Source organism: Ochotona curzoniae, unplaced genomic scaffold, assembly GCF_017591425.1.
Source record: "Ochotona curzoniae isolate NIBS_2020 unplaced genomic scaffold, NIBS_Ocur_1.0 scaffold_3835, whole genome shotgun sequence".
Lineage (NCBI taxonomy): Eukaryota > Metazoa > Chordata > Mammalia > Lagomorpha > Ochotonidae > Ochotona > Ochotona curzoniae.
In genome coordinates this window covers 23,950,687-24,021,566 of record NW_024467114.1, presented here as the reverse complement: position 1 = coordinate 24,021,566, position 70,880 = coordinate 23,950,687, and the positions used below count along the sequence as shown (strand labels likewise).

The 70,880-nt window shown below is 44.8% G+C and overlaps 2 protein-coding genes across 4 annotated transcripts; one reads left to right on the top strand and one right to left on the bottom strand.

Annotated features, from left to right (window-relative positions):
* Positions 1–10,796: 10,796 nt before the first annotated feature.
* FKBP14 (FKBP prolyl isomerase 14) lies at positions 10,797–23,598 on the bottom strand. The gene is made up of 4 exons (XM_040964787.1): positions 23,231–23,598; positions 20,260–20,411; positions 16,495–16,622; positions 10,797–11,261 (listed from the first exon to the last, which is right to left on the bottom strand). The coding sequence occupies exons 1-4, from the start codon at positions 23,425–23,427 to the stop codon at positions 11,103–11,105; spliced, it is 636 nt and encodes a 211-aa protein (XP_040820721.1). The 5' UTR covers positions 23,428–23,598; the 3' UTR covers positions 10,797–11,102.
* A 3,268-nt stretch (positions 23,599–26,866) lies between these two features.
* PLEKHA8 (pleckstrin homology domain containing A8) lies at positions 26,867–65,039 on the top strand. Of its 3 annotated transcripts, none has more exons than XM_040964687.1 (14): positions 26,867–27,042; positions 39,264–39,380; positions 40,768–40,923; positions 42,668–42,792; positions 45,290–45,448; positions 46,346–46,386; positions 48,116–48,270; positions 49,948–50,104; positions 50,498–50,583; positions 52,524–52,582; positions 53,815–53,945; positions 54,900–54,970; positions 59,794–59,855; positions 61,811–65,039. In XM_040964687.1, the coding sequence occupies exons 1-14, from the start codon at positions 27,003–27,005 to the stop codon at positions 62,006–62,008; spliced, it is 1,557 nt and encodes a 518-aa protein (XP_040820621.1). In that variant the 5' UTR covers positions 26,867–27,002; the 3' UTR covers positions 62,009–65,039. The 3 variants fall into 3 exon arrangements, with proteins under 3 accessions (XP_040820621.1, XP_040820622.1, XP_040820620.1); XM_040964686.1 differs by having other exon boundaries at positions 26,872–27,042; positions 49,954–50,104; XM_040964688.1 differs by lacking the exons at positions 49,948–50,104; positions 50,498–50,583 and having other exon boundaries at positions 26,869–27,042.
* Positions 65,040–70,880: the final 5,841 nt, after the last annotated feature.

Here is a 70,880-nt window from a genome sequence, read left to right as displayed (position 1 = left end):
GGTGTTGAAGTAATGAGTGTAGGGGGCCCTGCATCGCTGCTGTGTTTGTGTCAGTGCATATGGGAAGCCAGCGTCCATCCGCAGAGGCCTGCTTAAATGAATTTCAGCACAGCGCTATCACGGGATGCTCTTCCACTTTCTGAAAAATACGGGACACGGGTAGGAAAAGAGGTATACTAAGTGAGAAAAAAAACATACAAAAGAAGGCATGTGTTACCATGATGGAAAGGAAGAACTGTATGCACCTCTGCTCCTATTTGGACAGGTGTAGAGCATCTTTGAAAGAACATAAGCCGTAACAGTAGAAACCACCAGGGAAATGGGCTGGGTGGCAGGATGCTGGACATTTTCCTGTCACTGTTGCACTTTGCACTTGAGAAATAGGGGAGGGAATTGGCTCTGTAGAATAGAGCAATTGTTCACAGCCTCTGGACACGCAAACAGTAAATTATTCATGTACTCCAACAAAGGAATCCATACCCCAGCGAGTTTAAATAATCAATTCGGCAACCCCCTAAAGGACTTGTTGCTGGGTGCTGGGCCGGCGCTGCTCAGCTCAGTCTCTGGGGTTGCAGTCAGGCGACCTGTGTCTTGTCAAGCTCTCTTCTCTTGCACAGGCAAGTCTGAGAGCCACTGCTTCAAATGTCAGGCTTATGTGTCCACTAATGGAAAAGCCGAGGCCATTCTGTGACTTCCTGGAGTCAGTGTGAGTCGCTTCTCATGGAAACGATAGCAAGGACACACCATGCTGCTCCCTGGATTTATCTGACCTGCCGGCTACCAGGTGCCGCAAGGCAATGAACTCAGGTACACACGGAGACAGCTACCTGCTTTCCCCAGGGCTTGCCCAGGGAAGCCTGTCAACATGGGATGACTAGCTTTCCTAAGCAGCAATGCGTCGTGTCTCCGCTTTGTGCAGGAGAGACAGACCCTGCTGCTATTCAACCTACATCAATGGAGAGGAAGGAACAGAACATTCCTGCCAATATGGAGAACACCAAGGAGTATCATGGGTCCCTGTCAATCATGTGAGGTTTCACTGCAGATAAATCATGTGACCTGAGCAGGCTTGCAAGGAAGAGAAATCGTCTTAAATAACCCATCATGTTCCCCTACTCATTTACATTCCATCCAGTCACACTTGGAGAAGTAAGTGAAGGTTTCTCTTTTCCCAGGCTAAGAGAAGGGGGAGTTAAGCAGTGGGTGGGTGGTGATTGCCATGTGGACAGACTCACAATGTGTCCCCCTGGGGACACAGCCCCGTGGACACATGTCTGGCTTGATTTACAAAGCAGTAATAGGAAACATGGACACAGTTTTACTGAGATCATAAAGTGGTCCAACTTGACGGGTCTGAAATGTACCAGAATCGCATTTCTCTATGTGCCACCTCTCCTCTCCCATTTGGACCACTGCTGAGTGCTTTTCTGGATGTTCCATTTACTCTGAGCACGAGTTGACCCGGACTAGAAGAGCATCCAACTCCAGTGGGAAGCCAAGGGAGGACCAGTTTGGGTTAGGTCTGCATCATTAGCTGGGTCTCCTATTTTTTTTTCTAGAGTATTCTTGTGTATGCTTTTAAATTTTCAAAATGTATTTGGAAGGCAGAGAGACAGGGAAAGACAGAGATCTTGTGTCTCCTGGCTCACTCCCCATATGCCTGCAACATCAGGACCCCAGAGCTCATTCAGGGTCTCCCACATGGGTGGCAAGGACCCAAGTGCCTGAGCTATATTACCTGCTGACTCCCAGGCTGTGGATTTGCAGGAAGTGAAGAGTGAAAAGCAGAACCAGGATTCAAACCCAGGCTTTCTGATATGGGAGTGGGTATCCCCAATGGCATATTAACTGCTGTGCCAAGTGTCAGCCCCAGCTGGGTGTGTCAGAGGCAGTGAGGTGACGTTTTAAGCAAGCATCAGCTATCAGAATGCCCTACAGAGATCCTCCCATCTTGCTTGGTCAGTGGAAGCAGGCTGCCCTGGTAAGACCATGGCTTCCACATACCTGATTCTCTGTAGGTGAAGCACAAGCAGCTGGAAGCCAGAGGCCAGCTGCATACACATCTGGAAGGTACACTCAATCACTACCTACTAAGCCAGAGCAGTGTTTCAGCTGGGGACAGTTATGGATAAAATTGCTACCAATACCCACCTATGAGATTCTGCATGAATGTAGGTTTGTTTTTTCTTGGGTAAATACCAAAGAGTAATGTTGGTTAGTCCAATGGCAAGTGTATATTTAAATTTAAAAGAAGTTAGATTTTGGGGCCGGCACTATAACCTAGTGACTAAATCCTTGCCTTGCATCTGCAAAGATCCCATATGGGTGTTAGTTCGTGTCCTGGCTGTTCCACTTCCTTTCCAGTTCCCTGCTTGTACACCAAAAAAAAAAAAAAAAAAAAAAAAAAAAAAAAAAAAAAGCAGTCAAGAATGGCCCAAAACCTTGTAACCCTGCAACCCTGTGGGAGACCTGAAAGAAGCTCCTGGCTTCAGATCGGTTCAGTTCCAGCCATCACAGCTACTTGGGGAATGAGCCAGTAGATGGAAGATCTTTCTGTCTGTATCTCCTTCTGTCTGTATATCTGCTTTTTCAATAGAAATACATTTTTAGAAAGTTAGATTTCAAGTGATCTCCACCATTTTACATTCTAGCAGCATAATGGCCTCAGTGCAGTCTTGAAGGAACCAGAGAAAGAATCTAATGGCAAAGCCCTCCTGTGCGTTAGTCATCTCCCCGCCTCCGCTGGATGACAACCATGTTTAAGAGGTTACTCGTCTGAATTCAGTTACCATAGTAACAGACCTTACGCATGCCCTTAAATCAATTTACAGAGTTTCTGCCCATACTGAGTGGAGACAACACAGAAAGGTTTTAAGTTGTAAGAACGTCATTTCAAATTATTTTTAGCATTTCAATGATCCATCAAGTTTTTTTTTTTTTTTTTGGATATATGATTTAGACAATCATCAATTGTAGCTGAGCAAAAGAAAGCTGTAACATCCTTTTCATTATTCTCGGATGATAAGCTTATAAGTTTCAATTATTCAAATATGCCATTTCATTGTGTGGCTCTGAATTGATTTAAAATAAGATAATGTTCATGAATGTTCTGGACCTAGATTTAAAAAACACCAGTATGCATGCTTGATGGCTACACCTCTGAGTCATGTGTGGGTTTAGCTAATTGGACAGAAAATGCAAAGTGGAGATTGGCAGAGACTTGTGAGCTTCCAAGAGCCAACTGGAGGATTCTGTGGTCAGACTTGAGAGCTCCAGCCCACGCCTTCCTTTGCCGGGACTTCTTCCATCTTACAAGTGTGGACAAGAGCCACCTCATGCTGTGCACTGTCTTCAAACAGGGTTTGTTGTTCATACTCAAGTGCTATGAGAAGCCACTTTCTCTATTTATTTGAAATGCATGGTGCTGGACAAAGGGAGAGACAGGATTGGAAGAAAGGGGGCAGGAGAAGGAGAGAGTGAGAGTTCTTTCATCTGATGGTTTCTTTCCCCAGACAGCCCCAACACCCAGGGCTAGGCCAGTCTAAAGCCAGGAGCCCAGAAATCCATCCTTGTCTCCCAGGGGGGTGAGAGGGACCCAAGTCCTAGGACCATCTTCTGCTCCCCCCCCCCCGCCAATTGCATTAGGAGAAAGTTACATCAAAAGTGGAGTAGCCAGGACTCTAAATGAACACTAAGAAATGGGATTGCATCCACTCTCCTGCTAGGAGTGCTGGGTCACGATTCCATCGTGGAGAGCAGGGAGGCGTTCACACCCCAGAGAAGCAGCTTTCTTTTGGCCATTCTTGTTTTCAGGAACCAGTAAGAAAAAAAAAAAAAAGAAATCCTGATAATATTCATTTCATATTGAATGAACTAACTAAATTGGATTATATTTGGGATCTATGTAAGCATGTTAATTTTTTTTTAAGATTTATTTTTCTTGCGAAGTCAGATATACAGAGAAGAGGAAAGACAGAGAGGGAGACCTTCTGTCTGATGCAATGGCTGGAACTGAACCAATCCGAAGCCAAGAGCCTCTTCCAGGTCTCCCACGTGGGTGCAGCAGGGTCCCAAATCTTTGGGCCACAAGCAGGGAGCTGGATGGGAAGCGGGGCTGCCAGGACATGATTCATTACCCATATGGGATCCCAGCATGTTCAAGGCAAGGACTTAGCTGCTAGGCTACTGTGCTGGGTCCAACATTTTAATTTTTAAATTTCTATTTTGCCTGTACTTTCCCTTTTATTGATTTGCCACCCTTGATGGCAAAATTGGCCCTGGGATTTTGTTTGTTTCAGATTTATTTTTATTTGAAAGTCAAGTCAGGTATAAGCCCTGGGTTTTTAAAACCACCATATCCATGATACCATTGGCTTCTGCTATTATCTCACATAGCAGTGAACTGCGCATATGAGGTGGCTTTCCCCCTGTGGTTGGAATCACCTCTGGCTCACCACTTAATTTCTAAAGCAGCTATCATATTAAAATAAAATAAAATAAATTTAAAGATTTATTTATTTTTATTGGAAAGGCAGATATACAGAGAGGAGGAGAGGGAGGAAGATCTCCTGTCCAATGATTTACTCCCCAAGTGAGCGCAACAGCTGGAACTGAGCCAATCAGAAGCCAGGAGCCTGGAGCTTCCTCTGGGTCTCCCAAGGCTTTGGACCATCCTCGACTACTTTCCCAGGCCACAAGCAGGGAGCTGGATGGGAAGCAGGACTGCTGGGATTAGAACCGGCGCCCATATGAGATCTCATATGGACCTTAACCACTACAAGGTTAAGGCGAGGACCTTAACCACTACACTATCGTGCTGGGCCTTACAATAAAAAATTCAAAGTGCGAACGCTATCGCCATCAAGTGAATTTATCAGATGATCTTTTTTTATGCTTACCCTGAATGTGAAGAAAGGATTGAGCTTCAAAATTTGTAGAGCGGCAGGCATTCTGCCCAGAGCTTTGGACTCCACCTGGGATGCCTGCATTTCAAGTCAGGACATGGGTTCAACTCCCAGCCATATGCTGACTTCCTACTCATGTGCACCCAAGGGGCAGTAGATGAGAACTCAGGTACTTGATTCCTTATCCCCTGCATGAGAGATCTGGGTGGAGGTCCCATTTCCAGGAGAGGTTCCTGTGGGCTTATGGGCAGTGAACCAGTGGGTAGGAGAGATTTGTCTATCTTTGAAATAAATAAGTAACTTTTAAAAATTATCCCACAATGCCAAGAATAGGCAGAAACTGTGAAGAAAACAGATTGGGGATTTTTGGGGACAAGAGGAGTGGGGGAAAGCGGGTAGTCACTGCTAATGGGGACAAAAGGTACTTTGTGAGATGACAGGAAATGTTCCTAAACCAATTGTGTTGATGGTTGCACAGCTCTGCACTAAATGTACTGAACTATAAAAAAAAGTCAGTGTCCTGCAAAGCTATAAAAAATAAATTATTCTTTCCTCTGTCCTCCCAAAATATTTAAAAACACTGCACATCATTCAGCTCAAAGGAAACAGGTGGGCAGCAAAGAGTTAATGGTTTGGAGGCCGTAATGGCTGTGGTAACAAAGTGCTTGGAAAAAAAAAATCCTAGGAACAGACTTGATTTACTGTTCAGTCTTAATGTAAGAATCAATTAACTTGAGTTGGCTGCTTAATTTGCGTAAAAGATTATGATACAACACAAAAAGCCTTGTCTACCGTCTGGGGCAAGGAAAAAGAGCATGCATGGAATTCTGTTAAGAGTATAGACCTCATGAAATTTAGCCACAGAACTTAAATGACTATCCCCAGGGAGCTGTAGCTCTTCGGCGCTTCCCTGGTTTTGCTGCCTCTTATTTAAGGGCAAAACACCTCGGATTGGCGCTCCCACGCCTTGGTTACGCTCTACAAGCTTAACTCTTCATTTAATTCGATTTAGCTGCTAAACAAGCCATTTTAAAAACCTGGAAGGTCTTCAACAGAATTCCCTCCGCACAGAAGAGCTATCCCATTCCAAGAGATACGGTCATCATGGGAAAGCAGCACCAACATGTGGCAAATGCTGCAATGTCCCAAGCAGAGGTAAAAATCAGACGAGCTGTATTAGCATAAAAGACTGAGAAAAACCAAGTGCCAAAGGGCCTCCCTGCCCTCTGTATAACAACGAGAACTGCCCCTCAATCGGTGTTGCCTGTGAAATTTTTCTGCGTAACTGTTGACTCAAGAGGAACCTCTCCATCCTACAATATGGAACTTCAGTTAATGCAATGACTTGTGAGTCCCCAAGAAAGCCCCAGTGGAAGTGAATTCAGCTGCGACTGCAGCCCAAGAGGACACGACTCCCTTGACTGTGGATCTTCAGACTCAAACTTGAGGCAACTATCTCATGCCATTTGTTTTAAATCACCATAGAACGAAATTCATGTTGGTGTGGCTTACTAGCTGACTCAGTGGCTGAAGCCATCCATTTTAAACCAGGACCCTTCTTAGTCACAAAGAACTAGTAAACAAAAGACTGCCAGGCAGTGTTCTTGCCCCTTTCCTGAACAATACTCAGCAGAAGAAATGACCATTGTGGCTTTATGCGGAACTGCCTGTACGGTCAGGGTAGGGACGACAGCCTGCAGGTGGACAAGCAGCATTTTCATAGCAAGGCAAAGGCGTATGCTCGGAACAAGGCATTTCCGTCACTGCCTCCCACAAAACTACACGCATGTGTGTGTGGTGTCTATTAAATAGGTTTTATATATGTAGCTTATATTACATGCGTAGATAGCACACACATTATAAGCATATTTAAATATGTTTTAGGAGACTATATGTAATACACACATAGAAAATTGTATTTTCTCCTAAAATTGTACACTCTTCTGAAGGGGTGGGTTGTAAATAATTCTGAAAAACAAAACACAGAAGAGGAATTTTGTGGAAAATTGAGCACTTTTTTTCTCTCTCCTGATTGAAAAGATTTTCAGAAAGACAATTACTGGCATTCTAACCTTTTGCAATTCAAATCCAGTCATACGTCTAGCCCTGGAGGAAATGGTATGTATTTCCACACAACTTAATCTCCGGCTATAAATATTCATGTTCAGGTACAATTAATTATCCCAATGTACCAGACCCTGAATGAAAGCAAGACAAGCAATAGTGACATCTAAAGCATTACATATGTAAGCAATACCCTGTGTTATAAGAAGGAAAAGACAAATTCATTTCCATATGAATCTGAAATCACTGCTTCTTGTCGTTTTTATGGAAATTCAGCATTTCCTTTAATCACACGGGCATTCTTGAGCACCAGTTTACTCAGTGGGAATAATCACCATTATGTCCACCTGTTTCACACAACATACTCCCAAACCGCATCAAGGATGCTAATAGCTACCACCTTCTTCCCACACAAACAAAAAATACTCTCTCCAGTATTAAACATTCACGATGAAACTGCTGCCCTTAGTACTCATGGTTTGATGCCCATTTCAAAACACTTTAAGCCACATCACAGCTTTTCTTACAAGTATATTGAACATGAATGGGCATTTAGAGCAGCTTTAGAACAGGGGGTGCCTGAGGTGCAGCTTGGCACATAGCACCTATGAGTGCCAGGGTTGAGTCTCACCTCTGCTGCACGTGCACCCTGGAAGGCAGCAGGAGATGGCCCCCGTACCTGGGGTCCCTGCCACCCGTAGGGGAGACTAGGACCGAATTCTGGGTGTCTGGCTTCAGTCTGGCTCTGATTGTTGGAATTAGTTGGGGAGTCAGCCGGCAGAATATTCTTTCTGCCTTTCAAATAAATTTTTAAAAAAATTTAAAAGAAATTTTTCATAAAAACAGCTATTTCCCAAATTAATTTTTGAGAGGATCATAACATACTCATATCAGTTTATCACACATCAGGAAGTATTGAATCAAGTTATATACATGTGAATTCACAGCTCATGTCTGATGATTCTCAGTGAAGGAAGGCTGCAAAGGTATGGCTGAACCAAAAAAGGGCAGAAGATGTAGAGAAGCAACTAATAAACTTTGTAGTGTTTTGTTTTGTTTTTTACATCCATGTGCCTAAATACTTTGGAGAGAACACAAATTCACACAAGAGGAAGCGGCATGCTTCCTGGATAATCAGAGTTCTTTAAACTTTTCTTGCTGTAGCTGAGCATCAGGGCTGTGAAGCATACTGGCACTTTAGGACAAGCGACACACTGCGCTGTCACAGCGAGAAGGGCCCTCTCGATCACGCTTCTAACCCTCCCACGCTCAGCAGAGGGCAAGGGCAGACACTTTCTTTACTGACACTTAGATCTCCTTACCGCGAACGTGACATTTTGGTGACGGATGTTTCCACAGGTCACGGGTGACAGCAGCCTGTGTGGACAGCCAACTCTCTCTCAGGATCCAGAAAAAGCAGCCTGCAGGCCCGGTGCAGTAGTCTAGCAGCTAAAGTCCTCGCCTTGAACACGCTGGGATCCCATATGGGTGCTGAATCATGTTCCGGCAGCCCTGCTTCCCATCCAGCTCCCTGCTTGTGGCCTGGGAAAGCAGTCAAGGATGGCCCAAGGCCTTGGGACCCTGTACCCACATGTGAGACCCAGAGGCAGCTCCTAGCTCCTGACTTCAGATTGACTTAGCTCTGGCTGTTGCAGCCAACTGGAGAGTGAATCAGCAGATGCAAGATCTTTCTTTGTTTCTCCTTCTCTCTGTAAATCTGAATTTCCAATAAAAATAAATAAATCTTTACCAAAAAAGAAGACAAACACGAATGAAAGGACCATGCCACATACCTGCAATCTCCTCATTTGGTGTTTCTGGGACAGGTGAGAGCTAACCTCGAGATTGTTCTGTGAAAACAGAGTCATTCCTGGGTCACAAGAGGTCCAGCCTGCCAGAGAGAACCACTGAAGCAGGAGACCCAAAAGAAGCTCCTGGCCCCGGATCGGCTCAGGTCTGGCTGTTACAGCCAATCGGGGAAGGAATCAGTAGTGAAGACCTCTCTCCTTCTCTCGGTAAATCTGCCTTTCAAATAGAAACACATAAATCTTAAGCAAACAAACAAAAAATTAGTTCTACAGGTTAGCCAATGATCTCAGGCTTAAGAACCAATCTCCTTGACAATTTTCTCACATGTAAGATCGACAGCTTCTTTCATGAACATCCAAGCAAACTGCATGAGACGGTATTGTACTCCATCTCATGTGTAAACCATAAAAACATACTTTTATTAAGCAAAGATTTGGAGATTTAAAAAATAGATATTAAAGATAAAACTACATACATATTTAAAATTTTACTTATTTGAAATGTCTAATGACAGAGAGAGAGAGAATAGATCTTCCCTTTGCTGATTCATTCCCCCAAATGACTGTCATGGCCAGGGCTGGTCCAGGCTGAAGCCAAGAACCAGGAACTTTATCCCAGTCTCCTACACGGGGAGCACAGACCCAAGGACTTGGGCCAGCATCCACCACTTAATCAAGCACACTAGCAGGGAATCAGATCAGAAGTGGAGCAGTAGGCCTGGTGCAGTGGCTCAGTGGCTACATCCTTGCTTTGCATTGGCCAGGATCCCACATAGGTGCCGGTTTGTGTCCTGGCTGTTTCACTTCCCATCCAGCTCCTTGCCTGTGACCTGAGAAAGCAGCAGAGGATGACCCAAAGCCTTGGGACCCTGCACCCACATAGGAGACCCAGAAGAAACTCCTGGCTCCTTGCTTTGGATCAGCTCATCTCTGGCTATTGTGGCTACTTTGGGAGTAAACCAGTAGATTGAAGATCTTTCTCTCCTGCTCTCTGTAAATCTGACTTGCCGATTTAAAAAAAAAAAAAAGTTGAACAGTGAGGACTCAAGCTAGCACCACAATCATCAATTTTTTTTTTAACCAAGGATATGTATCTATTCAATAGTAGGTGCTATAGGTTGGCCTTATTTTTTGATAGCAGTAACGGGAAATTTGGGGTTAGCTTACTGACCTCACATTAGACCCACAATGTTTTTGTAGTGTAACAGCCAGCCACAGACTTAATTCATTACAGAGCAATGTCTGGGTATTCTATTAGTCTCAAAAATAAAGCCTGAGTGTACATATGACTACCTCTGCTACAAGATTTTGATACACTTTATTACAAAGAGACAGGCATGTGAATGATACGTGCTATTTGCCTAAGAGGCTAACAGTTTCTAGGAGTTAAACTCCATGTAGTTTTTCCAAGGCTGACTGCTTTAATGAACACATGTTTATAAGTTATTAACTTGGCTCCTAGCTTCAGAGACACACCTGTCTCCTTAGTAAAGCCCAACAACCGTTTTTCTCAAAGGTCTTTAAAAACCACCTGATTAAAACATGAAAACAGCAAGTTTTGCATTCTTGCAAAAGCTTTTGAAGCATATCCATACCTAACTAGGAGAAAGACAGAGGAAAGCAGAGAGATTGGTGTCCTGCTGCAGTGAGTTCCCAGTTACACCTTTCTGTGTTTATTTTTAAATGTTTCATTGTTTTATTTGAAGAGCGGAGTGACAGGGGGGCAAGAGAGAGAAAAAGGGAGTCATTGCCCGCCCTGTTTCACTCCCCAAATTTCCGCAGCAGCCAGATTTTTTTTTTTTAAACTGGCACGCGTATGGGATGCCGGCATTTGCAGGCAGAGGATTAGTCAGTTGAGCCATCACGCCTGCCCCCAGAAGCCAGAGCTGGAACGTGGGTGGCAGGAACCTCCATCATCATCATCATCTGTTCCTACTTTCCAGGATGCTGGATCACAAACACAGAGTAGTAAGCCAGGCACACACAGTTCGGGGCAGAGGCTCCCCAAGCAGAGCTTTAATCCTCTTCCCCACAACATGGTCTCCGTTCCTCCATCACAGTGTCTTACATTAGCAAGTAAAAAACTCAATCAAGACTTCACATGCGAAAGACAGAAACTGGCCCAGAGGTCTTCTCCTCAAATTGTTCCTTCCCAATAACTTAACAGAGAGAAATGCATACTTAGCGAACTGAAGGGGTTCTTTAAATAATAGAAACAATATATATAAAAATATAAAAGAAAAAACAAGAACAAAACACTTAAAAAATGTAAGGGCAATTTGCCCTCTGTTTCATGACGGCTGTTACAGAAAACGGGTGGAAGTCTCTACAACTCATCGTGTTGGTATGTGAATTCTCTAGCAGATATAAACCCATCTCTGTCTTCATCTTCTTTATCGAAAATATCTTCCACCAAGACATCGTGGTGGCTCTCATTCACCACTGCCCCGTGCTTTTCAAACTCTTTCTTTAAATACGCTTTAACCTACAAAAGAACACATTCCATTAGGGACGCACAGCATACCACATGCAACCAGCCAACAGCAAATTCGTCCTGGTGGTTCAGTTTCACTAAATATGATCATTATGAAATGATTGTGACATACAAGGCTGATATTAGCTGGAAAAACATTCTGCAAAAAACATACTACCTATTCTTAATCTGCACTTGAATAAAGAGTACTGTCTTTAAATCTGTTGAATTATATACATATCTTAAGGGCCAGAGGCTCCTCTGAATGGCAGACTAAATGGTGCCATTTTTTATTTACTTGGAAGTTGTGGTAATTGTGCACCTGGCTAGGGTCAGGACACACTGACTGAGCTCTAAGCCCGACATTCCAATCTGAGAAATTAAAGCAAACCCTGGGTAAGAGTCCATATTCCAATGTTGCATTTTCATTAGATGTTTCACAATATAAACCAGTGTGAGTGTGTGGCTGGGACACCTGGGTTCCATTAGGGGTGCCTGGGTCGGGGCTGCCTCTGGCTCCCAACCCCAGCTTCCTGCTCATGTGGGGCCTGGCGCAGCTACAGGGAGGACTCAGGTGGATGGGTCCTTGCCATCCATATGAGATCTGGGAAATGAAAACTAGCCAGGAGTGCTTCCTGTGTGCTTGGGTTTGCATACAGCAACACCAAAAAGATGTGTTAAATGAACAAAATTGGATGCGGGAATTACAGGGTGAGAGGACATGCTTGGAAGAAAAGACTTCTTAAGAAACTCTTAAACAAAAGAGTTTATTTATAGTGAGTTGATTCTTTTTAAAACTTATTTGCATTTTAGTTGGAAGGCAGAGAGACAGGAACACACACACACACAGAGAAACTGGGTCACTCCTTGATTTAACACCATGACCAAAGGACTGGGGCTCAGAAACCAGAACTGCTCTTCCACATAGATGGCAGGGACCCACGGCCCCGAGCCAGCACCTGCTGCCCAGCAGGTGCATCAGTGGCAAAGCTGGATTGGAAGTGGCATAGTTGGATGCCACATGTGGGCATGACAAGCAGCAGTTCAACCACTGCACACAACATTGACCTTGGGTTAATTTTTGAGGCATATGAATGTGTTATATATTCATAGTTTTATGAAAAGAAACTAATATTTATCTTAGATGGAAAGAAATAGCACATGATCAGTAATACTATAAGCAGCTATAGATTGGGACTGGTGCAGTGGCTCAACTGGCTGATTCTCACCCTGCAAGCACCAGCATGCTAAGTGGGTGCTGGTTCATGTCCTGGCTAATCCATTTCAGATCCAGCTCTGTGCTTATGGCCTTGGAAAGCAGTAGAGGATGGCCCAAAGCCTTGGGACCCTGCACCTATGTGGGAAACCCAGAAGAGGCTCCTGGCTTCAGATCAGCTCAGCTCCAGCTGTTAAGGCCATTTGGGAAGTGAACCAGAGGATGGAAGATCTTTTCTTCATTTTTCTCTTTCTCACTCTCTGTTAATCTGTCTCTCCAATAAAAATGGTTGTGAAAGCCCGGGTGAAAGGAAGCTTCCTTTTTCCTCCATGGTCAGGACTTTGAGTATGATGGGGAAACTACCCGTATGGAAAACCCAGGTTGACGGGATGGGGCCTTAGGACAGTGGCCCAGATGTCCCTGGCGACACCTGCAACCACCCCCCCCCCCCCCGAGAGTGCCTGGGTTTGACTTCCAGCTGTGCTTTCCCATCCAGCTGCCTGGGAGGTGTCAGATAATAGCTCACTTGCTTGGGTCTCTGGCACTCATGTGGGAGACCTAGTTCAACTTCCCAGTTCCTGGCTTCAGTCTGGCCCAGCCATGGCTGTTGCAAACATTTGGGGACTGAGCCAGCAGATTGGAGAGCTCATTTTCTCACTCTGTCTCTTTAAAATTAAAAAAAAAAAAAAAACAATGAATAATTTTTAATAAGAAAAGAAAACCCAAATTAGTCTCTTCTCCAAATGCGAAATGGAAATGGAACATGAAAGCTGCCTACTGTGAACTGCCAGGCAATCACTCCCAAGTGCACTTAACAGCCAGTCTACAGTTTTGTTTCATTTCATTTTTTTTAATAAAATAATTTATTTTTATGTGAAAGGCAGAAATACAGAGTGAAGGAAAGAAAGAGAAGGATGGGCCTGGCACCATGATTCAATTGGCTAATCCATCACCTCCTAGCACCGGGATCCCATATGGGCACCAGTTCATGTCCTGGCTGCTCCATTTTCTATCTAGCTCCCTTCTTGTGGCCTGGGAAAGCAACAGAGGCCAGCCCAAAGCCTTGGGACCCTGCACCCACATGTGAGAACCAGAGAGGTCCTGGTTCTTGGCTAAAAATGGACTCAGTTCCAACCATTGAACCCCTTTGAGGAGTGAACCAGGATCTTTTTCTGTCTCTCCTTTTCTCTGTAAATCTGCCTTTCCAATAAAAAGAAAGAGAGAGAGAGAGAGAGAGAAAGGAAAGACAGAGAGATTTTCCATTCGGGGAATGGCCGCAACAGATGGAGCTGGGTCGATGTGAAGCCATTTACCTGGAGTTTCTCGCAGGTCTCCCACGTGGGTTCAGCAGCCCAAGGGCTTGAGTCACCCTCCACTGCTTTCCCAGGCCATCAGCACAGAGTTAGATCAGGAACAGGGAAGCTGAGAGTTGAATTGACACCTACCATAGGGTAGCAGTGTTGCAAGTAGAGTATTAAAGTGCCAAAATATGGCACCAGCGCCAGTCTACAGTTTAAAATAGAAATTGTCTACATAAGATATTTCTATGTAGTTTATACAGTAACTCCAAATAGGAATTGTCTTGGCAAAATGGGAATTTCAAAGACCCCAGGGTCAGGACAATACACAATGAACCCTAAGTCTTAGAGAAAGGAAAAAAAGGAAAAGACTGCTTAAGTTTCAACTAAGTTTTTCTACAAAACAGTGATTCCCTATGTGAAAGTCAATTTTCAAAGCATCAATGTTTTAAAGATTTGTTTTTTTATTATGTTTTTATTGGAAAGGTGGATATACAGAGAGGAGAGACAGAGAGGAAGATCTTCCGTCCGATGATTCACTCCCCAAGTGAGCGCAACGGGCCGATGCTATGCCGATCCGAAGCAGGAGCCTCTTCCGGGTCTCCCACGCGGGTGCAGGTTCCCAAAGCTTTGGGCCGTCCTCGACTGCTTTCCCGGGCCACAGGCAGGGAGCTGGAAGGGAAGCGGGGCTGCCGGGATTAGAACCGGCACCCATATGGGATCCCGGGCGTGCAAGGCGAGGACCTTAACCACTTGCGCCACCGCGCCGGGCCCCAAAGCATCAATGTTTTAAGAAAACTCTTAAACTAACACTTTATCTACTAAAAATACACTTTAAAAAGATATTTCTGGGCCCAGTGCAATGGTTCAGTGACTAAATCCTTGCCTTATATGGGCCAGGATCCCGTATGGATGCTGGTTCATATCCAGCTACCCCACTTCCCATCCAGCTCCCTGCTTGTGGCCTGGGAAAGCAGTAATGAATTGCCCAAAACCTTGGGACCCTATACCCATGTGGGAGAACTGAAAGAAGCTCCTGGTTTCTGACTTCAGATTGGCTTAGCTCTAGCCATTGTGGCCACTTGAAGAGTGAACCAGAAAACGGAAAGATCTTTTTGTCTCTCCTTCTCTCTATAAATATGACTTTCCAATAAAAATAAAATAAATCTTCAGTTAATTCTGAGGTTGGCAAAAGCTTTTGCGCCTTTGCAGGGGAGTCTTCAGTAGTATTCATTGTGCTTTTGTCTTCTTTGCTCTTGGGCATTGTGCGTTGTCAGATTCTTCTCCTTGGGGGCAGATTTCTAAGCTGTGTTACCCACAGGTCTACGATTTGATTTTACGTATTGTGGTTGGCACACAGCTCTATGTTTGCAGTCACTTGTGCCATGCCCTCCAGTGAGTTCCAGGTCTGGGTTCTTATGTTAGATTTCTACCATGGTCTCCATTGCCCCAGCTCCTGATTCACCATACCACTCTTTACCTCCTGTGATATCGTGCTGAGGCTGCACCACTGTCTGTACAAACTTACTCCCATGTCCTGATAGAACAGTTCCCAGGATTAAGGAGACACCAAGTGTCCTATGTAGCTAGATTGTTGGAGGTGCTAATCTTGCCAGAACTTGTTAACCATTAGGTCTGAGGGCCCATGTGATGCAAAATTCGGTATTATTTTCCCTTTGAGACCAGAGCAATGCACTGAGCTCAGTGAGTTTGCTCTCAGCTCAGCACAACAGAAGACTAAATCAATTAACAACACATTGCTAAAAAGACAGGACCAAATTACCACCCATTCATATTAACCCTGAATGTAAATAGCTTAAACTCATCAATCAAATGTCACAGATTAGTAGACTGGATTAGAAAAACAAGCCCATCTATTTGTTGCCCACTAGACATATCTCACCAACAAAGATAAGTGGAAACTATATCTCACGCATATTGATTTTTTAAAATTTTCCTTCATTTCTTCAAAACTCTCATTAAATTCTTGGCTGACTCATAGAGCATACAGTAGCATCATTTTCTTCAAGAAGATTCTTGATTTCCTTTTACATTTCTTCAGTGACACATTAGTGATTCAGTAGCTTATTACTTAACTTCATGATGCTTTTAGTTTCCTTTTTTCTCCCTGATGTTAATTTTATTTGTGTCTTTTCATTTAAGGAAGATTTACAGTAACTGTGGAATAGAGACTATCATGTCCAGTAGCATGTTACTTAACTTCATGGCTTATAAATTTCCATTTTTCTTCCTGTTGATTTTATATTGTGGCTTTTCATTTAAGGGGATGTATAGTAACTGTAATGGAGACCATCATATCCAGATGTGAGGATACAATGCAATATGCATCTCTACTTCCAGAGTATAGATGGACTCCCAATGAAACTGTTCACTATATCTTGCCAATAGGATGCTGGACTCTGCCATTGTCCATGCCCACAATGATGGACATATGACTATTTACGGAGAACTATACTATAGTAATAATATACGGAAACTCAGTGGTGGTGAGGAGGGAGTTTGGGAAGGAATAAGGAAAATCCCAAGGCCTATGGAATTATAAAGCAATAACAATAAAAGTAAAAATAAAATAAATCTCTAAAAAGTTTAAATAAATAAAAGATATTTCTTAAAAAAGTGAGCTTCAGAAAGGAACAGGAGAAGGGGGAGACCAGAACGAAGAGTTTGCAAAAAAGGCAAAGACAGAGGAGCAAGCAGGAAGCAGGCTCACCTCATTCTTGGAGAGCTTCCAGTCGTCATTAAGATCCATCTCTTGGAAGGACTCGTGAGATCGCGGCCCGTTTCGAATCTCCAGGAGGTCGATGTTGAATATCAGTGTGCTCTCGGGAGGAATTTTACCTGATCCATAAACAGAGAGGGCAAGTTTTATTAAAAAAAAAAAAAAACCTGAAAGTTTTAATAATAGAAAAGTATAGTCTCAAACAGTAGATGCTTTGAACTGAATTAAAAGTCTTCTTAAGTTTGTTTATACAATGAACATGACTTGTGCTATAAAATTCACTTACAAAAATAGAGTAAAATATAGGAATAATGCAAACCACCATAATGAAAACATTCTTGGTTTTGGCCTAGTAGTTAAAAAAACAGAACACATCAGGACTGGCGCTGTGGCATAGTGTGTAAAGCCATGCCTGTGGAGCTGGCATCCCACATGGGCACCAGCTCAGGCTGACAGCTGTTCCACTTCTAATCCAGCTCCTGCTAATATGCCTGGAAAAGCAGTGGATTATGGCTCAAGTGCTTGGGCCCCTGCATCCATGCTGAAGACCCAGTTGAAGTGCTGAGCTCCTGCCTGGCTCAGCCCTGTGTCTGTGGCCATCTGGGAAAGTGAGTCAGCAGATGGAAGATCTCTTTCTCCCTCTCCATAACTCTGTCTTTCACATACAGAAATAAATCTGGGCCCGGCACAGTAGCCTAGTGGCTAAAGTCTTCACCTTGCATCTGTCAGGATCCCATATGGGCGCTTGTTCATATCCCAGCTGCCCCACTTTCCTTCCAACTCCCTGCTCGTGGCTTGGGAAGACAGCAGAGGATGGCCCAAGGCCTTGGAACCCTGTGCCTGCTTGGGAGACCTGGAGGAGGCTCCAGGCTCCTGGCTTCAGATCAGCTCAGCTCTGGCTGTTGCGGCTACTTGGGGAGTGAGCCAGTGGATGGAAGATCTTTCTCTCTGTCTCTCCTTCTCTCTGTAGACCTGACTTTCCAATGATAAATAAAATAAATCTTTTTAAGAAAAGAAATGAATTTTTTTCTTAAAAAGAAAAATAGAGTAACTTGAAGGATTTTAGATGACCCTATTAATTACTTTAACAATGTATTAACTTTGTTGAATTCGGACCAAGAGTTCACAGTAGTACTACCTTTCTACCACTTGGAGGCAGTAGACACGAGGAGAGCTTGGATTCACATTGTCTTGGGTCAACACTGACATCTGCTCATGGAAGCCTTAGCTTCCTCAACTGTAACATGCAGATGGTAATACTTCCCAAAACACTGTAAATATCATTTCAGAAGATTCAACATTTCAAAAACATCGGGGAGCTTTCTGGGACAGCAGTTAGGACAGTGCGTGAGATGCCTACATCCCAGATCCCAGTTCCTGCACATGCTTGCAGCCCAGCTTCCTAGTAATGCAGAGGGAGCAGAGATGATGGTCCCTGCCACCCACGTGGGGGACCGGGATCAGCAGATGGAAGATCTCCTGCCTTGGCCTGGCCCAGCCTCAGCTGGTTGAGAACGTTGTATTGTAGATTTGTTGAAAAATTTTAACTGAAAAGGGCTTTACTAAAAATCCCAAGGATTGGGGTCAGCACTGTGGCGTAAGAGACTGCGCCTCTGTCTGCAGCGCCAGCATCCCCATATGACCATTAGTTCGTGCCCCAGCTGCTCTACCTCCAATCCAGCTTCCTGCTTGTGGCCTGGGAAAGCACCAGCTTCAGGTGTTAACTGAGGAACGATCCAGCAAGTGAAGACCTCTCTGTAACTCTGTCTTTCAAATAAAAATAAATCTTTAAAGAAAAAGCATTCTGGGAAGTATGATTTTTTTTTTCAAACTTGTTTCCTTACAACTGTTTCACATACAGGTTTAGGTCAACACACTCAGTATTTCTCAGTCATCCCCCCAGCCCAGGCATTCCCAGGAAAGCACATTTGTTCCAAAGAGAACAACCACTTACACGTATGCAGGATCTTATGCTTCTAGACCTAGACAGTGCTAGGGCGTGGGAACAACGGGTGTCCTCCCAAGGGAAGCCCATGCGAGCATGCACTAAAAGACTACAAAACAAGTGGTTAAGTACAAGTGAGAAGGATTAGTTCCATGACATTTCACTTCGGATCCCTAACAGGTTATGAAGCTAAATTGAGTTAATACAGCATGGAGGAAAATAACAGACTAATACACATAGAAACGTTACAGGTGAGACAAGGGAGATCCAGGAAAGTTAAAGAATATTTCTGAGAATCTTTGGATATTTGGCTTTCTTTTCTCAAGAGGATGATGAGTAAAGTAAGAACTGAATTGGGTTGGTTAATCCTATGCTGTGAGTGAGGTGGGTGGAGGCAGTCCCATGGCAGAGTACAGAACGCTTCCCACGAGGTGTACACCTAATTTTCCTGCTGAGCAGACTGGGGCCAGGAAAGCTGAGCCACGCTTGGGCAATGGTTCGGCTGAGCCCTGAGGCTGCTGCGGTGAGGTATGTATTTGCTCCATCTGGTTCCAGTGAGCACTCTAACATTTGCTTTCTGCATTACCTAAGAAATATGTGCTCACTGTCAAGAATTTGGAAGATAGAAAGATAAACAAAATTCCCAGTTTCTCAGTTCATGTCAGCTCTCTTGTTTGTTTACTTGTGATTAATTTTCCACAAGCACATGCCGTATTGTTCCTATAGTCAGCATCATACTTCTCATATCTACTTTAGTTTCTACATTCTCTTACATCACACACATTTTCAAATCTTCGAACAAGTCACACTGAATAACTGGGCTGTATTTTATCTAACTGATCATATCATTACACACTTGGGTCGGTTCCAATGTTTTGCTATTAAAATCAAAACAGACATTCCTCTTCACAAATCTTTCTCCAGATATCTGTGTATTCCCCTAGGCTAGATTTCAATAAAGGGATAGCAGGGTAATTATATTTAAACATCTTCAGCCTTCTGGACATAAATCACCAAATGACCCTAGCCAGACCTCACAAGTTTCCTCCTGAGCCAAGGGCATGTGCTTTGCCCAGAAACAAGCTAAAACAAAAGCTCTCTGAACTGACTGGCCGGCTTGCTTCTGCTTTGGACAAGACAGAGAATGAAGCTCATTTTACCACATGCTATTATTTTTATTTATTAAAATATTAAAACCCTTATGGATACATCTTAAAACAGGCAAGAAAAGAATTCCAGTGAGAGCTCTGCAGTGGGCGCCTCCAGCATGAGGAGCCACATACAGCCCACTTCTAAATCCTCGTTCAAAATCTCCATTTCAAATGTTTAGCTCATCAAACTGCCTGTGTTGAGTGATGTTCCTTGCTGCAGTGAGAGACCAGTGGGTGAATTTCCATTTGGGTGGGGTTGAAAACGTTGTAGAGGTGGGTGGCAGTGATGGGTACACAGCAGCAATGGGCCCAATCACACTCAACTGCACCGAAGTCTCGCAAAAGTTCACACGCACTGTGAAAAACCCCACGCATGGACGTCAGAAGCCTTTTGTACCAAAATAAGCTTACCTCTGAATTCCATTTTCCATGAGCTTCCACTAGGGCTTAGGGGTCCAGAAACTGCCCGTTTAAGCATTATGACCTTAATCAGACCTTTCAGCTGACAGTGAAGACAAATACAAACCCATTTTTCTTTAACACACAGGAACCCCTGTCTCATCCCGGGAACATATACAGATGCGTGGTAGTTACTGTGCCTCCCGTCTCCCTCAGCAGAGACCCGCAGTGCCGCAGCAGGAAATGCCCACGTGCTCCTACCTTTCCCTTCTTTTCCATAGCCCAGGGCGGGAGGGATGGTGAGCTTTCTCTTCTCTCCGACACACATCCCCTTCAGGCCCTGGTCCCAGCCTTTGAGAGCTTCCAGGATGCCCAGGGTAAACCAAATGGGCTGCCCGTTGTTATGCTTGTGGCTACAACAGAAGGAAGCTGAGTTAGCACCTCTGCAAGATGTTTTACCCCTTAACTGCTGTGGGGCATGTTTTTCCACTCATTAAATAGCTGAGATTATAGGCTAGGATGGCCACAAAAATTAGCTATTCTTTATATATATATACACACAATGAATTCAACTTCATACTAATTCAATACTGCCCATCATTCTTCTTTTTTTAAAAAACTGTTTTCTTTATTTGAAAGGCCGTTACGGAAAGGGAGAGAGAGAGAGGAAGGAGCTCAAGAGATCTTCCAGGAGTTGGTTTACTCCCCCAGTTGGTGGCAGCAGCTGGAGCTAGGCCAGGCTATGGTCAAGAGTTTCATCTGGATCTCCCACATGGAGGCAAGGGTCTAAGAGCAGGACCATATCCCACCGCTTTCCCAGAGGCCTTAGCAGGAAGATGGACAGGAAGTAGAGCAGACAGAACTCAAACCAGCAGCATTGCAGGCAGGGGCTTAATCATTTGACCTCAAATGTTACCACTAATTCCAAAGTTTTGACCATGAAATTATGCTCTGCTAGGAGGGCCATGAAATTGCACAGCAGAGAGAAAACAGCGGGAAGTTGGCTGAGTTTGGGAAGGAGGTTGAAGCCCAAAAAGAATTACTATGCACACTTGAGGGTCCACCCTGCTGATGGACTCAAAGATTCAGGGGGCTCAAAAGCTTTCCAGAACAGCCTGCAGGTGGCTCTGAGGCTCCGTACTCCTGGATCACCACTCTGCTTCTGTCCAGCTTTGTCTCCAGGGCTAGGCTAAGGAGGCTGGAAAAATGACCCCCTGTGGAATAGTCAGGATGACCTGGCACGGAGCGGGCATTTGGTCTGGTGGTGTGGATGCCTGCCTCCCACATCAGATCCCAGCTCCACTTTCAATTCCGTTCCCTGCTCGTGTGCACCCTTGAGGGCAGCAGCAGATTGTTCTAGGAGCCGATGCCCTGCCACCCATCAAAGACCTCGCTCAAGTTCCCAGCTCGTGGCTGCAGCTGGCTCCACCCTGGCTGCTGCAGACATTTAGAGAGAGAAGCAGAGAACAGCGCCACTGTCTACCACTCACAAATACATAAGAAGTCCTGTGTCCATGAGCCAAAGAGAGACGACCTAAGAAAACCAACCTACGGAGCAACTGTCAGAGTTGAGGCCAGGTCATGTCCGAGCCTAGCGTCCGTCTCTCAGTACAATCAGGGAAGCGTCCTGGTCAAGGGCATCTTGTGAGCGAGAACAGGAAGTCACTCTATCAAGCTTTGTGGGCACCAGGACTGGTAAGTCTAGGTAAATGCCATTTCTTCCAGTCTTTTCTCATTTCCCCCATGGATCCAGGTAACTAAAGGCCAAGAGTATCAAGTTGGGGGAGGCTAGGAAGTGATGCAGAAGGAAGAACCCACCAGCCACCCAGCACCAGCTACCGTTCTGCCTGAAGCTCTTTGGACTGAGCTACCAAACACGTTCTAGAACTGAATCCTTCTATGCTGCTCCTGCATAATTCTCCAGCAGCTCCTGACCATTCACCACAGTCCCTCCTCAGGAACTAGAACATCAGTAGCAGATTAGTAAACAATAGCCCCGTGGCTGTCACAGAAGTCGGTTGTGAGACTGGACAGAAACTGGAGCTCGAGGTCTAGGGCCTTCTGACCCGCAGTGCCCTCCTCCCTCACCCTTGGTCCTCCGCCTGGAAACGTGTCCCTGTTGTCTCAGGGTCCATCTCAGTCACAGTCCTTGGGAAGCCTTCCCTCTGCCACCTCCCTGTAACTGCGCAGGCATGCTTTGGCAGAGCTGTGCCATGCTGGCCTCGGCTCCATGCCCTGTGTTGTCTACTTTCCCCTCCTCCTGGACAAAAGACCGAAGGGCTGATCTCAGACTCCTGCTGGCCGACAGCACAGAGGAAATGCTCGCAAAATGTACGGCTGGAATTGAATGCTTGGCGCCGAGCCGGGGTGCTCCTCAGCCTCTTGGGTGCCTGTAGCCCAGGCGTGGGGTGGAATCACCCGGAAGCTTCCTCCACCGCCACCAACCAAGCCTGACTTTCTAGAAAGAAGCAAACTGTCCTGATGGCAGCTGTTAGAACCAAAGTCAGATGGGCCAATGGACGTTAGTGCATCCTTAGCAGCGGGAATAAATGAGTGTATATTTTGCTGTGGCAGTTTTGAGTACATATCACCCACAGCGATTTTTTTTAATGGAATTTAAGTCCTTTTCCCTAAGAAATGGAATTGGTGAGATGAGAACTTTTTTTGTACTTACTGCCTAATGTTAGTAATGTTGCTTATTTCTGCAACATTTCAAAGATTGTAGGTCTGTGTAATAATAATTTTTAAAACTTCACGACTTTGGGCCCGGCGCCCTGGCCTAGCAGCTAAAGTCCTCGCCTTGAATGCGCCGGGATCCCATATGGGCGCCGGTTCTAATCCCATCAGCTCCACTTCCCATCCAGCTCCCCGCTTGTGGCCTGGGAAGGCAGTCGAAGATGGCCCAAAGCCTTGGGACCCTGCACCCATCTGGGAGACCTGAAAGAAGCTCCTGGCTCTGGATCAGTGCAGCACCAGCCGTGGCGGTCACTTGGGAAGTCAATCATCGGATGGGAGATCTTCCTCTCTGTCTCTCCTCCTCTCTGTATATCTGACTTTGTAATGAAAATAAAATAAATCTTAAAAAAAAAAAAAAAAGTTCACTACTTTATCCAGGCCCCATGTTTCTTGCCCCAGAGAAGGCAGGTTTAAATCAGGTCCAAGCTAACTTTTCCACTGGAACGCTAGCCCAGGAGGGTGCGATCGTCCTTCAGTAGGGCGCTAGGATACTTACGTGGAATGAAACAAGGAGCCGTCCTTCTCTAAGTAGCCCTCATAGTGGACCAGCATCAAGTCCCCTCCCTTTGTCTTGCGATGGCAGATGAACGGCTTCTGCAGAACTTCGATTTTCACTTCGGGCTCGGGGATCAGAGCTCCGCTGGAAGACGTGGCTAACAACGTCCAGACTGCGTTCCACAACAAAAACCTCATGGCGTTGGCCCAGAGAAATGTCCCTACAGAAACTCAGACGGGCCCTGACCTTACCGAATGGGGGGCGGGGGAGGAAATGTAGTTCAAGGGCCCGGCAAGTTCAGGACTCCAGCTTGGAAGACGTGGCACTTTTTACTACCAACAACTTTCCCGTGCAGGGCGAACTCGCCTCTAAAGGGTTAAGCCCAAACTCGGGCCACACTGACTGGCTCTTACGGTGCCGCCTCCTGGGAAGAACGGCTTCCAGTTGGCTAAGGGGCTGTCCATCAAATACCGCTCTAGCCAATGACTCAGCAACGGTGTCCTTTGCAAGGATATGCCTCGGAGCAGCCGGGGAAAGGCAAACCACCCCGTGTGGTCCTAGGGCCAGTCGGATTAAAGCAGTCCACCAGCAAGGACTCTGGGAGAGGGGTGGGGCAGATTTTTCCCTAGCATAGAGCCCGGGTCTGAGGGGGGCACCGGAAGGTAGGAAGAATAGTGGCAGTGGCCAGATTTCAGGAAGGAATCGTTTACTCTCACAGCAGGAGAGCAGCCCTCCAGGACCCCACACCTGAGGGGGGGTAACTGGTGCTTATTAATTCACAGTATGTAGACTGCCATCCCTCCAACCCCTCAAAGGCAGCGGAGATGGCGAGGCTTCCTGTTTATAGTCTTTGGGTTCCAAAGCATTGGAGCTGCACCTGCAGCCATGGCTGCTCCCTTGCACTCCCGGGGAATGTGGTAGCCTCTGAGTGCAGGGTAAATAAATAGGGGCTAAGAACTTGCTGGCCCCCACTTGAGAACTGGTTACCACGGTGACGGATTACACAATGGAGGCTGAGCTTAACGTTTCTCCTTTTAAATTAATTACATGATCATTGTAACTGATTTGGAAGACAGTGGAAAGCACTGAAGATTTCCAGATAAAATCCAGGAGGGGAAACTAGAGTTGAGTTTGAGATCAACAATGAATAATTGTATTAGACTTTTATGTACTGGTATTCTTACAGCCAAGGAGAACAAGGATTTTCTATAAAGCCACCATCCACACATAATCACTTTAACATCCGGTGTCTGCCTCTGTGACATCCATCAAAAGCTATTAGACCATGTTGTACACTGTCCTCAGAAATACGTGGGTGATATAAAAAGGTTAAGATGAGGTTAATTCAGGACACAATACAAGCGACCTAGGCCACGGAGATACATGCTCAATAAATTCCAATGCCTTCTGAGAAGTGTTTTGAAGTGGTCAACGTTTTTTCTTATCTAGCGATGGAGTTGGTTCATGCCCTGGATGCTCCACTTCCCATCCAGCTCCTAGTTAATAGCCTGGGAAGTCAGAGGAGAATGGCCCAAAGCCTCAAGACCATGCGCCCACATAGAAGACCTGGAAGAAGCTCCTGGCTCCCAGCTTTGAACTGGCCCAGCTCTGGCCATGGTGGCCATTTGGGGAGTGAACTAGTGGATGGAAGATCTCTCTCTCTCTTTCTCTGTAAAATCTGAATTTAAAATAAAAAAGTATTTTCAAGATTTATTTGTTTTTATTATAAAGGAAGATCAGGTTTCTGGAGGGAAGGTGAGACAAAGATATTGAGTCAACACCCATACAAGACACCAAGATTACAGGAGGCAGCTTTTACCTGTTATGCCACAATGCAGCCCCCTGAAGTGTCTGAAAACTCTATGTCACACTGAGCATATACACTGGCTTGGTCCCCAAAAGGCCTTTAATTGCAAGAGACCAGAACAGGATTGGCTAAAAACATTTTCAGAAATAGGGAGGGTATTGTCTTTGAAAAGTCTACCAGTTAATTTTAGGAGGGCATTTCTGGGAACGGATGAGGAATGCACAGATGAAGAACAAAGGATTGCTTGACATTGCCCAGGCAGATGGTGGATAAAAGCAGACCTTTTGCTCACATTAACCAAAGCAAACTGGGCTGGTGGATAAGATTGGTAGGTCCATCTTAAATTCCATCTTCCTATTTATTCCCACTTGTAAGGCAGAAAAGATGAGAGAGAAATGTGTTTTGATCTGTTGGTTTATTCCCTAAAGCCTGCAGCAGGCCAGGGCTAGGCTAGACCGAAGCCAAGAGCTAGACACTGGGATTCCATCTGGGTCTCCCATGGGAGTGGTGGGCACCCAACAAGTTGAGTCATCAGTAATCCACACTCACAGAAAGCTGGACTCGAACCAGTCCCCCTGCCCTGTCCTGCCCCAAGAGACATCTTAACAGGTGAGCTCTGTCCCCCTTAGGGTTCTGCCAGGTCTGCCTAGCAGGCTTCGTAGGGCCCATTCATTCCCAGCAGAGGTCTCGCACTTCTCTCTCTACTTTACCTACAATAGCACTTTTCCTGGTCAAAAGCTCTTAGGAAAGGAGCCAGGGCTGTGGTGCAGCATGTAAAGCTGCTACCTGCGCCACCTACAGCCCATGCTGGAGTGCCAATTCCCAACTGCCACTCCCGAGCCAGGGCCCAGCCTCACCTGCTCCTCTCGCCCCTGCTTGGGAGACCTGGATGCAGTCCCAGGTTCCTGGTGGCCTTGAGGCCATAAGGAAGAGGGAACCAGCGGATGGAAGGGTTCTCTCTGCCTTTCAAATAGAAAACTTCTAGTTTTAAAGATTTATTTATTTTTATTGGAAAGTCAGATTTATAGAAAGAAGAAAAAGCAGAAAGATCTTCCATCCACTGGTTCACCCCCCCAAGTGGCCACAACAGCCAGAGCTGAGCTGATCTGAAGCCAGGAGCCAGGAGCCAGGAGCCTCTTCCAGGTCTCACACATGGCTGCAGGACCCCACGGCTATGGGCCATCCTCTACTGCTTTCTCAGGCCACAAGCAAGGAGCTGGATGGGAAGTGGAGCCGCCAGGGATTAGAACCGGCAGCAATATGGGATCTCGGAGCGTTCAAGGTGAGGTAACCGGTGCGGTAGCCTGAAGGGGTTACGCAGAGCCTCAACTTCAGGACGTGGGGCCCTACCCAGCCACGGCTCCCTGGACAGTCAGAGCTGCGTCCCACGCGGGTCCCCGGGCCTCGCCCACGCCTTCTCAGACACGGCCTGCGGGCCACGCCGCCGCGGCTGGACCCAACTCCCCGCTGGCCGCTCGGACCACGTCAGGCCCGCCGCCGCCGCCGCCGGGAAAGCCCGGGGTGGACTTGGGGAACGTGCGCGCGGTCGGCGCACTGGGCATGCGCGAGCGCGCTCCGGGCATCGCGGGGCTCAGGGCTCTGGGAGCGCGCGGGGGCCCCGCCCGCGACGGGCCGCCTGGATCGCCGCCTCCCTCGGGACCTGCTCCTCGGGCCAGCGGCCTCGGTCCCTCCCTCGGCGCGGACCCACCGGCCGGCCAGCCGCCCGCCCGCCCGCCGGCCCGCAACCTCTCTCGCCCAGGCCGCCGCAGTGACCCCGCCCCCGGGCCGAGAATGTGAGGCGGCCCCCGGGCGTCCCCGCACCCGACCCGGGCGCCGGCAGTGGGCGTGTGGGCCGCGCCAGGAGATGGCCCTGCTGCTGCCGCCGCCACGGATCTCCTCCCGGGCCCCGGGGCAGTGAGGACGCCGGCAGGAGTGGGCGCGCGGCCCCGGCGCGGCGCGGGCGCCATGGAGGGGGTGCTGTACAAGTGGACCAACTATCTGAGCGGTGAGTGGCCCTTTGTCCGGGCGGCCCGGGGCGGCGAGGGGACAGCGGTCCCCTCCTGGGTCCGTGGACGGCAGCACGCTGCGGGGCGAAATCCCAGAATCGTTTTTTCTCTGCTGTAACGCGCTGGGTGAGAGCGATCGCTGCCCTTCCTCTTCCAGGGAGATGACAAGAGACTGAGATTTGGGGTGAATTGAAAGACGCACCGCCCTCGGTGGCCGCAGATGGGACCCTCCCCTCTGCCCTGAACCCCGCGGTTCGCCGGTTCCCCGCAGGAGAGCCCTACTGACCTGGCCCGGCCCCCTGCTGGGTTGGACTCTTTCAAATGAATGGCAGTTGGGGAAGGGCCACTTTCCCTTTGTCACCTGCAGCGTCGTCCAGCGGGGAGACCAGGGCATCGGAGTTATAGCTCCACAGGATCGCCAGCTCTCACAGGGGGCGCGGGAGTTTTGATTTTTCTCACTGACCCTTTCTTTGTGTTTTGTATAAAAGACTTAGAAATGACGGTAAAACGAAGGGCAGGTATTAGGAGCCGTTTCTTTGTCCTGCCACGGAGACGGATTTTAAAATAGTACCCTGCAGTCCCTTGCAGTTTGTGGAAGTGCTTTCTGCATATTTTGAAGCAATGATTCAGAAGCAGCAATGATTCCTTTGGGCAACCACGGGGTCTGATTAATCGAAGCTTATGATATTCAGGAATCTGTGCTGGAAAGTTTTAAAGAATTGAACTTTTTTGGGAGGGGGGGTGTCTGTCATGGAAATGGTCTTAAGGATTTCAGTTTAATGGCAGCGTTTTATCCCCATCCTTTCATGGGACTGTTTTGTTCCAGGTCATGGTGTGGTAGTGCTTTGGGTCGATTTTTTTTTTAAGGTTTATTTATTTATTTTAAACTTAGGTTTACACACAGAGAGAGACCTTCCATTGACTGATTTCACTCTTAAAATGACAACAAAAGCCAGGAGCCTCAACCGTGTTTCCTATACCAGTGCAGGTGCCCAAGCACTTGGGCCGTCTTCCCAGGAATATTAGCAGAGAGCTGAATCCCAAGTGGAGTTTCAGCAATTGAAACCGTGTTAGCAGTTCATCCCATTGCACCACAGCACTGACCCTGAGCTTTGGGTGTTTCCAGGATGGTTTGCTATGAGAGGATCTGTTGGCACAGCAACTTTAAGGATGTCACACAGCTACCACCCTGTACCTGCCTGTTGGACTTGGCGTCTTTCCCTCTGCATGCTGTAGTTGGCTCTGAGTTCTCCTAGGGTCAATAGGTCATTGGTAGGCCCTGAGGAGAGAGGTTTACTTGGAAGGCCTGGCCTTTGTGGTGAGGACTTGGAGTGACATAAAACAATTAGATTGGAGGCAGAGGAAGAGCTGGGCTTTGGTGTGGCCGCTGCCAGAGGCTGAGGCCGAGCGATTTGGTCCCTGAGGTTGCAAAGCTCTGCCAGGTGCTTCTGAGTTCCATGATGAACAGTTGCTGGCCCTTCACCCCTTTGCATCACATGTGGTTTTTTTCTGGTGCCTTTTTTATCTCATGCTCAACACTCTTGTACTCGCCCCTCCCCCATCCTCTTCTATTTACTCACTGCTTCTTCTCCGCACTGTCTCGATAGTTTTGTGCCTGTTTCTTAGTAATGTAGTGAAATGTTCTTCCCCCTCTGAACATACGGAGGTATGTGTTTTTCAGCAGAGTTTAGTACAAGGATCTTGGAGACTGTGTCATGTGATGGCCAGACCATCTGTTCAGGTGGAAAAGTCTCCTTTTCCACCCCAAATGAGAAGTTAATGCTGTGAGTGGTGCCAGGATGGAAGCTCTGATGAAGAGGGGTGCTGATCAGAGGCAGCCGTGTATCACCCCACAGGCCTTGGACCTGGGGTTCAGCACATTCTCTTTCATTGGTGGGTGTCTTCCTTTGGGAAGGAGCAGGAAGAGCCTGGGAAGTCACCGGCATTCTCGTTCCCTCCGCTCAGCTGTCTGAGCTGGGCTCCTGGAGAGAGCAGAGGTGGGCTTCATGACCAGCTCTCATGGAGACATCCCTACTTTTCCTTTTTCTGAAGCTTGTTTTCAAAAGCAACTTTTTTTGTGGTTTGGTATATAATACTTTTTGGAACGATTTATTTATTTATTTTGAAAGAGTTACAGAGACGGAAGGAGAGACAAAGCTCTTCCATATGCTGGTTCACAGCCCGGCTGGCCACAGTGGGCGGCACTGGGCCAAGCTGAAGCAGGATCCGGGAGCTTTATCTGGGTCTCCCACGAGGGTGGGAAGGGCCCAAACACTTGGGCCATCTTCCACGGTCTTTCCCAGGACATTAGCTGGGAACTGAATCAGAAGTGGAGTAACCAGGACATGAACCAACACCCATATAGGATGCCAGTGTCACAGGCAACGGCTTTAGCAGACATGCCACTACACCAGCCCCACACATAATAATTTCACATACATATCCCAATCTGAGTTTGTGTTCATTTTCATTTTTTTTTCTCCCAAAGGAGCATATAATCCATATGTCTGTTTTGTTTGGTATTTCTATCATGCTGACAGCTTGATGTGGAATAACTTGTGTCCAGTGTGTGTGGAGACGGGATGAGTTTCTCACTTGTTCTTTTGCCTCCTTGCGGGATGTTGTTAATTCTGCTCACCACCCGGTGTGTCCTGGGTGCAGCAGGGCAAGGCCCACAGCGCCTGCCCTTCCTGAGCCGACAGTGTGCTGGGGAAGCAGGTGCTCATTCATACAGGGTTGGAAGCATGCTCCAAATGTGTGTAATTATGGATTGTCAGACAAAGCTGTTCTGAAGAAAACATTGAGCAGAGGCTGAGAGTAACAGAGCAGGCAGCAGTGCAGCCAGTCTGTGAGGAAGAACTCTGCAGCCCTAGCACCAACGTGAAGGCCCAAAGCCAGAGCAGGGGAAAGGGGAAAGGATTCGCCTGACAAGAGAGCCAAGAGGAGGCTGCAACAGGAGCCTGTGGCAGGGCTGATGGGCCGGTTTACAGGTGTGCTGAGATGGTGGGGAGTGTGTGTGTGCAAGAGAGGGAGAGAGGAATGATGAGCTTCCAGCAAGCCTAGCTGGCTGCAATGTGGAAAGTTCTGCTTACATGTTTGCATCTCTCCTGCTGCATTTATTGTCATTTGCCAAATATTATGGTTATAGTGTTTGCGTATCTTGATTCTTCAACTAAATTTGTGGGAATCAGTCATTAAAAGTTGGAAACTTTATGCCTAGCACAATGGCTCGATTGGCTAATTTTCCCCCTTTAAGTGCCAGGATCCCATATGGTTGCCGATTTGTGTCCTGGCTGCTCCACTTCCCATCCGATTCCCAGCTTGTGGCTTGGGAAAGCAGTTGAGGATGGTCCAAAGCCTTTGGATCCCATACCTGTGTGGGAGACCCAGAAGAGGCTCCTGGCTTCAGATCAGTTCAACCCTGGTTGTTGTAACCATTTGGGGAGTGAAACAGCAGATGGAAGATTTTTCTATCTCCTTCTCTGAAATTTGCCTTTCCAATAAAGATAAATAAACCTTTAAAAAAAATTGGAAACTTCACGAAGCCCTGGGAGTAGCATTCAGATGCTTGTGTGAGCCTACCTCAAGAGTGTAGAGTTTCTTTTCCCTTGAGTGGTGGGCATAAAGCTTTCTGTGAAAAATGAAGAGATGGAAAAAAGAGCTTCTTGTATTTTCCTTGAACAGTCCTACATTGCCCTGCTTAAAATGCATTTATTTATTTTTATTGCAAAGTGAGATATACAGAGAGGAAGAGAGACAGAGGATCTTCTGTCCAATGATTTACTCCCCTAGAGGCCACAACAGTTGATGCTGCGCCAATCCAAAGCCAGGAGCCAGGAACTTTCTCCAGGTCTCCCACACGGGTGCAGGGTCCCAAGGCTTTGGGCCATCCTGGACTGCTTTCTTAGGCCACAAGCAGGGAGCTGGATGGGAAGTGGGATTGCTGGGATTAGAACTGGCGCCCATATGGGATCAGGGCACGTGCAAGGCAAGGACTTTAGCTGCCAGGTCACTGCACCAGGCCCTGTCCTGCCTTTTGAGGGGCAGAACAGTGGCATTTCTGGGACATAATGTTGAGACATCTTTGCAGGTACTGGAAAGTGACATTTAGGATCAGAGGGAATAGACTCAATCTTTTACAAACACTATTGTGTGTTTGTCATTTGTGTCATTTAACGCTGAAGTTTAATCATACATGGCAGGTCACACCTATGTGCCAAGAACAGTGGTTCAGGAGTCACAGAAACCTGAAATCTGATTGTCATTCTGAGATTACCTATCCTTGAAAACAGTAATAGGATTTACCAGTTGGTAATTGTAAGGAGAGTTTTAAAAAAACCTTAATAGTGCTTATATTGTGCCAAGCACTGCTGTACACATTTTACATATATTAGCTTATTTAATTTTTTTTTTTATTTCCAAAGATTTATTCAATGCGAAAAGTAGAGTTACATAGAAAGAAGGAAAGAGATCTTTCATCCTCTGTCCTCTGGCTTATTCTCAAATGATGACAACAGTCAGGGAGGGGATAGCTGGGAGGTTCAATCAGATTGCCCACATGGGTGGCAAGGACCCAAGAGCTTGGGTCATCTTCCTCTGCTTTCTAAGTGCTTTAGCTGGGAGCTGGATCAGAAGTGGAGCAGCTGGGACTTTAACCAGCACTCATGGAATACTGGTGGTATCATAGGCAACTGCTATGCCACAGTGGTGTCTCTTCATATGTAATGTTTACATAGTTTTAAGAAATATTTGCCTTTATTATCTCCATTTCCCACATGAAGGCATTGAGGAACAGAAAGGTAGAACTGAATCAAAGCCATACAGGTAATAAGTGGCTCCAGAGGTGGTGCCCCTTGCATAATACTTTGAAAGAACCTCCCTGCATGATCACCATGTTGTTCTAGCTGATTCATATCGAACCTGTATTTAAAAGTACAGTTGAGGGCCTGGTGGCGTGGCCTAGCAGCTAAAGTCCTCGCCTTGAATGCGCTGGGATCCCATCTGGGTGCCAGTTCTAATCCTGGCGGCTCCACTTCACATCCAGCTCCCTGCTTGTGGCCTGGGAAAGCAGTCGAGGATGGCCCAAAGCTTTGGGACCCTGCACCCGCGTGGGACACCAAAAGGAGGTTCCTGGTTCCCGGCTTTGGATCGGCTCAGTACCAGCTGTTGCGGTCACTTGGGGAGTAAATCATCGGACGGAAGATCTTCCTCTCTGTCTCTCCTTCACTGTATATCTGACTTTCCAATAAATAAATAAATCTTTAAAAAAATAAATAAATAAAGTACAGTTGACCCAGAACAGAAGACTGTATTTGGCAGTGGCTGGGAGGGGAAGTCAGGAGTGAGGAAGGCTTTCAGTACTCAATATTGTACATGCAGTTTGTCACGAGAGAATTTTTTGAACAGTGCTTCTTCATTTGGCAGTTTTGGGTCCTTTTCCTGCCCAGTCAGCAGACAGGAGGGCAACTCTGATGAACTCTGCGCCAGACACAGGGTTTGGGGATTTCCAGGTCAGGGCCCAGGCACATTGCAGTACTGCATTCCAAAAATAACAAAAGGTTGTATCATGCTGGCCGGCTGGATGTCATTGAGAAGGTGCTGTAATTTTGCCTCCTCTCAGATGGAGGAAGGTGACTCTTAGCTCTGTGCGTGCTGTGTACCCAGTGCTGGAAAGACATCTGGGATAGGACTGACCTAGAGCAAGATCCATGATCAGACAATGGTCAACCTTTGTTACGGTTGTTGTTTTAACATCTTTATTGAAATAATGATTTGTGTACTATAAAGTTTGTCCACTTAAAATGTCCAAAACAGTGGCTTAGTATGTACATAGAGTATAACCATTGCACAATCCATTTTAAATCATTTTCATTATCCCAAAAAGAAACCCAGTACCAAATTTGCAGTCACTCCTATACCTGCCCCTCCCTCTTGGGAAGCACTAATTTATATTGATTTTCCTGATCTAGAAATTCTACATAAGTGGAGTTTTTCAGTATGTGATTTTTTTTGAAGATTTATTTATTTTAATTGGAAAAGCAGATTTACAGAGAGAATAAGATACAGAGATAAGAGGTTCCACCTGCTGGTTCACTCCCTAAATGGCCACAAAAGCTGGAGCTGAGCCAATCCAAAGCCAGGAGCCAGGAACTTCTAGGTCTCCCAGGTGGGTTCAGGGTCCCAAGGCTTTGGGCTGTTCTGGACTGCTTTCTCAGGCCACAAGCAGGGAGCTTGATGGGAAGCAGGGCCACTGGGATTAGAACCAGTGCCCATATGGGATACTGTGCTTAGAGATGGAAGGTTAACCAGTTGAGTCGATGTACCAGCTATAGCAGGTGGTTTTTTATGACTGGCTTCTTTCCTTTAGCACAATGGTAGTTTTTGGTTTTTTAGAATGTGTGCTGTATTGCCTCACTTTTTATGGCCAAATAGTATTCTGTTGCATGGATAGATAGACCACATTTTGTTTAACCTTTGTTCAGTTGATAACTATTTGGATTGTTCTAGTTTTTGGCTCTTATGATGAATGCTGCTGTGACCATCCATGTTTTCAAACAGACACATTTTTTTGTGGATTTACTCATAGGTGTAGGATTGCCAGGTCATATGATCATGTGGAACAATTTGAGGAACTGGCCAATTGTTTTTCTGAAGTGGCTGCACCACTTTACATTCTAATCAACATCCAAAGAAGATTCCTGGTTTTCTGTGTCCTTACCCACTTGTTAGCTCTTTTTCACTACAGCTGTCCTGGTGGACACACCTTGGCCTTTGTGGTTTTGACTCATATTTCCCTGACTGATAATGCTGCTTATCTTTTCATGTGTTTGTTATTCATTTTTATATATTTGCAAAAGTGTTTATTCACATTATTTTCCCATCTGTTAACTGTGTATTTTCTCACCAAGGAGCTTAGAGTTCTTTATTGTGAGTTTAAGTTACTTACCAGATATGTGATTTGCAAATAAGTTTTTTTATTCTGTAGGTTTTCTTTTTCATTTTCTTGGTGATGTCATTTACAACATAGAAGCTGTGCAATCTAAAGCTTATGCTTTTGGTGTTGTCTCGCACTCTCTTTTTGAAGAGTTTGGTTACAATGGTGAGTGCTGGGCCAATCTAAAATCAGGAGCCAGGAACTCCATCCTAGTCTATAATGTGGTGTAGGGGCCCATGTTCTTTTTATTTAAGGTGATGTTTACATAGCTGATCAGAGTGGAAAGGATCAAGGGTTAGGGAAAAGTGGGTGTGATCATTGTTTCCAAATTTTCGACCTCTTTTTCCTGTTTCTGGGGAAAGCGGGGACAAGGGGAGAAGTCATACCCAGCCTCCCAACCGCTCCAAATCCAGGGATGGGGAATGGCCATCTGATATCAACTCAGGGTCCTGATGTGGTGCATGCTCTGAGAGTTCTGCCCAGGCAGTTTCGATAGTTCTGAAATGCTGTCAATTTTGCGGATCCAAGGATGAGGTGACCTTATCAATGTCCATTGGCTGACATAGTCAACCTTAGAGTCTCCATTCACCCAGATATTTGCTGTCATCATTTGGCTGGAGTAGTTATCCAGTTTGTTCTGCCCTCCTTCTTCTGGCATGGTACCAGATGTCCTCTATAGGCCTCAGTGGGCTGCCACATCCTCCATGTGGACCTGGGCCAGCTGTCCACTACTCCATCTTTTCCACTGAGGATGGCCAGTTCTTACAGGTGAGCACAAGGATCTGGGCCAGGCTATTCAAGCTCTGCTGGTCTCCCCTCCCCCAGGGGCTAATGGACCTGACACCTTTCATGTAGGCAGGGTGAGGACCAAGGCCAGGCGACCCAGACCCCATCAGATCCTCCACCCCTGCGGCTCATGGACCCAGTACCCACCATGCAGGTGGGCCAAGGACCCAGGCCAAGCGACCCAAGAAGCCCGTATTATTGGGCTATTTTCTGATGCTTTCCTAGGCCCATTAGTAGGGAGCGAGGTGGGAAGTAGGGCAGCCAGGGCATGGACCTGCACTGATATAGGTATAGGTGCTTCAGGCTGTGTCCCCTTTGGTATATCTTCCATCCAAGTATTAACCAGGCCCGACCCTGATTAGCTTCCAAGATCAGACGAGATCGGGTGCATTCAGGGTGGTATGGCCGTAGACCCCTTTGGTATATCTTAATAGTCCATTGCCTAACTTTAGGACATAAATATTTACTCTCTTTTCTTTTTCTAAAAACTTTTGTAGTATTAGCTCTTACATTTAGGTTTCTAATGCATTTTGAGTTAGTATTTGTATATGATATTTGGTTGAGTACACCCTCATTCTTTTGCATATGAATATACAATGATTAATTCTTCATCCATTGTAAGTTACAGTCTGAGAGATTTGAACTTCTCCATGTGAAAGGTTGGAGTCAGAAAGCCAGAGTTCAAACCCCCACTACAAAACTACACACTATTGCTGATGCCTGAGCAAGTTAATCTTCCTGAACCCCACTTCTACAGTGGCAGCAACACTAAGAGCCATACCTAGGCTTGTTAAGAAGATGGAATGGATAATGTATATAAACTGCCAGTGCCTAGTTCCCCAAGAAGTAGAGTAGTTGGTTGGCTGTTTGGAGTAGTGATGCCTGGAAAAATCAGTTTATATATTCAGCTTTTTTATGCAAACTGGCTGCTCGTAGCTTCTGAGAATTTATGTATCATGAATTCCATAAAGTAAATCATCAGAATCTTGGATTTCACTGTCTCCAGGCTGCTGAAAAAGAAGGGAAGCTACAATATCTTCTAGTCATAAGTGGATATGACTCACAAGTCACTCTTTTGGTTGAGATATTTAAAGGAACAAGAACCTTTCCATTTAGAGATTTTTATTTTAAAATGGTAGTTACTTCTGGGGAATAAAAAAGGAGGACATTTGGGGGTAGTTATTTCTCCTAAAGGTTAAGGCACCTGCACTCCCCATGATAATGTGCTCAGGTTCAAGCCCTGGCTCCAGCTCCTGCTCAGCCTGCTGTCGATGCGGACCTTGGAAGTCAGGAGGTGATGACCCAAGTGATTGGGTTCCCGCCATCCATGTGGGAGACCTGGACCATGTGAGAGACACTCCAGGGGAGTGAACCAACAGATATGGGCTCTAAGGAGAGGTCTCAAAAAAGTAGGGGGTGGGGAGAGGATCAGTTTTAGTGTAAAATCAACATGGGCTGAGCCAGTTTAGATCCAGCGCTAAGTGCATTTTAATATTAGTTTTTGTGTATTGAAATGGCAGAGAGAGAAAAGTCTTCCTTTCTCTGGCTTTGCTCCCAGATGCCCACCACAGGGAGACCTGGTAGGAATCTGGATGAATGGCTGCAACATGGTGCAGTCCTGGCTGTTAAAAGCATTTGGGGAATGAACCAACAGGTGAAAGAGAACACCCTCTCTTACTCTCTGTCCCTCTTTCAAATAAAGAGCAGTGTGTCCCAGCACTACACAGGACTCCCTATCATTGTGCACTGAAATCTTGTCTCAGTGGAAGGAGACGGTATGGTCTCCTGCTGTGCCTTCCACAACTCCAGGAATTATGTGTCTGTGAGAAATTCCTATGAGCTACAGGATAAAATAGCAATAGATTGAACTTCACTTGGTGTAATGATAAGTTCCCTTGGATAAATACAGAGCTCATACTAGGGAAGCTGTTATTTCAGTTACTTACTGTAGTTTATTAGCTACTTTCAAGGTGTCCTGCAGTCTGTCAGCAGAGTAGGGGTGGGGGTTGCTGGTGAACATTTCTCAGATTCCTATAGGGAAAACTAGTACATCTTTTCAATTTTAAGACACTTTCCCCTTCGTCCACATCTTAACCACTCTGAAATCAGGAGGTTTCTTTGAATCAGTGCATGTCATTGTTTCATCATCAGAGTTTTTGGTCTCTTTGTGTTACATAAGCCATGTGTCTTCTTATTGATGATGTGGTGGTTAATGTTATGTATTAGTTTGACTGAGTCTCAGTATGCCCATTTGTTTAGCTGTTATTCTGAGTGGGTCCAGGAAGAGTTTCTGGAGGAGATGAACATTTGAAATAGGAAACTAAGTCAAGAAGTGTGCCCTTCTGAATGTGAGTGGGCCTCATGCGGACTGTAGGAGACTTGACTGCAACAGAAAGGCCAACAGAGAGACTTGCTCCTCCCTAGTTGCCTTGTTGTGGGGATTTACACTGTTGATTGTCCTAGGTGAGTCTGCTGACTGAAGGTCTTGGAGTTTAGCCTCCTCCATCCCATAATCAAGTTCTTTAGTGTAAGCCTCTGAGGCAGACAGACACACACACACACTCCTACCTCCTGTCAATTTCTCAAGAATGCTAACTTAGAGGATGTGTCTTAATTTTGATAAAATACACTTACTGAGCATGTCTTAAAAGACTTCTATATAAAAATCATGGTGCATCTGGGTAGTGTTTACCCCACCTAGCCATGGGAATTGAGCTATAAGAGAAAAGATATTCATTGTTCTGTGCCAAAATGACTTTCTGGGAACAGGCAGCTAAAATTTGGGAGATTTTTTTGCCAAAAGAAGCAACATCTGAAGACATGGTTTTCTTCCCAGCTCTGCAATTTGCTGTCTGTGAGTCTGGGATGAGCTTCCTTCTCTATATAATGAGTTGGTTGACATCTTCCATTTCTCAACTCTTCAGAAATTGATTTCTTCAGTTTCAATTATACATATAAATAATCAGATTCTTGCAAAGGGGTAAAACATCCTCAGTAATGTTTGATTCTAGGAGTATCTAATCAAGAAGATAGTTTGATAATCAGTTGGTTGTAAGGTATGTGCCAAAACAGGGGCCTCCTGTGTGTATTTCTGTAGAAGTTGAAGCCAACATTGGAAGCATCACCTTCTGAAATAGAAATTTGCATTTATCCCAAGGGGGTTGCCAGCCAAGAACTCACTTGTGCTGTGTCAACTTAGGGCCCTTAGGCTTCTGATATCCAAAGGGCCTAGGACATTGAGAAGAAGTCACCAATAGGAAATGAAGCTAGAGGAGCAGAGCCATAGTTTTGGAGAGGATGAGCTCTTTGGTGAGAAAGGGATGTTGGCAAGACATTCCAGTTCAGATTTAATCATAATGTGAATGTTGACAATCAGTGTTTCCCAATTTTGATGGAGGAAGTAAGGAGTGGTATCTAACAGGCCTTGTTTCTAGAAAAGTTGAACCCAGTGGTGGTGGTGGGGGGGGGGGAGGTGGGGGGGAGTAAGTGCATAAAATCCTCTTACCTGCCCACCTAGCTCTTCCATTAGATTTAGTGCTGACCATTCAGTCTTCTGATCACAAATGTAGTTTCCTTGGATCATAACTGTAGGTTACAGGTGCTAGATGGTCCTATATGCAGTATAAATAGAAATAGGTACTGTTGTAACATCTGTCTGTGTCTTACCCACTTGGTTTGTGGGACTCATTTCCCAAGGGCCCAGCAGTTGTCTATGCCTGAACAGCCTCTGCCAGGAGCCCCCTCTGACCTTCTCTGTGGCTGCCTCAGCCTAGCATAATTGCCAGAGGGAACTGTATCCCAACAGGCTGCATCATCAAGCTTGGGCCAGTTAGAAGACAGGTGTGTGAGAACTGGATAAGATTTGTTTCTGCCATCTGTGATTTACCTCCTGAAATTCTAACACTGAAGTGAACACAGTGAGGCCGTGATATATTAAGACAACTCCGTCTCAGGGGATCAGTATTGACTAGTAAATTCAACAGTTACCTTTCCCCAAGGGTCATGTGACTCTGGGCCGATTTACCAGCATGATGGATGCCACACACTGTTTGTAATTTTTGTTGTTTCTAAGTTTTGGATCATTTTTTTCTTAACCAGGAGAGAGGAGATTGAATGTGTGATAATAATACATTCAGTACACAATCATCATTTGCTTCAGAAAAATTAGAAATCACAAATGGCTAGCCCTATGTTAGGGTAAAAGGAGAATAAAGACCACTTATAAATCCACTGCCTTGAGAATCATCACTGTACTTGATGCTGATCCCGACTTACTCTGTGCCTCCCGTGACTAAAACTACAAGCCTCAAGGATGTTTGCTTTTACTTTCCCTAAAATGAGATCAGTTACATAGATCTTTTCTAAGCTGCTGCTTTTTATCTTAGAATTCCCCTGGCATTATGAAGCTGCTTGAGCTGGGAGCTAGTGTCCTGTGTGAGGTCCTGGTGCTGGGTCCTGTGCAGTCAGCCCTGGTTACATTGCTGTTTCTTCTGTTTTCAGGCTGGCAGCCTCGATGGTTCCTTCTCTGTGGGGGGATCTTATCCTACTATGATTCTCCTGAGGACGCCTGGAAAGGTTGCAAAGGGAGCATCCAAATGGCAGTCTGTGAGATTCAAGGTAAGAAGTTGAGTGGCTTGCAGATGTTATTTTTCCTTCCATCTCCCTGCAGAGATAAGCAAGCATTCGCCTTTCTTGGCTGCTTCCTTCAAATAGACCAAGATACACAGTACTGTATCCTCCAGAGAAAGCCTTGTAAAAAGCCAGCTTTTCCCGGAGGACTAGTTAAGATGTGGTCAGAAGAGATGAGAGCGGTGTGGTTCACCACTGAGCTAGTGCACAGCTTAGTCACCTGCTCACTGGGCGAGTGGCTGTTTGCAAAGCTTACTTGAGTCTTGTTACCAGTGCACCAAGCACATCTGTGTTTAAGTCAAGAAAAACAACATGCACACGTGCACACATACGCAGAGCAGCATGCTTCCAACCCCACCAGTAACCAGCCAGAACCTACCAGAGCCACAAACAGACGTACTTCTTAGTTTTGAAGTCTATTTGGAATTTAGAAAAATTAAGATGTGGCTAAGAGGCAAAACAGATTCAATGGGGATTTAAGTTTTGGGGTGGGGCATTGCTGAGGAGGAGCATGACTGGCTTGGTTTTTCCTCTGAAGGGTTCTGAGGGAATTCATATACTTTGGGTCTGACTTGTAGAAAGTAGAAAGAACACTGTGACCTGGTTGCTTCAGGTATGGGTGCTTGGAAAGAAACGAGGCTTATTTGGCTTCCGGTTTGAAGGCCGGAAGTCCAGAGACTGTGGTGCTGACTCTGGGGAGGCCCCTCCTGGTTGTATGACACTGGTGGAGGACATCACTGTGCAAGCGTGTGTGAGGGAGAGGTGATCTGCTAAAACCAGAAGCCAGAGAGACTGGAGCCACTCTTGCTCTATTAAAATAGCCCTCTCTGCAGCACTGAGCAGAGTTCCACAAGAAGTACATGAATTCTTTCAGATGGCAGCACTCCTGACACCCCCCATGCGACTGCAGCTCATAAAGGTCTCACCTCTTAGCTTAACTACACTGCGGAGCAAGTTTGCCACACATGAACCCTCAGAGCAAACTGCATCTAAGCTCTGGTTCCCTGGTGATATGGTACCCTGCTTTACCTCAGAGCAGCATACTATCCACATTCAGTAGCCAAAAGAGAGTTCCTCTATTCTGATTCAAGGCCAGTTTCATCAAAAAATTATATCAGTGGTCCTTCTTTGAGTCAGTCTTGGTGATGCCTTGGAGCCCATGGCAGGGTTTCCCCTGTCGATTGACAGAGGGATGCAGGAGAGATAAGCAGACACAGATCTGTGTGAACTGGAACAGGTGCTGAGGCCTGGCATCCTCACCTTTCCAGGTAGAACCCCAGTGGCTGGCTCAGTGGAGCTCAACACAGTGAATGGGTTAGAGACTACCCAACTAGGGCTTATCTTGGTCTCTGAGATCACTCTGTCTTGTTCCTAGTTCATTCTGTGGACAACACACGCATGGACCTGATAATTCCTGGGGAACAGTATTTCTACCTGAAGGCTAGAAGTGTGGCTGAGAGACAGCGGTGGCTGGTGGCCCTGGGGTCAGCCAAGGCTTGTCTGACAGACAGCAGGACCCAGAAGGAGAAAGGCAAGTATTGGTTGTGCTCTGGGCTGGGAACCCTAAGAATCACCCTTTCCCATCTCTGGATTCCCTTATTTGTAATTGTGCTTGTGAATGCCTGGCGAGCTCTTTGTATCATTACAATGGTATCTATCATAGAAGAGTTTAAACCAAGGTCCGTATCTAACTGAGACTCTTTGTATATCCTAGTAGAAGGAATATAGGCTTTGGTATCAGACAAATTGGCTTCAAATGAAAGCTTTATAGTTTACTGACTGTGTGACACTGGCATGGGTTATTTTACCTCTCTGAACATCTTTAAATGTCTTAGAAAGGTTACCATGACAACTAGAGATGTGAAATGGTCTAGTACCCAGCATGCACAACATTCATCTGAGCTGAGTTGAAAGTAGCTGAGCAGAGAAGTCCTGAACGGTAGTATTTTCTGCAGTGCCAACTTCCTCTCCCCTCCTGTCCCTGAGGTAGGATGGATGGGTAATTATCAGTTTGCTGTTAATGCTCAACACCATCCAGTCTTCTGAGAACCATGACACCACTTCTCTGGCTGGCCGTACTTGCTGCTGACCCAGCCCTACAGCCCCGTCTGTCCTTAGAGAGATTGACTGGCTTGGGGGCAGTGGTGGATGGGAGCGTTTTTTTTTTTTTTTTTTTTTTTTCCTCACAGTTGTGGCAGATATGCCTGTCTAAGTAGACTGGTGAAATGGTCTCTTCACTGTTTCTAGCACTGAATCAGGAACAAGTTCTGGAAGCTGTCACTTTGGCTCAGAGCAGGTGGTGATGTGCAGCCTGGGAAGGAGACAAGTGGTAATTATTGCGACAGCTTCTGGCTCCACAGTGCCTGGAGTGGCTTACTAATGATGACTGAGGACCGTTCTCGTGAACTGGCAGCATGCTCACCCAGTTCTCAGCTAAATGACCAGGGCTGTTCCTAGTGGTGCTCGAATAACTAAGACAGTTTCCTGGACCTGAGCAGAATGCAACAATAGTTGACAGATAACTCTGAGCCCAGGGAGCAAAGGGCACTGAGCCCTTGACTGCCCCAGACTGTGGGACAGGCGCAACTCAGAGGACTGTTACCTGCTCCTTCCTGTACTGGTGATTACACAGTATGTCATCCCAAGAAGTAGATTACTGCACTAAAATGTAATAGCTGTTATTAGAGTCTGGGGAGGAGTTGGGGAACGGTTGATTAACAGGTACTGAGTTGTAGCTAGACAGGAGTAAGGAGTTCTGCAGTTTCATAGCACAGCAGAGTGCCTTTGAGACCACAAGTAAACTGTATATTTATCTATAAAAAGAAAAAAGTCATAAGATAGGATTTGGGACATTTTTGCCATAAAGCAAAGTAAAGTGTTTGAGGATATATATGTGTCAGCCCTGACTGGACATTACCCAGCATATATATGCCTCAAGACGACATTAAAGTGTACCTCAGATGTGCACAATTTCTATATGTCATACTTTTTTAAAAACAAAAAATGCTTCAAAGACTGGAACCACCCTTTCGCCGTTTTTCTTGTTCTAATGTCTTCAGGCATATCATATCCATCGCTTATAATATCAGCATCTGACTTTGGCCAAAGATTATGTACAAAACCACTTCAGAATGTTGCTGGAAAGCAGGAACTAAAAAAGAATGCATGGTTTTCATGAACATTTTGGAGGTCTCTTATATTCTACTTTGTCTCCTATACTAACCTGGAAATTGGTCACGCATTCTTGTAACTACATTATCATTTTTGTTATTTAGAATTTGCTGAAAACACCGAAAACTTGAAAACCAAAATGTCAGAACTAAGACTCTACTGTGACCTCCTAGTTCAACAAGTAGATAAAACAAAAGAAGTGACCACAACTGGTGTATCCAATTCTGAGGTAAAATCCTATTTTAATAATAAAAACTGTTAATATTTTCCATGAAAAGTAACACCAGATTGCTGACAGGTGTTGAATAATCCCTATCTTGGAATGCATATTTTATTGAGGAAAAAAAAGGAACAAACTTCACCAAAGAAATGTATGCATTTCATCACATGGAAGCAGGTAGTTCTCTTTTTTGGGATGGATTCAAAATTAATCTGTAACAGGCATCCCAAGGTATGCTCTTCTCCAGTATCATCCTTGTTCAAAAATGCCAGCCTCAAGTTTCTCAAAGATGTTCTATATCGGCTTTCTCCGATAAGCCTGATCTTACTTCACTACAGTAACTGTTGTGCTCACAAAGAAGGAGGTACAGCTTTTATTCTCTCCATCATCAGCAAAGGTTGATTTTATAACATTTATTAATAAAGTTATTATTCGTTTATCCTAAAACATAAGGTATTAAGGGACCTGCCTGGCATTAAGCTACGTCATGAGTGACTGAGGGCCTCTGCTCCTGCAGGGGTCCCGTGGAGGGTGCCGCGGTGTGCAGAATCCCTCGTGAAGGGTTTGCAGTCATTTGCACGGGTGTGCTGCCAGTGGCAGGGTACTTGGAGGTTGTATTTCTTAGATAAAGGTGATGTAACGCACTTTGATCCTTCCTTCTGGTCTGTCTTGTCCATTCAACAGCTGCCTGTTGTAGAGGGGAAGGCCGGGAGAGCCAGAACCACCTTTCAGCCCTGTTCTTACAAAAGCTTATAATCCAGAACGGCGATTCTCAGCTAGCCCAAAAGTGGCCCCCAGGAGACATTTGAGAAAATCTGGAAACGTTTTTGATTGTCATTGAGGAAATGTCACTGGCATCTAGGGGGAAGAGGACAAAGATAGAGTGGATAGGAGAGCCAGCCCTTTACACACACCTCAAAAGCTAACAAGCCCCATAGTGGCAACATGAAGAAGCCTTGGTCTAGAAAGAAGGGAAAAAGTGGACACAGCAGTGTGTGTGTGTGTGTGTGTGTGTGTTTTAAGAAAAGCTTTAAAAAATTTATTAGAAAGTCAAATAATAGAGAAGGGGAATCTTCCATCCTCTTGTTCACTTCCCAAATGGCCACAACAGCCAGGGCTGGGCCACGACAAAGCCAGAAGCCTGGACCTGTACATTGGTCTCCTATGTGGATGGCACTTGGGCCATCTGCTGCTGCTTTCCCAGGTGTATTAGCAGGGAGCTGGATCGGAAACATAGGAACCAACACTCCAACTGGCATTCTGCTAAGGGATGAAGACATCACATACAGCTTCTCAACTCTGTGCCACAACACTGATCCTAAGCACAGCAGATTTTTTTTTTTAAAGATTTATTAATTTTTCTTGGAAAGTCAGATTTACGAAGAGGAGAGACAGAATGATCCTTCATCCACTGATTCACTCCCCAAATGGTTGCAATGGTGATCCAAAGCCAGGACCAGGAGCCAGGAGCCTCCTCTGGGTGCCCCCACCCCAGGCACAGAGTCCCAAGGCTTTGGGCCATCCTCTACTGCTTTCCTAGGCTACAGCAAGGAGCTGGAAGGGAAGTGCAACCCATGTGGGATCCTGGTGCATTAGCCACTAGGTTACTGCACTGGACCCATCAAAGGAAAATGCATAAGTGTTTTAGGGAGTTGCTAATGAGAAGTATGTTTAGTACCCAGGAGCATCAGCTGGCAGTTTGTTAGGAAGTTGAAGCAATAGAAAAGCCACTAAAATGTGGTCTCTTAACTGTATAGTCAGGCTATGACCTCTGTTTCCTGTGTAACTTAACTATGTCAATACTGATATCCAAACAGCAAGCACTCTGAGCACTTGGATGAAGGAAAAGTAATTCCTGTTGCTGAAACCTTGTGGGCTCATCTGTGCTGAAAGCAAATTATATGGCTGACAGGAAGCTGCATGAGAGCTCCGTGGACAGCACTGGGACAGTGCTGTTTATATAGTATTATTGAGCTGGGGTGGTGTTGCAACTCATGGGTTGCAGTGAGGACAGGCTTTGTGCATAGCTAATGGATTTTTTAAGGTGTATTTATTTCAAACAGAATTTCAGAGAAAGAGAGAGAGAAATCTCCCATTTGTGGAACTCCCCAAATATCTACAACACTAAAGCGAGGAGCCATGAATTTGTACTGAGTCTCCCCCTTGGGTGGCAGGGGTAGAACCACTTGGGCCATCTTCCACTGCTTCCCCAGGCCATTAGCAGGAATCTGGATGGGAAGTGGGGCAGCTGAGACTTGAACCAGTGATAATACAAGATACCAGCAACACAGGTAGCTTAACCATTATTCCACAATGTGAGCCCCATGGGTAATGGATTAATTGGTTTTCCTAGTGTTTTTCTTTTATAATTATTGTACATTCTTGTCTGCTAAACAGGTTGAATATTATTTTTACTTTGAGGGTAAACAAGTCTAAGTGCTGTCCAGAGTTAGGTTTTTCGTTTTGACAAAAACAAAGAGAGTCTTCCACTCTGGGTGTTTTGTAGGAGGGAATTGACGTAGGAACTCTGCTAAAATCAACCTGCAACACTTTTCTGAAAACTTTGGAAGAGTGCATGCAGATCGCAAACGCAGCCTTCACCTCTGAACTGCTATATCGCACTCCCCCTGGGTCACCACAGCTGGCCATGCTCAAGTCCAATAAGGTAAGGCCCTGTTCGATTTAGCTGCTACAGGGTATAAAGAAAAGTCTAAGTGAAACACCCTTTGGTGACTGATAAAGACAAATGGAAGATGATGTGGCTTTATGTCCACTTTTATATCTTCCCTCATATCCAGGCAATGAGTTCTGCAGGTTTGCCACCTGTCTCCAGTGTATCCGTTGCTTCCTAGTCCAGTAGGGTGAGGCTTGACTAGAATTGCAGTGGCCTGCTAACTGGTGGCATTCACTCTTACCAACATGATTCTATTATCACCACTTTACCTAAACCTTTTAGTGGCTCCTTCATTGCCTGTAAGTTAAAGCCCAAATCCCCTAGCTCTGTTGCTGTCATTCCTTTACCTGAAGTTATTATGGCTCCTCCCTTTATCTTTTCCTAGTTCCTGGAACACCCTTCAAATCTCTCTTTCCATACTTTGTTCTTATTCCTCCTCCGAGTCCCCTGAGTCCCTAAGTTGGACTTAAATCTCCTACTCTTATATGTACCTCCATTTTAGCCTTATTCTATATTGAAATCATTTTAAAGGTATAAACCCCCTAATTTTGCCTTTATGCCTATGATGTTTGATATAATACTGCATCATAATTTGTTATTTATTAATGTTTGGTGATCATAACTGAAATTATAACTGTTAATACCAAGAGTTCAGCTGTGATATTAAGTCCTTTAAGAAACCATCCTCCTTTTCCTTAGCAATGTGGGTGCCCTTATTTCAGTAAATAAGAGGCAGTACTGACTGGTGCCTCCCTTTCAGGAGGAATATTGTCCTTGTAGAGTGGGGCAGTGTATGTCAGGACTATATTTACTGCTTTTATATAAACTTCTAAATATGCTGTCTTGGAGGTTTAACATGTAAATTTTAATTTCTTCTTTTTTTTTAAGATGAAACATCCTATTATACCGATTCATAATTCAATGGAAAGGTAGAGTACTTTTTTCCTTCTTTGTAAAAGTAGAAAATAAAATAAATAAGAATGTTGTTATTCTTGGCTTAATTTTGTTTTGACGTCATGGTGGTTTTCATGATTTGGGATGGTATCAGAAGGAAGCAGCACCTGACCTTCCTGTCAGGGTACCCTCAACAGTGCAGGCATTTTGGCCAGCCTGCTACGTGGGGAAGGTGTTTGCATTTGTCCTGGGGCAGAGATCCCAGTCATCAGGTCCAGTGACTCGATTTGTCTGCAGCTCCTGAGGTTGGAACTTCTCTCCCAGAGCTGAACATTAACTCAAGTGCATTTTTTTTAAAGACCTATTTTATCTTTATTGGAAAGTCAGATTTACAGAGATGGACAGAAAGAAAGATCATTGGCTCACTCCTCAAGTGACTGCAACAGCCAGAGCTGAACCAATCTGAAGCCAGGAGCCAGGAGCCTCTTCTAGTCTCCCAAGCAGATGCAGGGTCCCAACGCTTTGGGTCATCCTCAGCTGCCTTCCCAGGCCACAAGCAGGGAGCTGGATGGGAAGTGGAGCAGCTGGGATACAAAGTGGCACCCATTTGGGATCCTGGACATGTAAGGCATGGATTTAGCCACCAGGCTATCACACTGGGCCTTCAACTGTGACTACATACAGAAAAGAAAGTAGGGTCATTTAAAATGAAAAATTTGGAAAAAAAAAATCCCTTCATATCAAAACCTAAACTATTTCTATTCCTCTAAGCACCGCTTAAGTTTAAGCAAAAAGTAGAGTTACACAGTCACTGGGGGCTTGATTCACTGACTCCAAACATCCCATGTATTGACACAGTTCAGATATTTGTCCTTCCAGTTTATTACTTATTAGTTCCTTTATATTCTGTTGTTTGCTTTATTACTAATTTGATTGCTTATGGTTCTCTCCTGCAAATGCTGCTGTTGGGACATCTTTATGGAGGTTTTCTCTTTTGTGGTATTGCATCTGTATATTCCTACCTTTTTTTAAATTGCCAGGCTGAATATAGTAATTTTTTTTTTTAAACTAGCAAGTGGTTTTCCTGGACCAGAAGAGGGCTTGGGCCATTTCCCCTTATTTTTGTGAGAAGAAAATATTTTTGTTTAAATTTGCCTATGTCTAATTACCCATAATAAAGCATTACCATTGTCCCTTTAGCAAACAACATTAGCTGCCCCACTTGCATGTTTTCTGCTACTCTAAAGCTGTCACGTTTCTCAGGATGGGTTGTGGTCCTCCCGGTGTTTTTCCTCTCAGATATCCTTTGTAGAAAGCATTCTCTGCTGGCCTTGGCAGGTGGCTTCCTGCCGTTAACTGCTGGGCAAACACATGCAGGTGCCCATGGGTAGGGAGAGAGAACCCTCCCATGGAGAAGTTGTAGGAAGTCAAGGAAGTGTTATATGTGGCTCCTGAAGAAAGCTGGACTGAAAACCAAAGAGCTGTCAATGGCTACTTCCTGATGCTAGTGGGCAGCAGGAAGATTAGGTCAGCTGAGGTGTCAGAAAAAGCCAGCCATTCTTGGCCAAGACTTAGCTTCAGCCTTGGAACTGGCTCACTCCTATTGCAGCAGACCCTACTCTGACGTGGAACCGGGAAGTTGATGTTAAAAGGAGTTGGTGATATGAGCCCCTTCCCCATTTTTCAGAATTGTATATTTTGGGGCAGCCTGTGACCAACCATATCATCGGATTTTCTGGCTTTTTCTTTTTAAAAATACCTCAGGCAAACGGAAAACAACTGTGAAAATGGATCTTTAAATATGGAAATAAATGGTGATGAAGAAATCCTAATGAAAAACAGGAGCTCCTTATGTTTGAAATCTGCAGAGATAGACTGCAGTCTATCCAGCAAAGAAAACACAGAGGATAATATAACAGGTAAAAACAGAAGTCAAGTCTGAAGCAAACCATGGGACAGTGGGGAATGTGGGGCTTTGATTACCATCTGCTATTTGACGCTGATAGGGACTAAGGGCCAGGCAGTGCACTGCTCGTCTCCTCAGAGCATTTAGATGGCCTGACTGAACACGTCCATCACCCCACCTGGCTTGGCTTTGAGAAGGCAGGACAGGGAAGAGGTCTCCTCCCCCTTCTCCTTGGCCTTGGGCTCGGGTTGCTGGGCTGCAGCAAGCAGGGCTAGAGGGCACTAGTGCCTCCTAGGCCTCCAGGCTGCTTCTGAGACGCCAAGGTCAAATCCCGGCACATCAGTCCTTCATTCTCCTGGTTGCTCGTGGGATGTGAGGATGTCAGAAATCTCTGTGCAAGTCCAAAGTCTCATATTTCACTAAAACCCCCCTTCAATCAAAGACAACCACATTAGTGCTTTTAATTATGTAATGAGTAATTTGATAGGAACTTAAAAATTTGTCCGCATCTGCCCTAAAATAAAAGGCTTCCTTTTCCCAGATGAGATAAGGGAAAAGAAGATGAGCTTCCTTCGCTGTTAAACTGAGATAAGCAGTGCCCCTGTTGTTGGAGTCTTGTCACTTGAGTAAATAATAGAGATGGCAGAATCCTGCTAGGATGGGCTGACAGTTATCTGACACAGGCTTCACTTTTGGGGATTTCTCTTCAGTGAGTAGTCAGACTTAAGGACAAAGAACAGAGAACAGGGCTCTTTGTGGCACTGTAATCAGTTCTCATTGTTTATAATAGTTAATGTTTTTGCTTTTAAAGCTTATTTTATTTATTTGAATGGAGACTGACAGAGGGAGGCAGAGAGAGATTGATCTTCCAGCTGTGGGTCACTTCCCAAATGGCTGCAATGACTAGGACTAGACCAGGTCAAGCCAGGAACCTAAACTCCATCCAGGTCACAAATTTATCAAAATTTTCATTGATAATTCACATTCTAGCCACCTTGTGAATCCTAGGTAGTCTTACAGTTGGACATTTACAAAAATGTCAACACCAAAATACACAAACATTCAAAAGACTGTAGCACTGAATAAGAGCATTTGTTCACAGTGTGAGAACTGAAAATGAGGCGGCAGCTCTTCGCCTTGTCTCACCCCAGCTGGGAATGTGTCTGTAGGGTGACACGGTTTTCACAATGCTGCAGGTGTCCACAATGACTGCAAAAGCTCTTCAAGTATCTGTTCTGGGGATTGCAAAGAAACTTTCGGAAAAGAAACAAATTTGCGAATGCGACATATGCTTACAATAAGGATTGGATTGTATTTATGGTAGTAAAATGTTGGGTATTCTCTAAATGTCTTCCTTGTGGGTACAATGCATTGGTATTGATTGTATGGCCATTAAAATCATGTTTTTTGGAGAGAACTGGATGATAGTGGAAATGTACATGGTATTCTGTCCAAGGAAGACAAGCAGAATACAAACCGACATATACTTTAAACCTGGTTGCAGCGGGGAGGGCTTCAGAAGGCCAAAGGAAAAATTAAACTAGAATATGGAATTTTCCAATAACTTTTAAAAATTACCTTCTGTATGTATTTGTGTACAACCTTTCACCAATTTTTACTTCTCAGTGTTTGAAATGTCTAACAATGAATATGTGTTAGTTTTTATGGTATGCATCTATCTTCTTTGCAATACAAGGTGAAGTAATGAAGGAAGATACAGAGGAAAAGCTGAGGGGTCACGACAAGGACTTGTTACAGCCCACGTCAGACCCTGTTTGCTCTCCAGAATCCCACCAGGAAGAGGGCCAAGAAGTCATCCCAACCTTCTTCAGTACCATGAACACCAGGTACTCTAGACCCTGTGAAATCATTGGCCGTTAGAGAACAGCTTCCCTTATGGAAAATTCAGGTGTGGTGTTCCTTCCAAGTGATTGTATTTTCTAAGCGATTAGAGAATATGCTATACCAAGCATCTGTTTTACTGTTTACCTTGCCTGAACAGTGAATGAGAAGGAACTGAATTCATAAGACTACTCTGTGAACAAATTTTACCTTGCTTTGGATTATTGTAGAAAAGTTTATACCATATTATAATAGGAAAAATATCATGGACATATACCTGTGAAATAAGGCCAAATGAACTGACCTAATGTTAGACAGCTGTTCCTGTAACTCCCTGTGAACTATGGAGTGCTGATGTATTTTCAATCTTTCCTCCTCTGTATCACTAAATTGTTCAGCTTTAGTGACATTGAGCTTCTGGAAGATAGTGGCATTCCCACAGAAGCATTCTTGGCATCATGTTATGCTGTGGTTCCAGTATTAGGTAAGGTTGCTATAGTTGCTTACGTTCATTAATCTGTACAGTTTGTCTCACTGCTGTTATTTAGTAGAAGAAATATCCTGACCTATGTGTAGAGTGAGCTGATCCTTCTTAGCCACCACCTCCTATCCACATACTATTGCAACTATTCAACCTTGGGGCCACCCTTGTGGTACAGCTGGCATAGCAGAATGCTGGTTTGAGCCCCAACTACTATACTTCCAATCCAGCTTCTTTTAAATGGGCTTGGAAAGGTAGTGCATGATGGCCCAAGTGTCTGGGCCTTTGGCCACCCATCTGGGAAACCAAGGTGGAATTCTTGGCTCCTTGTGGGAGAACAGGATGGAGTTCTTGGCTCCTGGCTTCAACCTATTAATGTTAACAGAAGATAGAAGATCTCCCTCTCTTTCTTCCCCCTTTTCTCTGCCATCCGCCTTTCAAATAAATAAGTACATCTTTAAAAAAAGAAGCTGTTAAATCTTGAGTTACATGATTGTTCCCATTTCATTTCTAATGATGACCAGTAGGTAACTGCAGAAAGGTAGAATCTGCTTGCTAGAAACTGTACATAAAGCGAAAGTGAAAGTAGTTAAAGGACTAGGTCTTCAAATCTGTTGCTGCTGTAAAAAAAAATTAACCATGTAAACATTTTTTCAAAGATAAAAGATACATAAGAAGATACTAATGAAAACTTAATGGAAATACATATTATGAAAAATTATGCATAGGTGTCAAAAGTTTTTATACCAAAATAAACATCTTTTAACTGCATTTTCAGCACACTTCTTAAAGTATATATAAGCTTATTTAAATGAAAATGTAGTGTAAAATCAGCAAATGCCAGGGATTGTAAATATCTTCAAAATTTGCTGCATGAGCTTGTGTATTTTTTTAAGTGGAAGTACATTTTTGTATACTTTTTTTTTAATGGAAGTATAACTTTACACTATTTAAATGTTATTTAGTGAGTGTAATTCAGTGTATTGAATAACTCAGTGAGTTTTGACAGGTACAGCTACCTATATAATTCACATCCATACCAAGACTTGGGATGACCCTAGTATGTTTCTGTGCCAATGCCTGGGCTAGGCTGAGCCATGGAGCCTGGAACTCAGCCTGGGTCTCCCATGTGAGTGGCAGGGAACCAAGTACTTGAGCCATCTGCTGCTGCCTGTCATGGTGTGCATTAGCAGGATGTTGTCTTTGAGAGCAGGGCCAGAACTTGAGCCCAGGCATGAAGACAGGGGAAATGGGCAGCTGGAACTACTGGGCCAAATGCCCTCCCCCTCATGAGTTCTATTCTGCCGTCTTGCTTACTGCTAGGCTACACACCTGCTGCTATAACAAACTTTGAAGCACCCTCATGTGTTCAAAATTTATGATGTAATCTTCATCTTCTCTGTCACTTAAGAATTTATTGTAGACTCATCAGAGTTATAGAACAGAAAACGATGATAAAAAATATCAAGCTTTGACAGCTTGTACTTAGAAAATAATCTTGAAGGAAACAAAGTCGTTGGAGAAAAGAGTTACTAAATTTACTGTTACTGTAAAAGGTATTTTCCACTAAGAAATTAAAATATGGAAGGAGGCAGGCTTTTAGCTTGCAGTTAAAACGGCAGTGGCATATATCCGAATGCCTGGATTGGAACCACCTCCTATTCCCGCCTCCAGCTTCTTGCTGATAGAGACCCTGGCAGGCACTGCTGATGGCTCAAGTGATTGAGTTCCTACATCCACATGGAGATCCAGGGAATTCGTCGCTCCTGGCGTCAGTTCTGGTCAACTGGGAGTGAACCAGCAGCTGAGACCTCTCATCTTCCTACCTCGCAAATAAATGAATGAGCAATGAAAAACTTAAAACAGCAATAACATAACACAAACAAAAAAAATTTCCCACTTAAAAATTGCTTTTACAAAATGTTTTTGGTTCATTTTTATAGATAAGCTTGGGCCAACTGTATTTGCTCCTGTTAAAATGGATCTTGTTGGAAATATTAAGGTGAGTGTACTTGCCTATCTCTGCAGAAACTTTTTTTATTAAATTATCTTTTTAAAATTTTTATTTATTTTATTATTTTTTAAATTTCTTTTTATGACATGGTTTCATAGACTCTGGGATTCCCCCAACCCCTCCCCATGCCTTCCCCCATGTTGGATTCCTCCACATTGTTGCAGTAGTACAGTTCATATCCATGCAGAAACTTTTAAGGCAAACATTTCCAGGTTTTTTGTGTTTGGCAAGAATGAAGTATGATGTACAAAGATGTATTCCAGTTCTGTCTGAGAATGTCTCTGTTCTTACTTGTAGTGTTGGGGATGAAAGGAGTAACCATGCCTTTGCTGTGTGCTAGAGGCAGGCTTTTTAGAATAGTCACTTTAAAGAAGCCAAAATTGTCTTTTCCTGCCCACAGCATGAGTCAGCAGAATTTTGCTCTTATGTCAGTGCTCTTCTGCTTTTTTAGGTTATATTTTATAAGTTACGAGCTAGAGTTTTCCAAAAAGACACATTATATAGTGGTGTGGGACAGCAAAGGTCACCCTCCTGCTGCAGCTGTGGGCCCATCACCACCTGTCCCAAGCTCAGCCTGCTTCTTTTCACCCTTTTAAATGCAGATTGAATATTACCCTCTTAAGAAAACTGTGCCCAAAAATGTTGTCTTTGTCTCTGTCATTGAGAAAGCCATGTAAAGAATTTCTGTAAACCTTTCTTTATAGAACAGTTGCAAAAAAGCTCATTTGGACAAATAATTTGGTGTTTCCTATTCATAATGCAAAGTATATGCTGGGGCAAAGGCAGAATTCCATGTGAGCACTGGTTTAGGTCCTGGCTTCTCCACTTCTGATCTAGCTTCTTGCTAATGCACTTGGGAAAGCAGCAGAAGATGATCCAAGTATCTGGGACCTTGGCACTCACTTGGGAGACCCAGAGTTCCAGGCTCCTGGTTTCCCACTGTGGCCATGTTGGGCGTGAACCAGTGGATGGGCAGATGCTGCCTCTGTGTCTCTTTCCTTCTCACTTTAACTCTGCCTTTGAAACAAATATCTGCTAAAAGCCAACTGAGAGGAGATAATTGGTTTTGTTTCTTTCCAGCATAAGTGCCAGGACATAGAGAAAATAGAATCTTATTTTTATTTCTTGGAGGCCTTCTTGTCAAACTTATACATCTCGGTGCTAAACTGGTTGGCTTGACTTTAGCATTTTTAAGTTAACTCTGCCTGTCTTTTCTCCAGAAAGTGAATCAGAAGTATATAACCAACAAGGAGGAGTTTACTACCCTGCAGAAGATCGTGCTGCACGAGGTGGAGGCGGATGTAGCTCAGGTCAGGAACTCAGCTACTGAAGCCCTCTTGTGGCTGAAGAGGTGAGGCCGCAGGGCAGGGGCTGCAGCTTCAACCCAGCCCCATTAAAGTGTTAGCAGCAAAATGCAGTTACACAGAGATCGCTTCTTTTTTAAAAATGTTTGTTTATTTGAGAGGCAGAGAAACACACAGATGGGCACAGATTGTCCATCTGCTGTTTAACTCCCCAATGAGTAAAACATCCAACCAAATCCTTTTCTAGAAGGCCTAATAAGTAGAACACCAACTACTTTTTGGCTATTATTATATATAATATTAATATATAATATTAATGTATAATATTAATGAATATTACTAATGGTATATGTAAAGTAGGACTCCTAAAGGGTGTGACAGAATCACCTGGGAAACTTGTGAAAAACACTGGCGTGAACCAGAGCTGCTGATTTCCAGGAGGACAGGGCCTCAAAATTTTCATTTCTAACAAAATCCCATGGGACATGGAAGCCACAGGTCCTGGAATCATATATTGAAAACCACTGCTTTATGGGACACCCCAGGAGTTGAAGGACAGGTCCAAAGCAGCCCAGAGGGAGTGGCAGGGAAACAAATTCAGAAAGGGCTGCCATGAGATTTTATCTGTTTACCATTATGCCCAAAATATTACCAAAATGAAGGCCAATGTCTATTGTTTCTTTACACCCGTTCAACTTTCAGGTTGTTTGGGCATTATGGCATGGTGTGTTAAGCAGTCACCTGCAACACTGGTATCCCATGGGAGTGCTACTTTGAAACCTAGCTGATCCATTTCCAGTCCAGCTCTGCCCGGGGAACCTGGAAGGTGGGGCAGGGTGGGCCAGTGTTGGGCCCCTGCACCAGCCCAGGAGATCTATTCAGAGCTCTATGTTCCTTCAGCCTGGTCCACCCCCGGCTGTTGTGGCCACTGGGGAAGTCTCTCACTCAGCCTTTCAAATAAATGAATTAATGCTTAAAAACAATGTCTCTTCTTTTTGTAGAGGTCTCAAATTTTTGAAAGGATTTTTGACTGAAGTGAAAAATGGGGAAAAGGATATCCAGACAGCCCTGAGTAAGTACATTTTACTAATCAGCCGGAGAGGGCGGGGCTAGAGACTACAAAGGAGCAGCAGGAGATGGTGAGTGCAAGTCCTGAGGCCACAGGGGAAGCCTCACAGCTCCATGCTGGGAATTGCTCGCTGCTGCTGTTCTATGGGCTCCGTGCTTCCTGTCCCTGGAGGAGCTCTTGGGCTTTGCACTGCCCCTGCTCAGGCACCTGCCGTCCCTCTGGTTCCCCGCAGGGTGCTCAGATTGGAGAGCTACTGTGTGCCTCATCATCCGTGACATTCTCGAAAGGTCTTGTTAAGGAAGGAGGCGAGCCCATAAGGCAGGTCTGTGCAGTGCTCTGCCCTAGAACTTAGCAGCTCTACTTGCAGATGTCACATCAATGAGAGGTTGCAGAAAGCATCCTTTAAGAGGGACAATGAGGATTGGCACTGGCATTTCCCATGCCCTACCGCTATGCTAAATGCCATGTGGTGCTCTGTGCTGCTCACTCTGTAGGATGGTGTATTGCCACATCTGTCACTCAAGCATTATTCTGGAAATGTCAAGTCGAAATTAACCTGACCACCATCTCTGACGCAGAATGGGGAACATTTTTAAAGACTGCTCAGTCACTTTTTCTAACATGAAAGTCTCACAGACAAGAAGTGCAAGTGAGAGTTATAGCCAGCACACAATCGCGTATTGTCTTCAAGTCATAACTTAGTTATTTAGTAAACACCGTGGGACGTGGAGCCAGTCCTGCCTGCCCCAGAATCTGTACAGCAGAAGACTGTATGGGCAGAACTAGCTCACAGCACCTGCTTCAGTCCTGCCAGTGCCTGAAGGTAACAAAATAGTACCTCTGGGCACCTCTGTCCTCTCGGCCCACTGCTTGAACTGGTCTTGCTCACACCCAGCGCCTAGTCACCATGCAGAATTTAGAGGGAACTTTCCTAGTAGCTTAGCCTTTTTGAAATGATAACTATTTCAGGCATTTAGCAAATATCTAGTACCTGATGTACCTAACAATAGTTCAGTACAGTCAGGGCTTCTTTATAACCCCTGGACCCGACCATTCTCATTTCCTGAAGATCTTCACCCTGAGGTTGCCGTTAGTTATTATATGCTGCGTGTTTCTGTGCTTTCGCTGTGCGCTGGTGTGTTCGTAAGCAGTGTCCAGTATTGGACTGAATGTTTCACACTCACATACCTGGAGTCACATTTACACAGTATTGTTCTTCAGACACAGTCAGTGTTGTAGTTCTGACTCATGTGAGTTGAGCAGAGTTTTTAAAAACTCATGTACTACTTGTAGACAGCAAGGTGAATTCCAGACTTTTACACGACAAGCCGTACTGCCGTGTGGATGGTCCCTTTGCACGTGTTCTTGATGAGATCTGTGGCATTCTCCCAGCCAGAAAAAGGTGCTCATGCTTTGAGAATGGCTGGAAGAGGCACACTTTTCATTCTAATTATTTCAAGTCAGAAAGAATAAACATTAGTTTTTGGCAGAATGTTCTGTTCTGACAAAAATGCCCCAAGCTCTCACTGATTTTACTTTGGAGACCATGGGCAAGTCACTGCCTCACTGGGCGTTCCATCGCTTCATTTGTGAAGCAGGGAGAATTGGGCAAGGTGACTGGCAAATCTTTCCACTCAAAAATTTCCAATCATCATCTGGAGTTGTTACACATTACAGTGAAGAGAACAAGAGCATTTATGTTTCAGAGGCCAGAAATACTCAGATTATGAGGCATGCATTATGAGAATAAATCGTATTATGGGGGAGATTAATGCATTTCATTATCTAGTCTTCTCTAGGCACACAAAGTAGATCACAGGCTTAGACAATCATTTTTTAATGTAGCCTGATGTGGTGCTAGTATGTGCAGCCCTGGAAGTCAGCTAAGAACATTTTTAAAATGAACTTTCTTTTATTTGTTGGCTTTAAATTTCAGCAGTGGTCTCATTGAGCCTGAGTCAGCAGCTGAATTTTATGACTGACTTTTCTGGTGAGGCACATTTTGCCAGGTGGAACTCTTCTCCATCGAGGTGCAGGTGCCACAATGAATGGCCGCTGCTTCTGCTAGGGCCAAGTGTGAGGACACGGGTCTCAGTGCAGAGTGAAGGCTCCCTTGTCCTCAGACCAGGCTGTTCATGCGATGTGAACTCATGGTACCTTGTCCTCTTGGTGCCTGTCAGTTTTGGGGCCTGTCAGTTTTGGGGCCTCTTGGGATGGTTATATTGACTGGCCGAGTGTCGGAAAGGTAAAAGGTCAGAGGTTTGTGTCTCCCTGGATCCAGAACCCTTTTGAACAGGGAGCTCTGGGCAGTGGGCTTTGCTGCATCCTGCAGAGCGGTGTGAGTCTCATCTTGTACCTTCCCACCACAGGATTCAGATGAATGATCATGGCGTTGGTAACACAAGAAAATCATACCCTCTGGGTAGAAAAGAGGTCTAAGAAAGAAAGTCTTTCTCCAGAATGCCCACTGTGGTTTTCTCTGGGAGAAGTGATTATAGCTTCAAACAGTGAATGTTATATTTTCCAAAACTGCAACTTGCTTCAGATGGGAGTTCAGACTTGTTACCGCAGGTGCATCACAGGCCTCACCATTTGGCCCCGGGGGTTGCTTGTGTTGCCTGCTGCACCCTGACCCCTCCCAGCTCCACAGTGCTTCCTCTGTAGTGCCACCTACTACCCTTCAGCACTCTTTCGAGAGAATTATGTGTGTCCACATGCCCCGTGGCTGGACTCATCACTTTCTGTTCTGTCCCATAACAGCGTGTTTCCGTGAGACGTTGTTATGAGACAGACTAGTAAATCAACTGTGATTTGTTCAGTGTCCAGCTTCCGTCTACGATCCCCGCTTCTGAAGGGCAAGGGAGTGACCGGGTTCCAACTGGGGAGGATCTCACTGCCTTGCAGAGTGAGACACAGTGCAGTAGACATGCATTTCATTTTAGTTAGATGGAGCAGCTGTTCCCTGGGAAGCTCCACTAGCAGATTTTACTGGCTTTTAAATGTATGTATTCCTGTTTAGATTGAATATATTTTGCATAAAAGATATTTTATATTTTACATGAATTTGAAATGGTAGGGTGTACTAAAAGTGTTAAAACCTCATCCACGTGTTTGAGGTGAAAGTTGACTAGAGCTATGTCATTCCAAAGCAGGAGGGCTTGAGTCAGTCATGTGACAGCCCCATGGGAGCCACCAGTCAGCAGTGCCCTGTGAGCCACACTGCTTTCACTGCTACAGAGGACTTGGGTTGTCCGTGAGGTTTTAGTGTCTGTTTTCCTGTTGTTTTTATTTCTGCTCTGAGTAAATTGAAGATATTTATCTAACCTATCATGGTGTCATCCAAGCCTTCATTAGATGAGTATTTGTGCTGGTGTGAATACCTGTTTTTGGAAAGGGATTTCAGCGCTGTCACACATGGAGTTCACGTGATGCAGGTCACATCAGCGCCAGGATGCACTTGAGCACTCTGTAAGTCCTGGAGATGAGGCAGAGCGCTGCGCGTGCCTCCTGGCAATGCTGTCATGCCAAGAACTGATTTTGAATTGTGCTTATATTGAATTATTCCTAATCTTCAGGAATACAAACCTTGCATAAAATGTAGTCTTCCTGTTCTTGGGACTCTCTTTGTAACTAAAATTATTGTATCAGTTTTAAAATACTGTTTTGAACACATCAGGACAAAAACAACATGTTGTTATCTTCAGAGTATAAATTTGAAAGATTGTAGATCTCACTAGTTGCTTTCTAACTGGTTTGATAATTTAAGCCATTTTACATGATATTGTAAAGATTTCTAGCACTTTGAAAAAATATTTTTTCATTTTTATCTGAAAGATAGAGAAAGGTTTTCCCATCCTTTGGTTCACTCTTAAACACTCACAAGAGCCAGGGCTGGGCCAGGCTGAAGCCACAAGCCCAGAACGCCCTCTGCTTCCCTCAGGTGGATGGCAGGAACCCATTTACTTGAGCAGTCATCTCCTGCTTCCCAGGGTGAGCTTCAGTAAGAAGCTGGTTTGGGGGCCACTGCCAGCAGTGGTAGGCTAGGGCCTCCACCTATGGGGCAGGCTTCCTGTATGGGGGCCAGTTTGTGTCCCAGCTGCTCCATTTCCCATCCAGCTCCCTGCTTACGGGCAGAGAGAGCAGCAGAGGATGGGGACTCCTGCACGCAGGTGGAAGACCAGGAGGAAGCTTCAGATTGGCTCAGCTTTGGTCAGTGCAGCCATTTCGGGAGTGAACCGGCAGACAGAAGATCTATCTCCTTCTCTTTGTAACTCTGCCTTTCAAATTTAAAAAAAAAAATTAAAATCGATTTTTTAAAAATAAAGATTAAAAAAAAAGCTGGATTGGAAGAACAGGGGTTGAACCCAGCATTCTGACATGGGGTGTGGGTATCCCAAGCCATGCTTTAACCTTGTGCCAGATGCTGCCCCAGAATATTCTGGATCATAGAACAAACATTTGGAATCCCAGAACAGAATGTCAGAGTCAAAAACAACCTCAGAGATTATTTTACAGAAAAGGAAACATGGGAGAAGGAGCAGATCAGCGCCTGGCTAATAGTCACACAGCATTCCAAAGAACTGCATTTTTACTTCTACCTAGAATAAGAGTGCAAGTATCTATTTATCTTTTTATTTAAAAAGTCTATATGGGTTTTATTTTTCCTACTTAGGACTTTGAGGATGTAAGATCTTTCAATTAAATTTTATCAGCTTTTAAAACCAGTAAGCTTGTGCTACTGCATATATTCAAATGTTCATGGTACAGATAGTACAACAAAATTGGGTGAAATAAGCCTTCATGGAGTTGTTCTTAATCTTTTCAAGATAACGCATATGGTAAAACCCTGCGGCAGCACCACGGCTGGGTCGTCCGAGGAGTCTTTGCGGTAAGTAATCCTTCTGACATTCTGACGGCCAGAAGCAAAGTGCTTTGTGTTGTTGTTGTATGTGGTGTTTCTGTATGTTTTATTTTTGAGAATAAGAACACAAGTTGCTTCTTTCACTTAGGCTTATAGGCCTGGCAATGAAAAGAGGTTGGGCACCAACTGTTAAAGGACCATGAATGAAAGCATGTGCTTGCTTGGCCTTGATCCAGTGACCTTGTGCACTTGCCTTCCTGACAAGGTAGTAAAAAGCTGCAGTGTCCACACAGAGGCAGGCAAGGCAGGAAGCAAATACTGAGGGGAAATGATGCAGTCACGCCAATAGCGCCCTCTGCTGCCCATTGTATCCAATCACATTCATTCTCAAGTCTTGATTTTTCTTTTTCATTTCAGTCTTCTTTGAATATTAACTGTTGGGTATACCAGTGGCTAGGCATGGCAGTCTTTTCTCAGTTATTGTCACTATGAAGGTATCTGAGTCCTATGCTTTGGCTCCTGATACCATCAACCATCCTTCCCATATTGAACTGGAATGATGTAACTGAGAATCACAGTTTCCTGGGTCAGTTACGTACTCAGTTCTGTAAAATAGCAGGAGTAGGTGGCCCCTTTAGGTCAGATTCCGGCAGTTACAATCTCCCAGAACGTGGCCTCCAGCTTGGTCCCCAACCAGCTACCCTTTTCCTTTTTGGCTTCCCCTTTAGTCAGACTATACAGCTGAACCTGTCATTGGTTCTTTCTGGTTTGACTAGATATATAATTTTAGGTTAGTCATCATTTTCCCGCAGTGTTGAAGGTGCCACACTCTGTTGTCCTCTTTCCCACAGCTACTGCCGGAAAACTGTCAGCCTGTTCTCAAGACATCAACCTCCCCTTGTACTTCCACAGTCTTTCCTTATCCCCACATTCTAGAATGTAGTGGTCAGCCCCTCTGGTGAACTTCTAGGATGTGAAACACTTGGCTTACATTGTAAAAGATCTGGGATTCAAGTCCACATGGGCTTTGTCTCCATAGAGGTTTAATCATTACGTAATAATATCATTGACTTTCTCATTGTAAAAATGGAAGAGAGCTGGTTCTCAAGACATTTAAAATATAAGGAACATCTGGAGAGTGAATGCAAGATGGTAATTAAGATTCTCCAGAAATCCTTTGCTCAGACCTGCTGCCCTGCTGTTCTCAGCAGAGGCATCCTTTTGTGTGTGCGCCTCAGAAAGCAGGTTTGGTGAGCTGAGGGGCAAGTGCCCTGCAGGAGGCAGTGTGGACAGGCAGCCTCCGAGACTAGCCCTCAGGGAATGGGTATGCTTGATAGCACGGAGGTGGGCCTAAGTTCAAATCGCATTGCTGTATAACACCCATCTGTAAAACAGAGACCTAAATGTACAGAATGCCTGCAAAGATTAACTGGCATAAAAAGTGTTAGAGCCGCAGTGCACATGCAAGCAACATATGGATTTCTCTTTTAGAAAATATTCAAATATACTGTTTGTAAAAATATTCAAAGACCCAAAGATGGCATTATCCTGGGGGAGGGGAGGTGCCTGGCACAGGGGATATGCAAAGAAATATATATGAAGCTAAGAAATCAGTCAGAGGTTGGGGTGCCCTGGAAGGCTGACTGTGCAAGGAAGGGTAAAGCTCGTGATGGCAGCAGCATGCGCGCTGATAGACTATGATGTCTGGAGCCCACTGTGAGAAGGGAGTCCCTGCCTCGATGGTATTATTAATCCTTACAATAGCCCAACTACATAATTGTCTCTTTATCCTTAAAAGTTGTTTGGGGTTGGGGGTCGGTATATGGGCACCAGTTCACACCCTGCTGCTCCACTTCTGATCCGGCTCCCTACTACTGGCCTGAGAAAGGCAGTTTAATGAAGAAAAAGTTACTTGATTTGGTGCTTAAAACAAATCAGAAATTCATATTTCTTTCCTCAAGCTCTCTTTGGTTCTCTTGCAGTTAGCCCTGAGGGCAGCTCCATCCTATGAAGATTTTGTGGCGGCATTAACCATAAAGGAAGGCGATCACCAGAAGGAAGCTTTCAGTGTCGGGATGCAGAGGGACCTCAGCCTCTACCTCCCTGCCATGGAGAAGCAGCTGGCCATCCTGGACACTCTGTACGAGGTCCACGGGCTGGAGTCTGACGAGGTGGTATGACAACTGCAGGACAGCATCTCCTAACTTCAGGGAATAAAGTTTGCTAGCAAGTTGCATTGCCCTGCTTAATTTCCAGCAACAGCTTCAGCCCTCTCCAACCCCTTTCCTTGGGATTGCGAAGAGGAAGCAAAACCCAGTGCTTTTATATGTAATTTTTAAAAAGGCATATGTGTTTTGTGTATTCATAAATCAAGGTGCTACATATTTCAGTTCAACGGATCTACTGGAAACCAAATCAATAGCTGTTATAGACTTGAACAGCACGTTCTAAGAGCAGACTTGACATATGAATTTGTTGATGTTGTGAGCATATTGTTTTATTTTAAACTTTTGTTTTAATGGACCGTTCAAACCCAAGCTGAAAATGAGCAAATTCTGTAGCAAGGACTATAATTTCTAGCCAATGTTTTAAACAATTTAGAAGTCAGCCCTTTTTTGCTCAAGCAACTGCAGTGTAGAAGTGACTGTTTCTAGATGTTCTGTACTGGAGTCTCTTCTCCATGACTTGGTGAGAAGAGCCTGTGTAGTAATGTTCATTGACATGATCTTGTGATTGTGGCAAGTGAAGACTTGGACAAGGAAGGACTGCGTCCTCACCAACAGGTGGGAGTTGAGTGGGGTGCCCTGACTCCCAGCTGGAGGATAGTATGGGAGGGGTGGGGTAGGTCAGTTGAGTGACACCCATCTGATGACACCCTTCTCCAGTATATTTCCCCGTGCTGTGTCTCATCTAGATATGATTGTGACACCAAGATACCCAAAGGGTTCAGTGCCCCACTTCAGAAGAGTCAGCGCTTAGGGGTCTTCTCACAGGTACTCTCTCAGGGAGGAGCCATGTGACTTGCAAGTATGACCTGAACCACTTCAATGTCAAATCACAGGGAATGCTTGTCCAGAGGGCAGATTCTAGGCCTGTCTGACTGAAAGAACCAGAATCTGAGGGTGAGGCTCAGAGAGCCACATGAAACCTCCCAAGTCATTCTTGGGCACACAGCATTGATGAAATTCTAGTTTACAGAATGCCCTTTTGCAAGGAGCAAGAGGCCATCACTTGGATGCATAGTTCAGTGGATAGTGAGAAGTGAAGAGAGTTGACTCAGCAGCACCCTTTACTGAAGCAGAGTGGGCACCCAGGCAGTAGGCCTGATACTGTCCACAGGGCCATAGTGCGGAAGCAACTCACTGATCAACTGTAGGGTCATTACCAAGAGTGCAGCCAGCTACATGCAACTGCTTGTCAGTCTCAAACACCTTTGGGCAGTGTGAGAATTTAAACATGAAAACTAAGTATTTCATGAAACAACCTTGGATGGGCATTCCTTCTACAAAGTATGGTGCCTCCTCCCCCAGTAGGCCATGCTGCCTATCCTGTACATGTGACCGCAGGTGACCTCCTGTGGTCTCGAGAGGAGGTGGGCACTGAATGTGCTTCAAACTTGCCACTAAGTCTCCCAGTCCACATGAGAGGAAAGCTCCTGGGCCTGGCCGTGTCACACCAATGCAGATACAAGGCCATTTTCTGAACCAAGAGAAGCTTAATATGATCTGGGATCATTGTGGGAACCTAGTAACATGCAGCAGCTCAAGTCACATGACTAAGCTCCATTTTCCAGCCACCCTTTGTCCTGCCCTGTGGAAAGAGTAAGTTTTGTGATAGGTGTCTTCCTCACTAGAGCCTATGAAGCTTGGAAAAGTGGGATCCTTAAAGTGCCTCAAAACTGAACTAAACAGAGAATGATAATCAACTTGAGTTTCCTTCTGAGTCTGTGGTGTTTATGTCTTCTCTGGAAGGCATCAGTTGTGCTGAACTTAGCTACAGTCTGAGAAGGGAGCAATGAGAAAAGGGACTTAGAGTTGTCTCTCCAGAGCCCCCCAAAGCTGCTAACTGAGAGATCTGAAAGTTCTGGAACGTCTGTGTTCTCCTTGCTCAGAACACTCTGAGGATTCCCTTTTTGGCATAATCCTTAGAGAGAACCTGAAGAAGAAGGCAGCGTATTTTATACCTATTAGTGAAAGTGAAGCAGTAGCAGGTGGCTGACCCCTTAGGAAGCACTCCCACAGGCCTGCCCATCATGCCTGTACTTGGGCCTACAGTGGAACCTTGATAGTTAGTGAGGCCGGGGTGTATTTGTTGAACTACACAACAGTCCTCTTGGTGGTGGTGAGTCTTTTGTCCTTTGGAAACAAATCTAACTCAGTTATAGCACAGGGTGAGAAATATTACTCCTGGGTGAGAGGGCGTTCCTCTTGGGGGCTGAATTCAACCTGTGAGAAAGAGACAACTGTCTCATCAGCTCTTGATTCATCTCTGAAGGGATTCATCTCAGAAAGAGCTGCATATGAGCCCCAGGAATGTGCAGTGAGACACCTTATCATCTGAACATCCTTCGAGATACCAATATTTTCCACAAAGGATACCTACAGTCTGTTGTTCAGCATGATTTGCTCCTGAAAATTGCCAGTAGTGCCCCAAATCTGTCCCCCACTTTCAGCCTGTCTTCCCTTATTCCTCAGTAGCAGCCCTGAACACAGATGGAGCTTCTGGCCTCGACCTCGGCAGGCTACAAGCACTTCCAGCAGGATGCAGGCATCCCTTCATAGCTGTAGAGCAGGTGGTGTGCCACTCTGGCAGAGGTGGCCTTGGTAGGTGAGCACCACTGGAAAGTTTACACTCTTTTCTTTCTGGTGACTACTTCCATTACAAGTAGGTGTCCAGAAATGTAATGCTCTTAACATCATATTTTCAGCAAAGCATTTTTAATTTTTAAAATACATGTGTGTGTTGTAGGATCAAATAAACATTTTTCTTTGTTAAATTTGAAGTGAAGGAAGAACTGAAGTAAGAAATTTCTTATAAAGCAAACTGATTATGATATGAAGAAATCTCAGATGAGGCAATAGAACTAGAGGGTCATGAGCAATAGAAGCATTGGGGAAACTTTCTCAAGCAAAACTACCTTTGTGCTTTTTCCCACGCCTCTACCACACCCTGTAAGACCTTGGTTACATAAAGGTATATTTCTGAATCATTGATGGAAAACAGTTGCTTCTTATTTTAGTGACAGGTTTTCCTTTGTTTTTAAATTTTTTAAAAATTAAAACCTTCTTCGATGTTGAATTTATGACGAAGTGGAATCTATTTGAAGCAATTGTTGTGTCCACTATGGTCTTCACATGCTCTTTGGCATGTATGACTGACATGTATCCCTGTGAAATGCTTCGTCCAGGCATCTGTATGTCCCTTTGTCATCTGTGGTTGCTGACACGGGTTTCATAGTACTGATGTCAAACAGTATTCACTAGCTGTCCAGTGGCATTTTAACACTGCTTCTCTATTACAATGTCATAAAAAAGAAAAAACACAATGTCATTCAGAGTCCTTTTGAGGATTCCATCAGCATACCCTAAACCTTCCCTGTGGCCATTCTCTCCCGGTCCCCGACAGTTGGCATCCTGAGGACAGGGACCATGTGTGTGGTTTCTTGTTGCACTGCTGCATCCAGGTATGATTAAACACCCATGATGGCGTCTCCCTGGTTACAGACGACTCATGCATTTTTTTCTGCTGTTTTTAGACAGTCTTAAAAGGAAGAAATATACCACTTCTCTGCAATGCAAAAGTATTCAGACTTCTTTGTATCTTATCGAACACTTCTTTTTTAGTGCAAACATTTGTTGACTAAGTTGGTGAGAAGCCAAGAATTACATGTTGGTTGTTTTAAATAGTGTAGATGTTTATTAAAGTGTGGTCGATACTTCCTCCCTGTATCTTGCAAACAGAAACCACCCTGAGCTGCGTGTATCTGTGGCAAAGCTGGTCTCATCTACACACAGTCTTGCATGTGCATCTGTTACTGGGTATGTAAGAGCCTGTGGTGTTAAGAAGGGAGGTCTTGAAGTGACCCTCCTGCTTCCTAGAAGGCCAGTGGGTCCGTTTCTTGACACGTTTGATGTATGATTTCCCACACATCATGAGAATTTCACTAGAATGTCACTAAGCAGCCCAACTACCTCATGTGAAATTGGCTGTGGACAATCGGTGTTAGATGAGAAATGTGCTCAGATAAACTTAGTCTGGTTAATAGATTGAACAAAGTGATGTCTATTTAAAGAAGAAACACGTTAGAGCAAATGCCAAAGGCCAAACTGTACAAAGACGTCTTTGGATTAATTTAAGTCGATGTTAACTCCACACCCATTGTTCCTGTCAGCGTCTGTGGTGTCATAGTTCCATGCATTTTGAACATCCATCACCTGCAGTCTTATGCCACCTGCTCTTGTCTCTCAGCACTTTGAATGAGCATCATAGTGACAGTAGAAAGCCAGTTAAACTACAGAAGTGTCAAATGGTTTGTTGACGTCTTAATTTAATGGACCTTTACTTAGAATTTAATGTTGGAGCCTTTTTGGATCAACCAAGGAATGAGCATTTCATGTTTGGGTCAGTGTTGTTTTTCTGTCTAAGTTCCTACTCTATATCTTGTTGGGGACAGGACGGGTCTGGGGAGGGAAGGTTTTACTTTTGCAAAAATGTTTCAAAACATGTGTCAGATTTTATATTCATTAGTTACAATAAACTTATTTTTTAAAGTATTTTATCTAGTGTCTCTCTTCAGGATTTCTGTGTGGGGTTCTACCTAATTGAATATACCAATATTCAGTAACATTTATGGAGCAGGTGTGACTCGCTGGGCATCCTTCAAAGACTGACAAGTCTCAGTACATTTCATCCTACCCATAACTCTACATGGCAGGTACTATTATATTCAAGTTACAAATTAGAAAACTCAGACACACACTGGGGAGGCCCCTTGCCACAGACCCCACTGCTAATGATTACTGAAGCCAGAATACAAACCCAGGTGGTCTAGCAGTAAAATCTGTGTTTAACATCTAACAAAAGATAATTTTGGAGCATCTGTATTGGTGTATCCCAGTTTGTTCTCAGCATTCTAAAAAGACCAGCTCTACTTAGAGCTAGATGGTTTATTTACCAAGGCCAGTTCTCTCAACAGATAGTACATGAATTTGCTAAACAATGTTTGAGTGCTGTGTACTTAATTAATTAGTACATTCAGTAGTGGATATTTTTTTTTTTGCCTGAATCACTTGATGCCAAAATTTGTTTGAACTGGTCAGATTTTCTTTTTCATACATGTGTTGGTGAATGCTAACATACCTACAGTTACACATATGTGTGGCACTGGAGTGCTACTGTGCCTCTCTTTTCAGAGAACATTCAAACCCATGCCCACTTGAGTTACCTCTTTAAACACAAGAGCTGGGCCATTTAGCATTGGGGGAGAGAGGGAGAAGAAACAAGTGCAGGGTGGCGGGTGCCTGAGCAGGAGGGTCATGTTGTGCTGGGGTGGCCATGTTGGCACAGGTATGTTGAGAAGCACGGGTAGTGAGGAATGTAGTCGTCAGAGACAACAAAGGTTTTTGAAAGGTGGCTTCCCCCTCCTACCTCCAGCTCTCAGGAGGGTGCCATGAAAAACTGGACCTAAGGTTCCTGAACACCTTGACAATATATTGGCCTGAACGTTTTACTTGCACTGATTTTAATGGGCTTCCAGCCCTTGAAACATACTCCTTTGCTGTCATTGCATGCTGAGTATACAAATCTTTAAAAACAATGCAGTACAGGCCTGTGCGGTGGCCTAGCATCTAAAGTGCTCGCCTTGAACACGCCGGGATCCCATATGGTCACCGGTTCTAATCCCGGCAGCTCCACTTCCCATCCAGCTCCCTGCTTGTGGCCTGGGAAAGCAGTTGAGGACGGCCCAAAGCCTTGGGACCCTGCACCCGTGTGGGAGACCTGGGTGAAGTTCCTGGCTCCTGGCTTTGGATCGGCACAGCACCAGCCATTGTGGTCACTTGGGGAGTGAATCAATGGATGGAAGCTCTTCCTCTCTGTTTCACCTTCTTGCTGTATATCTCACTTTGCAGTAAAAATAAATAAACCTTAAAAAAATTCACATTAAAAAAACAAAAACAAAAAACCCAATGAAGTACACTGAGAAACCACCAGCACCATTGTCCCTGCTGTGTTGAATGGAAGCATCTTTGGACCTGCAGTCACTCTGCACAGGTTTGTGTGTTCTGGTATGGGTGGTTGTACTGTACCCAGGACCTTTTCCAGTATATATATATCATATATATAACTATTGTATGTATAACACTGTCTATATGAAATGCAAACTTTGTGTGTCAAAGGATGAACAGTTAGGCAGGTTTTAGCTCTTGGTTCTCAGCATGAGAATTGCTGCCAGGACGTGCTGGACTCAGGAACATGGTGTATCACTGATTCTCTTACAACCCCCAGTGATTCTACGGGGCAACACTGAGCTGCTGTTATTCCTTTAAAATTCTACCATGGGGTCTTATAGGATAAATATGTCCATGTCACAGACACTCCACCTCTACAAACCTAACAAAAAGAACAACTGAAATATTTTAAAACTAAAGACCAGTTTAAAAAAAAAAAAAAAGGAGGTCCCAGGAATCAAGCAAAGGAAGGGACCCATCCTGTACCAAAGCAGAAGACCAGGTCGCCTGCAAGAAGAGCTCCTAATCCCATCCCTCCTGGGGACTTTGTAAATGTTGGAATTTTTGTATTTCCACAGGTTGCTTGGGGGACTGGGGCTGGATGGGTGTGCTTACTCCTCCTTGCTGTGCAAGAAGTCATGTGTCAGAAGGGAGTGAGGGGTGGGCTCGGAGTTGGGGGAGTTTCTGGGGAGAGACAAGTGAACCAAGACAGAACTCAGTTCACTGCCCCCTGCTGTGTATAACAGATATGCTTCCTTTCCACTGGGCATCCATCCCGATACAAGACGTAATGTACACAGGCAGACAGGGTCCAGTGCCTTACACACAGCTTCTCCAGACTCTCCCAAAGGACACTGAGGCTACAGAGCTGGTGCACACTGATGTGGCTTTGCAGGTAATTAAGTTATCAAAGTATATCCAGGAGGTATGTGGCCAAGCCCACTCCAAACACCATCACCTCAAAACACCACCAATTACAAGTTAGCAGGTGGTCCAGCAAGGAATCTTTAGGACTTCACTCCCAGGCTATGACCAACCTCTGTTTGCTCAATATCTGATAAGCTTGTTGCTAAATATTTTTCAAAGTTATATAGGAAATATATGGAACACAAGCTCATTGGGGAAGAGAAATATATGCCAAATAAGGTAGAACTACGTGGAAAATACTGAACAGAGATGCCAAACTCAGTTGTGAACAAATTTAAATAATGACCAGACAACAACATAAGTAAGTATGCTACAGCCACGGTTTGACTATAATAATAATAATAGTAGTAGTAGTAGTGGTAGTAGTAATAGTAGCAGTATGCAAGCAATAAATAAACTAAAAGTATCAAGAAACATACCTGGAAACTGAATGGATAACAAAAGGAAAGACTGGAGGCGACTAGTTGAGAGTCAGAGAGAAAGATCTTTCATCTTCTGGATTGCTCCCTAAATGGTCATGATGACCACAGCTGAGCTTTTCTGAAGCTTGGAGCGAGGAGCTTCTTCTGAGTCCTCCAAATGAGTTCAGGGGCCCAAAACCTTGAACCATCCTCCACTGCTTTCCCAGGCCACTAGTAGGGAGCTGGACTGGAAGTGCAGCCAGCAGGACTCAAACCAGAGCTCATATGGGATGTTGGCACCACAGGCAGAGGATTAGCTTGCTGTTACCACCACACCAGTCCCAAATGAAAACTTTTAAAACATATTGGTTCAGGAATTTTTGGAAGCGTAATTGTACAAGGACATGATAGTCTGACTTAAGAGCAATTGATGACAAAAAAAAAAAAAAAAAATGTGGTGGGGCCAGTGTTGCCTATAGTCCTAGTATCCCATATGGGTACGAATTCAAGTTCTGGTTGCTACACTTAAAATTCAGCTCCCTGCTAATGAGTCTGGCAAAGCAGAAGAAGGTGGCTGAAGTGCTTGGTCCCCTACACTCATGTGGGAGACTCAGAGGATGCTTCAGGCTCTGGCCTTCCTCTAGCACAGCCCTGGCCAGTGCAGCCATTTGGCAGTGAACCAGTAGATGGAAGATCTCTGTCTCCTCTCTTACTCTAACTCTGTCTTTCAAATGAATAAACTCTAAAAAGAAAAAAATGGGATACTAAAAGCTGCAGATTAAAAGATGCAGTGTAGACTCAGCACAATAGCCTCAATTGTTAAATTCTCACTTTACAGCCACCAGGATCCCATACGGGTGCTGGTTTGTATCCCAGCTGCTCCACTTCCCATCCAGCTCCTTGCTTGTGACCTAGCAAAGCAGTCGAGGATGGTCCAAAACCTGGAACCCTGCACCCGCGTGGGAGACCTGGAGGCTCCTGGCTCCTGGCTTTGGATTGGCCGTTGCAGCCACTTGGGGAGTGGCCAGAGAACAGAAGATTCTTCTCTCTGTCTCTCCATCTCTCTGTATATCTGCTTTTCCAATAATAAAAAATAAAACCTTTAAGCTTTTTAAAAAAAAGAGTACAGTGTGCTCTAGGAAATCTAACAGGAAACACTTGGCATCAAGACACAACCTGATAAAGTTACTGAACTTCAAGTGCACAGAGAATTAATTCTGTTCACCCCTGCTGGCCAAAAACGCAAGTCACCAAAAAGTGTCTGAGACTTCTTTTATGCCCTGAGAGACCATGACAGAACACAGCAGAAGTGTATGGGAAACATGAGAAATTAAAAATAGGCACAACTATGTATTTAAAGAGACCCCTCTGTATCTATGTAGAGCCAAGTCAGGAAAGATAGCTAGTGTGACTGCTGGTTATTTTTAGGAAGGCATTGATTTTGTGTCACTCTTCTCTTTGTACTTTATCATGTTTCTTGACTTTTGTTCAATAAC

Coding starts and splice junctions, on each gene's coding strand:
- FKBP14 (XM_040964787.1), bottom strand. CDS start 23,427: ATGAGGTTTTTGTTGTGGAACGCAGTCTGGACGTTGTTAGCCACGTCT. Junction 20,412..23,230: donor GGCTCCTTGTTTCATTCCAC/GTAAGTATCCTA, acceptor CTTCTGTTGTAG/CCACAAGCATAACAACGGGC. Junction 11,262..16,494: donor GGAAGCTCTCCAAGAATGAG/GTGAGCCTGCTT, acceptor GTTCTTTTGTAG/GTTAAAGCGTATTTAAAGAA.
- PLEKHA8 (XM_040964687.1), top strand. CDS start 27,003: ATGGAGGGGGTGCTGTACAAGTGGACCAACTATCTGAGCG. Junction 42,793..45,289: donor CTGGTGTATCCAATTCTGAG/GTAAAATCCTAT, acceptor GGTGTTTTGTAG/GAGGGAATTGACGTAGGAAC. Junction 54,971..59,793: donor GGATATCCAGACAGCCCTGA/GTAAGTACATTT, acceptor AATCTTTTCAAG/ATAACGCATATGGTAAAACC.